This window comes from Lissotriton vulgaris, chromosome 10 (assembly GCF_964263255.1).
Source record: "Lissotriton vulgaris chromosome 10, aLisVul1.2, whole genome shotgun sequence".
Classification (NCBI taxonomy): Eukaryota; Metazoa; Chordata; class Amphibia; order Caudata; family Salamandridae; genus Lissotriton; species Lissotriton vulgaris.
The window spans coordinates 330,944,079-331,016,167 of record NC_141698.1 but is presented as its reverse complement, the minus strand read 5'-3'; positions in this window follow the sequence as shown (position 1 = coordinate 331,016,167).

The window sequence follows — 72,089 nt, the reverse complement described above, 5'->3', positions numbered from 1 at the left end:
CGCATGCGCAAGGGCGCACAAGCCCACTGTTGAAGGAACACTGTATTTCCGCGCATGCGCACAATTGTGCAGAAACGCCGAGAGGTTTTTTTACTGACAAATATAAAAATACCCATGTCCGTAATTAGCGCTACACCATTCATTGTGCCCTATTACTATACTGCTGCTTAGATAAACTCAGGGCAGGAGAAAGTTGGAAGAGAAACTTATTTTCTCTCCTGTACTACAAACGTGATGTGGTCAAACTCTAATGGAACGTCACTGCCTGCAGAGGAAATGAGACCTGGCAGTGTCCAGTTTGCATATTAAACAGAGGGACAGTGCAATGAGCGAGGGTTTACAAGTAAAATGAGTGAAAATTAGAATGTTTATGAAAGTTGGTATAATATAAACAATTGGTTGTACAAGATGTATATAAAGGGTCCGTCTGAGAGGTACTTTGATAAGTGCAATTTGTTGGTAATTTAGATGGTTACAGTACTGGACTTGCTCAGACCCAGCTGTACAAAAAAGGGGCACGAGGGCAGAGAAAGAAGGGAATCACACACAATAGAATTGGGTGAGCTTATTAATGTAAACAAACAGTGAGTTTACATTTGGAAAAACGACCCGCAACAAAAAGTTGCTCTGAATACGAAAAAACAAATGTGCAGAGGGTCAAAGGGGAAATAATTTAACGACCTGTCAACTCATGCCCCTAGGAACAAGGTAAAAAACACAAGAAGAGAAGACCAGGTCTATGGTGGTGTGGTGTCTAGAGTGGTGTACGGGGGTCATACGGGAGAGTGTGTGAAGAAGGATTGAGTGTTGACTTGGCCAGAAGAACCATCAGACCACCCATGTGGCGGTATATCATCATATGGAATTTGTTAGTGGTCGCTCCATACACCGCCTATATCGTCAATAGACGGTACAGGAAAAATGTAGCGCCACAATCCAGCCCAGTCGTACTCAAAATAGTCTGGACCAAGTGCAGTGCTCTAAAGGAAGTGCTCGCTAAAATTGACTACCTAAACTGAGGAAAATGTGTAGGTGTCAAGATTAAAAATTGCGCCTAGTAGTAAGTGAGTGAAACTACATAATTGCGCTGTGTGAAGTGGTCGACTAGTTTCAGCTAAAAAGAGTGTTTGCTCTAGCTTTCATCAGGACCTAAGAGAAAATATGCTACTGCACATCAAAGAAGGGGGTGACCCCTTCTTTGATGTGCAGTAGCATATTTTCTCTTAGGTCCTGATGAAAGCTAGAGCAAACACTCTTTTTAGCTGAAAGTAGTCGACCACTTCACACAGCGCAATTATGTAGTTTCACTCACTTACTACTAGGCGCAATTTTTAATCTTGACACCTACACATTTTCCTCAGTTTAGGTAGTCAATTTTAGCGAGCACTTCCTTTAGAGCACTGCACTTGGTCCAGACTATTTGGAGTACGACTGGGCTGGATTGTGGCGCTACATTTTTCCTGTACCGTCTATTGACGATATAGGCGGTGTATGGAGCGACCACTAACAAATTCCATATGATGATATACCGCCACATGGGTGGTCTGATGGTTCTTCTGGCCAAGTCAACACTCAATCCTTCTTCACACACTCTCCCGTATGACCCCCGTACACCACTCTAGACACCACACCACCATAGACCTGGTCTTCTCTTCTTGTGTTTTTTACCTTGTATCTTAGAAACACCAGTTGAGTACATTTAGTCATTATTTTATCATTGTATGTATTTTATCCATTTTAAGTATCACATGGCTTAGAAAGCATATAAATGCTTTTACAGTATTATTTCATAATACTCCTTTTACTGTACGCACTTTACTTTATGACAAGTATTGCAATTGTGGCAATTTCATTTCTCTTGCATGAGAAAGAAGACTGCTCACTAAATAACCCTTTTAATGAAAACGCCCTTCTCTCTATTTCTCTGCATTTCTAGTGAAATGAATCATGCACGATTGACTGAGTAAAATAGCTATATTTTGTTTCCGAGACTCTAGAGATATATTCCTTATTGCAGGGGGAACAAAGTTGTCATGTGATATGGTTGTCAGAAGCTAATCCCTTCTTGTCTATTCAGGAAAGCTAAACGCCTTCTTGTTTACTCGAGAAAGTTTCTAGTGACCTCTGAGCTTGCTGGCACACACAATTAAGTCTAACATATTCAATAGAGACCTAGTCGACCTCAGTCCTACGTCTAAGCTATCGTTTATGTTATTCCAATGCGCAGAGCCTATTGGGAATATAGGAACTACACTACATGGCGCCCAACGTTTGGTAAGGCGATAATTTAACGCTAGATACTAGAGTAACTCAGTCGTGCTTTTCACACAGACCCCTTTTCCCGTAAAAACTCCAATAGACGTCTGGAGTGGGTAAAAGGTTAATTACCGCCAAAACTCAGTAGGAAGAGATTACTATGTATTAGTTTTTGGTTTAGTCAACGTTGAAGGATGCAGTGTTCCAAAATATTGTGCACCTAATCTTTGTTTCCTTGAAACTTGCTCTGCAAACTTTCTGTCAGCAAAATGACAGAGAGTGACGACGAAAGGGAGAGAGCTAGACTAGCAGCTCAACTTTTGATGGAAGACACAAGTCTCCAACAAGATCAACCGGATGCAATACTCATCCCGGTAAATGTAAGGAAAACCTTAACAATAAAACTTATAGAAAACAGAGTATCATCAAGAGGTGGTACAGTAATATTTGTAGTCGAGGCACATGAGTATCGGCAGACAGAGGTATTCTATTCATGGATAAATTTTCCAGCAGCAAATGCTGTAACACATGAGTTCCACTACTACAAAGTAGAGGAACCTCCAGCGGAATACACTTCTTTCGAGGAAATTGAAATTCCAATAACTTACCAGGAGCATGAGCTCTGGTTTAATGGCTCCCTAAAACATCAAAATCACATTACCAGGCTCGGTCCACTAGGTAGACCAGGAGCCACATGGCCGGATCTAGCCAGCTATACACCACATCCTGACATTGAAAAAATGTAAAGCGGAGAACTTTTAGTTCGAATAAAAGAATTAACAAATGCATATAGGCAATTAGTTCAATTGACGGTACAACCTACCGCCAAAAACTAAAAGAAACAGATATAGCAGACCAACCTTTTGAACTTGCCAGAATAATTGAAAAATCCTATGAAAAATTAGGTGGAGACAGTTCAGGTGGTAAACCACTAAAACCACAACTAACTGAAAATCCTGAATAAACTTTCATTAAAAATAATCTCAATTCTCAAAAAAAGAAGTGGGAGGGTAATAAGCAAACCTCTCCCAGAGAAAAACATTTCCAGTCCAGAGGAAAGTCGCCCCAACGAAGAGATAGATCTCCAGAACGGGGGGGGGCAAGTCTCCACAACGGGAGCCCTCTGAAAAAAAAAATAACCTTAGAAATAGGGAAAATTTGAGAAAACCTGACAGATATCCAGATATTGATACACGTCCCTCTCGATCTTTTCAGACTTCCTCACAGAAATCGGAAAGAAGAGGACGGTCAGAACATAAAGAAGAGCGCGTCAAGTCCAAAGACAAAGAAGCTGGTCATCAAAGTAAAAAATTACAATTTCCCAAAAAGAAGGTAGCCAGTATTAAAATAAAACATGCCGAGGATCCTGAGGACACAACTCAAGAATGGAGAGTGGGCCCAAACAATGCTAGACAGCGCAGCAGAAGTGACAATAGCTCGCAAGATCCTGATGAATCTTCTGGAGACAGTAGACACGAATGAATACATCTAAGTGGAAACTGCAGACACCCGAGTTAGCGTGACCTATAAACTATATGAAATAACATTACGTATAGAGGGAGATAAAACTAGGAAAATAAAAGGTCTCTTCTGGGAAAACCTATCTAAAGGCTATGATATCCTTCTAGCAGAGAAAGACTGGCCACCAGAGTTTGTCAGGGAGTGGCCACATGGCGATGAAATGATTATGCCTGCCTTCTCAAATCACATTTCAATTCATAAAAAATACACATATGCAAGAAAATTGGCAGTGGCCCAAGCTCCTGTATTATATAAAAATCATGTAGGATGGGATGAGGACTCTCCTCACCATAAAATCCAGTTAAAAAATCAACCAACTGCACAAAGGCAGTATCCTGTTAAGCAAGAAGCTAAAAAACAAGTAAGAGAAATTTTAGATCAACTTGAATATCAGGGGGTGATTGAAACATGCACCTCACAAATGAACAATCCTTTGTTTCCTGTCTCCAAGCCAGACGATTCAACTGCGGTACAAACTCCTGTAGCAAAAGAAAGAGCCCTCGCACAAGGTAAACGTATAATATTCGTTACACCAGTAGCTGCTTTAGAAGCAGTAACAAGAGCAAGCCTTCCAAATGCTAAAGCATTACATCCGAGATGGATACAATGGGTTAATTCTCTTGCTGCACCAGACGTAGTATTCGAATTTGATCCTAACATGAAAAAGCTAGAACATCTAGAATACGAAAAAGAATGTCCTCTGTCGATCGAAATTCTTCCTCTGGAACAGTACACCTGTGTAATGTACGCAGATAGATTTGCACAACACTACGTTATGGATAAAAAGGTTTACGATTCAGCGTGTGCGATTGTTGAAGGTCGCTGGCGCTTAGGTAAATTCGAACCAATGGTCACTAAAACTGAATCAATTGGAAACTGTACAGCTCAGCGAGCTGAACTACGAACTTTGAAGATGGCGCTTGAAAATGCAGATCGTTAATTCCCCACACTAATAGTGTGCGACTCGCATTACTGCGTCGAATCTTATAATAATTTCATGCAGACCTGGATTAAAAATGGTTACAAAGATGAAAGAGGTGGCACAATAAAACATACAAAACTTTGGGAACAAGTAGTTCTTTTGCAGAAAGAACTACAAAAGACTCACATGATACATACGCAGAGTCTTCAACGTGATGGCGTTCACGTTGCAGGGAATTCATTGGCTAAAAAAGCCACAGCGGCAGCTGGTCACTCGGCTTCCGTAGCTACAAAAAAGCGTTCTAAAAAACAAATAGATGGTGAAACTCTGCTTGCAGTAAAAGCCTCCATGGAAGGCAATTATGCGGCCTTACCTCTGAATTATCCACTCGGAAATACATACATAATTGATGCGAACTCCGTTCCGTTTGCTCGAATCCCTGGAGTGGGGTATAGAGTAATTCCAAACACGAACCGGAGAGTCTTCTTGATTCAAGAAGCACACATGGGATTGGGTCTAAGGCACCAAGAGATCCTGAAATCTCTAATAGAATTGCAATCACGATACTGGTGACTGGGAATGAGCATGCAAGTTTATAACTTTGCAATGGAGTGTCAAGACTGCAATGGAGATCGCAGTTATGAACCGGACCAGATATCTGACTCTAGCACAGTAATACCAGCCCAGACACCTCTGTTAGACAGCATTAGACTATCTATACGCAGGCGACCGACCGGACAAATGCGATCCCATAAATATTAAGACGAGATTCATCTGGATGTGGCCCCAGCGCTCGGCTGACGCCAGAACTGTTATAAAAGATTTGCGAGTCTTTATCTTTATCGGCACATACGCAATTGGCATGCTACATTCTGATCAGGGTCATGCGTTTAGCTCTCGAGCTTACAAGGAGGCCATATCCAGCATGGGCATTGCATTGTGGTACTCTAGTCCATTCCATCCTGAGGGAAATGCGGTAGTGGAGAGAAAAAAACGTGACATAAATCAATCTATAACAGCGAGGGTATTAGGTTCGGGTGATGGGTGGTTCAAACATCTAATAAGTGTCCAACATAGTCTTAACAATCTGCCAAGAAATTCACTTGGTGGAATCACTCCGTATGAACTTTTGTTTGGTACAAGAATGATAATCGAATATCTCGATTGTCAGACTTCAGTGGTGGAACAAAAAGCTTTTGATATCAAAGATCGTTTGGCTGTTTTACAGGACTTGAATGAAACAAGAAGAAGTCTAAGTAACACAAAGCTAAAGCCAACGGCCACTGAAGATAAACCACCTGTCCCAGCAAGACCTGTCTGGATTCCAAAGATTGGGGATCTGGTCAGAGAAAAGATCGCTGTGAAGAAGGAATTTGGGCCTTCTTACAGAAAAGCAGTACCTGTCTTAGCTATCAGCGGAACAAGATCAGTAGTACTACCGCCCCTTGCTGGTAAAAAGGAGAACCGAGTTGTATCAATCGACCTGGTAAAACCACAACCATGTGGCCAATAATAAGTAGTAGGCCCAGTGGACTCCCAAGAAGTAGCAGAAGACCAAACCTTGCTACAATCCAAGAGGTTCAAACTGAGAGACTAATCACATTTGATAAACCTGCAGTGAATAAAAAAGGACTATGCAACAAAGCCATGGAACTTGTGCCTCTTGAAACCCAAATTGCAACAGTTCGTCAAGAAACACCTGTCTACAATGATGTAGCCTTGGACTATTCTAATATGAAAAGGAAGAAGCAACTACAAAGATTAATAACAATCCTGATGCCATCCAAACAATTGACAGAACTGCATCTGGCTACTTTATCAATTTTAATGACTTTTCTGATGATCCAAGGAAACATGGAGACAAGCCAGAAAACAAAACTTTCAAAGACAAAATTACAGAACTCTTTCATCAACTTGGAGAAACATATCTGATTTCACCCTGGATTGAACTGTGGATTGTGTTAGGTGTACTTTTCCTCCTGCTCTGGCTCATCTTAGTTTTAAGCTTGGGAAGAATGATTGATGGAAAATACAGTACAATGGACACAGCAAGTCAGAACATCAACTTGGTTCTAAAACCTCACAGATCCTCTCACATTGAAAAAAGAGAACTATCATCAGTGAACATCACAGCCATTCCTACACCTGGTGGTGTAGCATGGGACAATACTGATTAGGAAATCTATAGCCCGGTTGAACTCTTGAAATATCCACATCAGTTCAAGATTTCTTTAAGTGACTTTGTATCACCTAGTACTTTCTCTGATGATTGGGACTTTGAAAATATTAATAATATGATGTCAGATTTAGAAATGTCAGCAAAATTTACAGCACATGATTATTTACAGGGTTCATCGAATTATGAAGAAATGTATTGCTTCAATCATTTTGGGCATCATTATTTGCATAAAGCTGCTAATCCTAGAAATGTGTTCAGTTATAATCAATGGGAACATTGTCCAACTCCGCCAACATGAGGTTCAAAAACATTTTATGAGAAATTCCCATACTTCTCAGGGTTTAATGTCACTGATCCAGAAACGTTTTTTTTTTTTTAATTATGAATAAGACAGGAATGAAAAACATGTTGACAAATACTAAACTGATTTATTCTGAAAAATGTTATGAAAAAATGTCTACATTTGGTTTTGAATTTTGGAAAAAACAACATTGAGACAAGAACTGTCTGGTGTACAAAAGAATGGCAGGTACAAGGTTTAGAATCATTATTCAGAGCCTGCATGATCCCAGAACAAATAATGTTCCTGAATGACACCATTCAACAAACAACCTGTCTTGGCCTAGCCAAGATAAAAGATTTAAACAACCCGGCTATACCAAAGCCTATGCCTGATAGAAACAACACAACAGATGAGGGGTTAGACGTGTTCCATATTTTAAAACAAAACAGAACAAATCCTAATTGGAACAAATGGTTGATCTGGCCCACTGACACTAATAACTGTCAAGATAGATTCCTGAACAAAATACAGGGGTTCAAACAGAATAGGCCAGACCCAAGATATTCCCAGAGACAACATCCAGGGATAGTTACAACATACAGTGTAGGAAAACTATGCCTCGAATGGCTACAGAGATCCACACTACCTGAAATTAAGCAACACTTGACTTTACTTAAAGAAGGTGCTGACTTGCGAGATTTCTTACAGGGACCTCGCAAACAGTGTCAAAAACGTTTCATATGCCGTATATACGCAGCATACAATGAAGCTTGGAAAATAACACAAATTGAAACTGCAGAAAAAATATGAGAAATTGATCGTATTAATTTGGAAAAACCACTTTCTTAGTGGACAATGGGTTAACAACTCTGTCCTCGAGAATTTATTCACTGGACAGCATTGTATCTTCTGCTATTGATATAATAGAACAGGACATGCTAATGTTACAACATGGCCAGTCCCAATTACGTTCTATTGTACAGTTAGGCTGGACGTTACAAAATTTGCGTTCAGGCAACGTGCCATGGCGTCTAATCAACACAACGTCATTATTTTCTATCTATAACCTTACTGATAGACAAATCTCTTTGGCAAAGAGAGGGGCAGACAATACGGTGCTGAGCATTGACAAACTAGAAAAATTGCCATTGACAATGTCAGAACGACCGGTGATTGAATGGATAATACATGGCACCAATCCCGATAACAACTTTTCAGTTTCAATACTGCCAAAAGTATATACCAGCAGGCCTGTATGAAAGGTTGGGTAAAGGATACATCAAGTCACCCTGGACTTTACCTTATACACATAGATGTTGGAGGGGGGGCAAGAAAAAAGTATTTCTTAGTGGTAACAACTGTAAAAAGTCACTAAGCGGTACACTTCTGTGTCAAGGAATTAACTTGCATGGAGCCTGCGAAGGTTCTTCAAATAACCTTTCATGTCACCAGCAAGGCACCCCTGCTACACGGATAGAGCCTTTTTTCAGACAGCTTTCCAACGGCAGCTACGTTATAATAAGTGACAACAGCTGTTGTGACATGGTGCCAGGAAAAGCCTATCTCGTGAGCGTTACTTCCATGGTCACATGTTGTATGCAAGTATTGTATCCAAACAGCAAACCAGACATGGGGGCAGCAATATGGCCTTCTTTGAATATCTATTCTATTCGAATTGATACTTTAAGCGGAAGGAAGTCTATTCTTTTACAAACATCTGTGCCTTTAACCTCGTCTAGAGAAACGTATGATCTTCAAGTTGCAAGGACAGCAGCAGAGATACATACATTATTATCAACAAATTGCCCCATACATTTCGTAGAAATGTTAAGTCAAATCTTAAACATGTCTGATACCAGCAGCATCGCACATGTATTTAAGACAATTTTTACGGGACTGCGAGCACCTTTCGAAGCAGTTCTTGGCATCTTCCTGAATTTTGTGCACTCTGTGTTCAACGGCCTGCCTCTCATCTTGGGACTCGTAGCAGGAATCTTATTTTTTTTCCTTCTGCTCCGATATGGCAAGTCAAGTCACAGACAAAACTCAGGCTGCAATGGAAGACACGATCCTAGCAGTACCATACCGAGAGCAGATCACTAAAGTCATCGGCTTGGCTCGGCTAAGAGATCCTTTCATTCAGACCAATCTGGCAAGATTGCATCCTACCTGTTCTAAGATGCTTGCTTTGCGGAGAAGAATGCGTGTTAGACGTCTGTCTCACACTCCCATCAGCAGTACCTATGGATGTCGATACTTTGCTTGGTTAGGTAACGGCTCATGCAACGTGTTGTCCCCAGCGGCTACCCATTCTGATGACGGCATTCGTTGAGACCTCACCATTACGATTAGGTGGTGGTGGGGTATGAGATGAAAGCGGCACACAGGTACAACCTTCCGTGACCATTGCTGATCTAAACACCAATGATGGCAATGCATCGCACATATGCACTATTTCCACTTTTTCGGAGTTGGCCCAACTTTCACCTACTGTTGTAGACAAATTTTTTGCCGGCCTATCTGAGGTAATGTTCTCTCCTAACAACGGGAATAATATTTGAAATAGCGAACATACAGCGTTCCCTGAACTTTGAATTCGGCCTTCAGTTTTGATAAACAGAACTTCTGAAAAACATTGGCACTTTTTTTCTTCCCGAAAGCGAAATTATTTTTCCCCATTTCTTAAAATATTTACCTTTTTTTTGGCACATGATACTCTGCTTAAAGTAGAACTATTCTTAGAGAACAAGATTTCTATTTTTAAAATACCTAGAGACAATATTTTGACTTAGCCTCTAGCACATGTACAGTCTTGTATGAATATGTGATTAAATGGTCTCGACCTTCTCTTCTGTATTAAGAGCCATTTCATAAATGTAATTTTCGGGATTCATTCAGTCAAACATTCTAAATGAACAAAATATGCATTATCTGAAGGATACCACTGCTTGAAAATGTACAGTATTATACTAATTTTTCGTGTATACATCATTTCAAATGCAAACTATGTATTTTGGGGTGGGCTGAAAAACACATGCATCATTATATGTTTAGTATTGCTTAGTATTTAGTAATGATGGACATTATACATGGAGTGGGTGTTGTGAATGTATCTAGGACCCTAATTAGATATTCCCAATTTATGCCCTTGTGTGGTTATAATAAATCATATCCTTGTAAAGGCATAAGAATCATATCCATATTAAGTCATAGCCAATGCAGTCCAAATACGGCAAGGCTACTCCCATAGACTCCTAGAAAGTACAACGCGTTCTTAAACAAACCAAGCCTCCAGCAGCCCAGGAATTTCCCCTGCTTCTGTTTTGATTTGTCCTAGAACTCCTGAGAGTCCTGAAAGAACTGCCAGTTCTTAGTGACGTCTTATGTCAACCTTACGTCAAACTCGGCACCTTCCAGGTATAATTATACCAGCATCAGCCTTAAGCAAGACACAGTGGTTTGGAGCAGAATCGGCTATCTAGTTGCCCGACGCCCTGCTGATGCGAGTGCCGAAGGAAGCCGACCCTCCCTGCTGACGCACTAAGAGAGACGCTGTCTTTTCTCCTGCCGAGAAATCCAGCTCCAGTGTTTTCCAGTCACCCTCGCGGGCTTCTGGGAGATCGAGTCCTGAGAGCGAGATACAAGACCTCCTTCATTCTATACCTAAGGTACGGAGCTGATTAGACCCATGGAGAATTCTTGATTCAGATTCTTGGCAAAAACTGTAACTCATCTACTCCTTCCCTCTACTAGGCTTAGGTTAGATACACTGGGGTAGGCGTATCTTAGAAACACCAGTTGAGTACGTTTAGTCATTATTTTATCATTGTATGTATTTTATCTATTTTAAGTATCATATGGCTTAGAAACCATATAAATGCTTTTACAGTATTACTAGCAGCCCGCCCCAGCGTTGCCTGGGGCAGAAGGGGGCTGGGGGCAGCATTTCAGGCTTGCGTGCACTCCCGCCCCGGCTCCCGCCCGCCACGACATTGTCTGTGTTCCGGACAATGTCGTGGCGGGTGGGGTCCGGAGCGGGAGTGCACGCAAGCCTGAAATGCTGCCCCCAGACCCTGAGCCTTACCGCAGTTGTTCCGGGCCAACCTCCCGCACCGGCTCCCTCCCGTCCCGTGTCCCTGAAATGCTGCCCCCAGACCCTGAGCCTTACCGCAGTTGTTCCGGGCCAACCTCCCGCACCGGCTCCCTCCTGTCCTGTGTCCCAGAGCCTTACCTGAGCCGCCGCTCCTCCCCGAGCTCCTCACTTCACCGCCGCTCCTCCTCGTCATCACATACGTTGCGGCCAGCGCTACTGCGTGGCCGTCAGCGTCGCGGCCGGCGCTACTTTCAGGGCACTACTTTTTTTTTAAGTTATATTTTTTAATTTACGTATTTTTTTTATTTTCTATAGCCTATGTCCATCTGCACACCCTGAGGATTACAACAATGTATTGGGTGTGTGGATTGGCGCTGTGGTTCCCGAGTTTATCTTGCCAAAAGGTTTGTGTTCTCTCTTTATAATAGTAGTATAGATTTCATAATACTCCTTTTACTGTACGCACTTTACTTTATGACACGTTTTGCAATTGTGGCAATTCATATCTCTTGCATGAGAAAGAAGACTGCTCAATAAATAACCCTTTTATTGAAAACGCCTGTCTCTCTATTTCTCTGCATTTCTAGTGAAACGAAGCATGCACGATTGACTGAGTAAAATAGCTATCTATTGTTTCCGCGACTCTAGAGATATATTCCTTATTGCAGGGGGAACAAAGTTGTCATGTGATATGGTTGTCAGAAGCTAATCCCTTCTTGTCTTTTCAGGAAAGCTAAACGCCTTCTTGTTTACTCGAGAAAGTTTCTAGTGACCTCTGAGCTAGCTGGAACACACAATTAAGTCTAACATATTCAATAGAGACCTAGTCGACCTCAGTCCTACGTCTAAGCTATCGTTTATGTTATTCCAATGCGCAGAGCCTATTGGGAATATAGGAACTACACTACAAGCCCACATTCACACCTGAAGACAAACAGATGCCATGGAGCAACTGAACATGCAACATGGACACCCATGAGGGCTGCAACATCAACTATCACCACACCCAGGACCACCACTCCCAGGACCACCACTCCCTGGCACCCTCCGACCAAAGACATGCCACATCAGCTACACCTAAACATGTACGAAATAATCCACCTGATGTTGCACAATCACAACTGGTGACATGCATGTGTTGTCACAGAAATGAGCATCACACATTCACTTTCCAAGCAACCAATGAAGCTTTATTGAAACAAACACTGAAATTAAAATCAAGACACATGGTGGCTCCCCTCGACACAATCCGTAGGTTACAGCCTGCAAGACAAAAAACATGATGATGAGGTGTGTCCTGCGCACATCAAAGGACAGAGAGAGAGAGTGAAGGAGAGAGGGAGAAGAAGAGAGGAGGAGAGAGAGAAGAAGAGAGGGGAGAACGAGAGAGAAGAAAGGGAGAGAGAGATGAAGAGAGGGGGAGAGAGAGAGTGCTGCCCCTGCGCACCCAGGCCACACTGCTCACCTGCTGCCACCGGTGTATCTCCAACCACTTGCCGGTATGTATATCCGTACACCAAGTCACACATCAGAGTCAGAGCCGTCATCTGAAACAGAGTCCAGATACATGACTGGCACAGTACACACACTTGCACAAGACAATGTCGCCCGCCCGCCCATGCACACCCAGGCAGAGGCATCCCAGCCCCTCTAGCTGCCCATTGGAGCATGCCCGCCCATGCACACCAGGGCCTCACTGCTAACCTTCCGCCACCGGCATGTAGACAGCATGTCCCACGATGTGCCAATGCAAGCCACAAGCCCGGCGCCCACGGACATGGCATCCTCCACATCATGCAGCCATGCTGCGCAGGCCACCAGGTCTCATGTCTGGTGCTGGGTCTTGATTACACCATGGTATAGGACATACCAGAGCACCCAGCAACATCGTAGCCTGCACAGCCGCTCAGCCCAATGGGTGCCACTAACTCTGTGATCCCAGAAGCGAGGCCACGTGGCAGTAGGCCCGTGCAGCCCGCTGGCTCAGCCTACACTGAGGTCCAGCAAGGCACACAAATCCTGAGCAGTCCGGACCACCGGGATGGGGCATCATCGCAGGCTGCACACCCGCTCAGCAGCTTAAGTGCCAATGACTCAGTGCACCCAAAGTCACCATCCCGTGGAGGGGTGCCTGTGCCGTCCGCAATGCAGTGTGTGCCACAAACCCTGTTCAACCCTAGTCACCGTCCCTTGGTGGGGTGCCTGTGCTGTCTGCAATGCAGCATGTGCCACAAACCCTATTCAACCCCAGTTACCGTCCTGTGTTGGGGTGCCTGTGCCAGCTGCAATCCAGTGTGTGCCACAAACCCTGTTCAACCCAAATCAGCGCCACGTGTGGTAGGCCCGTGCTGACCTCAAGGCTTCGGGTCCGCAATACAGTCACCACCAGCAGAGGGGTATGTGACGTCGTAGTCCCCTTATATTTGCGGGGTCACATGGCCTGTGACGCCTGTGCCAGATGGGTGTGGTGTGTGTGAAAACGTGCCCTCAGGGGGTGGCTGTGACATGCTGACAACTAGACCAGTGACCTGCGCACCACCAGCGAGTACGCCTGCGACAGGTAGCAATGAGGCCCCCCTCGGAGCGTAAGTGGAGTTGTCTGGCCTGGCATACGCCGTCCCAGCGCAGGGCATGCAACAATGACTCTGGGGCTCTGGGCGTGGTTCAGTCCATGTCCGGACAAGTAAGTGGCTGATGTATGTGTTCCTGTTGTGGTGTGCACAGGACCCGTAACACAAATTGCTATGTAGCACCCTCTGACTGCCATCCCAAAGGATAAGCATCATTGATGCAAGGGAAATCACGGACCCTACATTCATCCACACTTGCATACATGAATGATGAAAGACATGACACAGCAGTGAGTCACTGGATGTTTATTGCACATCCAGTGTAGTTCTGCAGCTGGAGCTGTATAGGGCAATGCCGAACACACTACACAAAATGGGCCCATGTCCATGTCGTAGTCCAAGGTGAGTGCATCTGTGTGAATCTGGGGTTAGTGGAAGGTCATGAGGCCATGTACGAGACCAAGCAGAAACAGGCCAGGTGGCGGAGAATAATGCTACTGAGTCCTTCTGATCACAGGCACATCCACGTCCTCATCCCCGGATGTGTGCTCTGCCCCACCTGGGGGTGTTGCATAACCGCCTGCGGCACTGTGTGCCACTGACACATCAGGGGCCGGAGGTGGATTGTCGGCCGCACTGTGTGCCACTGACACATCAGGTGCCGGAGTAGATAGGCATGCCACACTTGGAGGCAGAGACACACCAGGGGGGGATATGTGGATGGTGGGGGGCAGCAGCATTCATCATTGGCAAGCCTTGTGGCAGCAATGCCATGATGAGGATCTGCAGGGCATGGCAGATCCCAGCTACATTCCGCTGATGTGCAGCAGTGGCTGCCATCCTTTCCACCTCCATCCACACCATGTCCTCAATGAGTCTCCGCATGTGTGCCAGCTCACTGCTGGTTTGGCTGGAGCCACTCTGAGCGGACATGTGTTCTTCTCTCCGCGTCATGACTTCAGCGATGTCAGACAGGGCTTGTTGGAGACCATGGAGCGGGCCTACACACTCAAGGATGGCGTTAAGTTTGGTTGCCATGATGCTGAAGCCTAACCGCACTTGCTCTGTGGTCTCCCTCTGGCACTCCAGCACACAGCGTTGGAAGGCCATGTGTTGTTCCTTGGGGGGTACTAATAGTGGGAGAGGAGGGGTGCACAACGAAGAGGTGAGTTGGTTGGTCGGTAGAAGCTTCTGAATTCTGGGTGCACTCGTAGGGCAGTGTTATCCGTCTGAAACACTTTAAACTATCATTGTGGTTGTGTATGCGGAGCCCCGCAGATACATCCCCTGGTGAGGCACACCAATTTGGATCACACAAAAGTGCTTCGCTTTCGGTTGTATGTATCTTCGTTTATTTCATTTCAGTTGTTAATACACATTTAAGGATAGTTGACTCGAATATTGAACAGCATATCCGACTGTCGTTATCCGTAACATTTAAACATTGACCTCCAATGCATTTCGGGCATAGGTGCCCTTGGTCACGGAGAGCTGAGGAGGAAGCAGAAACGGGCGGTGGTGAGAGACTGTGTCGCAGTGGATAAAGTCGGGGAGTCTAATGGAGTGATATGGTGTGTGGGCTGATGCGATATTGCTAGTGCGCGAGGCTACAGTGAAGGGTGGGGGATGTGAAGGGAAAGTTACCGCTGGTGAAAAGAACAAGATATGGATATTACAAACATAGTATCTCATCGTCTTACTTCAAAGTTACGCGTAGCGTCCTTAGACGTATTCAGTCAGTCATCCGTTCGCTGTCCCGGACGCGTGTGAGACAGCCTGCTTAAAGATTACACGAACAGTGATGACGGACTAGCGCCCGAGGGTTACGGGGGCCATCTTGGAGTGGTGAATGCTAAGGGGAAATGCTAAAGGGAAAACGGGTGGTGCAGAGTGAATGCTGTGTGTAAAAAAGGATGGAACAAATGAACAAAGGTGAACATGTGTGATTAAAACAGAAATAGAGAGGAAGGTAAAGCAGCAACATAGTATAATACAGATGATATTACAAATAGCAACTGAATTCTGTACGATCATTGAGCCCGTGGGGCTTGAGAGTTTGCAAAAGGTAAATCCATTCAAGTTCTCTCTTGAGTAACAGTTTGGTGTTGTCTGTGCCTTCTTTCTTAGATACGATCTCTAGGACCAAGAATTTTAATTGAGCGATGGTGTGGCGTGCTTCCATGAAGTGGCAGGCAATGTTAGATTTCTCAGTTTTAAGTCTGATATTAGACTTGTGTTCGTTTAGTCTGGTTTTGATCTTTCGTTCGGTCTTCCCTATGTATAGTTTGCCACATGGGCATTTGATGGCGTAGATCAGATTGGTGGAATCGCAGGTGGCGTCTACATGGAGTTTAATATTGTGTCCTTTCATGGGGTGTTGTATTTCATTGCCCCTGATTACACTGTTGCAGTGGCCACAATTCAGGCAAGGTTGGGTGCCACGGTGACGTTTGGTTGACTCGCTAGGTTTAGCCAATATTTCTTTAATGTTTCGGCTCCTGGTATGGGCGAAAATTGGCGGCTCATTGAAGATGCCTTGGAAGTCGGGTTCATTTTGTCCGATGAGACAATGGTTGACAAACGAATGATGGAAATGTCAAACAGATTTCGAGCACGTGGCTACCCAGAGACTGTTCTACAAGACGCACAATCCCGCGTCGCCAACATATCCAGACAGGACTGCCTGATAAAGACTCACAAGAACACAGAACAACGCATGGTCCTTGTGTCCAAATTTTCCACTGCAAGTGCAGCGTACAAAAAGATCATCTGGAAGCACTGGCCAATATTACAAAATGAACTCTCAAGCCCCACGGGCTCAATGATCGTACAGAATTCAGTTGCTATATGTAATATCATCTGTATTATACTATGTTGCTGCTTTACCTTCCTCTCTATTTCTGTTTTAATCACACATGTTCACCTTTGTTCATTTGTTCCATCCTTTTTTACACACAGCATTCACTCTGCACCACCCGTTTTCCCTTTAGCATTTCCCCTTAGCATTCACCACTCCAAGATGGCCCCCGTAACCCTCGGGCGCTAGTCCGTCATCACTGTTCGTGTAATCTTTAAGCAGGCTGTCTCACACGCGTCCGGGACAGCGAACGGATGACTGACTGAATACGTCTAAGGACGCTACGCGTAACTTTGAAGTAAGACGATGAGATACTATGTTTGTAATATCCATATCTTGTTCTTTTCACCAGCGGTAACTTTCCCTTCACATCCCCCACCCTTCACTGTAGCCTCGCGCACTAGCAATATCGCATCAGCCCACACACCATATCACTCCATTAGACTCCCCGACTTTATCCACTGCGACACAGTCTCTCACCACCGCCCGTTTCTGCTTCCTCCTCAGCTCTCCGTGACCAAGGGCACCTATGCCCGAAATGCATTGGAGGTCAATGTTTAAATGTTACGGATAACGACAGTCGGATATGCTGTTCAATATTCGAGTCAACTATCCTTAAATGTGTATTAACAACTGAAATGAAATAAACGAAGATACATACAACCGAAAGCGAAGCACTTTTGTGTGATCAAAATTGGTGTGCCTCACCAGGGGATGTATCTGCGGGGCTCCGCATACACAACCACAATGATAGTTCCTTGGGGGGTGCCAGGGCTGTGGGTGCCTCCTGCTAGGTGCTTCGGGTAGTGGGTGGGGTCTCCTCGATGTAGCTGGGCTGCCCTGATCCTGGAGGTGAGTGGTGGATGAGGCCAATGATGTCTTGGATGGTTTGGGTGTTGATGCTGGTGTTGTCCTCCTCATCATCAGTGAAGAGTGGCTGGGACTGCTCTGCAGGAGGTGTTGACATGCCCCTGCAATGTGAAGGGGAGATGGTGTATTACAATGTGTCCACATGTATGTAGCCGCATGGTATATGTTTGACATTCAGACAGCATGGCATTGTACATTGTGACAGTCTGTAGATCTGGGCGAGGACCCAGAGTCATTGTGGGTGTGCACTGTGCTCTGCTTGATTGTTCATGTGTGTCATTATGCCTATCTCCACCCGTCCCCCCAGTACCTGGTGGTCACTTGCCCTGTTGCGGTTGTGTTTGGTCCGTCGAGCAGTGTCTGATCCCCCGACTCCGGCCACAGTCTCCACACTGATGACTGTCGACACCAGCTCCTTCGTGTCATCCAGCTCGAGCTGTGGCACTGGGCCCCCACCTCCAGTCTACATTGCTGCCTTATGGTTGGCGGAGAGTTTCTCCTTGGTCCTCCACTTGATGTCATTCCATTGCCTCTTGACCTCATCCATTATCCTCTTGTGCTCACCGACGGCATTTATCTTATCCACGATGTTCCGTCATATTCCATTTTTGGTGCCCAATAACACGTTGGAGGGGATGAACAGTTGTTGATGGTGTTCCAGCGCCTCCGTGACTATGAACCTGTTCGCCTGTGGACTGAACTTCATCTTCCTCTTCTTCTTGTCCTTGCCCTTCCCCCGAGGTCTCGGGCTGGTCATCTGGGGTGCTTGTGGGGTTGTGCTTGTCGACTGCGAGTGCTCCTGCTGCCTCCATGGTGCTTGGGTGTTGGTTAGTTTGTGTTTGGGTGTTTTTTCTACTTTTATGGTGATTTTTCTCGCCTCCCAGGTGTGTGTTGAAGGCCTGGCACTGCTTATCACCGATTTCCTCATCGCGCTTTAGCCAATCGCAGGTTTTTTGGTGTTGTGGTTTGTGTTTTTGTCTCCATCAAGGTGGTTGCATTGCGGACATTGTCCGCAGTTTCGGCAGACTATCGCATGCTACCCCCTTGCTGTGAATTCCTCGTTGCCACAGGGTTATTTTCCCGCGATAGGCTGCGATGGTGAAAGTTGCATTACGCTTCTCTTGCGGTAGTTATCACACTTTCTTGTGAATATACCCCCTTCCTTTTAAATTCCTCCAAGATTATTACAGCTGTATGTGATTTCTCCACGGCAAACATGGCCACTGTTGCATGCAACCGAACGCCCTTAAAACTTTCTTCAGGTCCAAGACCAGAAGATCTCTTTTACTTTATACCTGCAAAAGAGATCAAATGTGCAGTGATGCACATGTAATCAGTCACCTGAAAACTAGTCCACAGCTCTGTAGTCAGGTGGATGGTGTGAACAACACTTTGCTGTTTGTCGAACCAACTGCAGCACATTGTGATGCACCACTGGAACAGGAACTCTGGCCAAATAGGTCCTACTTGGTATATTCAATTTTGGGCAGATGGCTGCCACAAATTCAAATAATCCTGCTCCTTCCACAAAATAAAAAAAGGAGGTTCAGCACTAACATTTTTGCCAGCTTTCCATTGTACAAACGTGTGGTTGGGTGTTTCTGCTCGTAGGGCCCCTACTGCACTGCCTAAACATACCCATAATAGTAGCCTGGAGTTTCTTCTTTTTTTGGAGCACTGACACAGGCTTCTTTCAAGAAGTAGATGGTAATTGTAGACTCAATGTGCATTTTGGTGGGGCAGTCACAGTATGCTGTGTTGTCTCCATCTCACTCCGAATCTTGTGCCATTGTGAAGTCGCAGACGTGGGTGAATCTACTGGCGCGCTTTTGGGGAAAGGGCTACTTTGCATGAAGATGTCATCCACTTCTTCGTCATCATCACCTTCCACCATGATTAGATTTGTAGCTGATGTTCCCCGGCTCTCCTCACCACCATGACTACGTTCAGCAAATTTTTTAAGGTACTCCTCCCACTGGGTTGTGTGATGTTTTTTCATAAGGGTCATTTGGCCTCTAGTACCATAATGTGTACCAGACTTACCTCAACGAGCACTTGTGCTGCAAATTCTACATACTGCAAAGTGCTCCCCACTTTGCTAACCGAAAAAAAGTCCCAAACTAGGGAAGGAGTACTTTTTTACTGTGCCACTGCCAATGCCTGAAAAAGAACTGGAGGTAGATGGGTGTGCCATCTGTTGCCTTTCTGCCTCTTGTGAGGTAGTGGTGGGTTCAGGACGTCTTAGCTGGGGCTTTGCAAATATGAGAGATAGGGAGGTGCTGCCAGTGCCACATCCATTGGAACAGATTGAATAGCAATGTCAGACTCCTCTGTGTCACCTTTCACCACGACTACCTTATCGTTGTCATCCTCCTCATCATTCTCTTCCATAGGTCTAAGTCTTTCAGGAAATGTTCTTTTCCCTTGCCTCTCCTGTTGTCTCCTGGACTCTGCTGGGGTCCACTTCATGTCTCTATCATCATCATCAGAAGTGTTGCTTGCAGTAGATGGTGCAGTAGTACCCTTCCTTTTGCTTGCTGTAAATCTGGGAGCCAATGATTCTAAAAGAGGAGGTTCAACTACTTACTTGGAAGGAAGCTCAACCACCTGTTCTGCTCCAACATCAGGCAAATGTACTATTGTTGGCTGCTCCCCGCTGGCCACTTTCTTGGCAGCACCTGTCTTTGAGGCCGTCTTGAAGCTGTCAGTTGGCGTGACACTTAGCTTCACAAGTGGAAGAGATGGCCATGTTGCGTAGTCAGTCACAGGTCATGTCGTGCACAGGCCTTCTGTTTGGTAGTACTGATGGTGATGTCTCTTCTCTTGTGTACCTAAAAGCAAACAAGCAAGAAGAACATCAGTGAAATGTGGCATTGTTGCAGTTCAATTAGTAGTGCAAACAAACAATATCATTTACTGTGGTTACCTAAGTTATTTTAAATAATTAACACAACAGTCTAACTATCCATTCATAAAACCACACAAACATAAACTTTCATGGTGTACAGTACACTCAAGCAGGATCAGAAAGAGCAACAACATACAGATGTAACCAATTGCTTATGTGCATCACGTTGGGATGTGGCATCCACGGAGGTGCAGGTGACAATGTAATAATTCTTAGACAATGAATGCTGTTGTGCAGTGCACCTATAGCAGACATGGAGTTGATGTCAGATGTTAGGAAAAAGTACCTAAAAATTTAAAACAATTTAAAATAAAAAATTAAGTACAAAAAGTTCAATAAAAATAATAACAAAAATAATGAATAAAAAAACATTTAAAACCTAAAATTCACAAACTCCAAATACAAAAATTATAAATAAGTGAAATCATCCTCCAGCATATTAATGTATTAAGCTGCTATCATTCTCAACCATCCATGCAAGACTATGGCAAAGCGCCACACTGGCTGGACATACAAAATGGCTGCCAGTCGGGCCACATGGTCATCAACAACAACAACACTGAGTAAGAAGGCAAGATCACAATAAAGAAGACATGCAGGCCTATGGCAAAAGCACACTGGCTGCCTACGCAACATGGCCGCCAGCCACATGGACACAACAACAAGCAGGAGGCCTGAAAAACAACAAACACATTCAGGCCTTTAGCAAAAGCACACAGGCACATTGTGTTTTTCGGGTTGCTACCATCAAGGGGTTTCTTTATCAGGCAGTGAATGTGGTGAGTGAGTGAGCTGAGAGAAGGCAATCCCTCACTAGGCAGGACTCTACCTCGGACGTGCTTTGTGCTGATGAGATTTCCACCACATCTATTGATCGTTGTGTCCTGCCAGTAGTACGCCCAAGGGGGAAATCAGGATTTTCCCAGCAGATCTTTTCTCCAACACCAGGGAGTGCCATTAGGGAGTGTGGTGCCCAGGAGATGAACAATAATTCAAGTCCCTCCACGAGTCCAAGGATTAAGCAAAGAAGGTTCATGGTTGCTCTAAAACAGAAAGATACCATAGTCAATGTGGCGACACAGACAGAGTTATACCCCACTGCCTTCAATCTGGCAGTCAGCCGCAGAATGTTTATCCTTGCGACCTTAATAGCACTGGGATCACCAAGCTAGATTAAATCACCTCAAAGTTAGAATCAATTGAAGCTAATGTTCTGCAGCTAGAATACAAGTTCAAAGCTTTAGTTGCTCTATAAAGGGATTTAAGGCCTCCAAATTGAATGGGGCCACTTACTATTGGCTCAGCATGGTCTCAGCGTGCTGTAGTGAACCCTCAGGAGTCAGTTCACCTAGCCCTACAGCCTCCTAGGCTTCCCTCTATCTTACCACATGTAAACTCAAGTTTCACTACCTCCCCCATCCGGTAGTACCTCACTCATTATCCTCCCAGCTGGGGGTGGTCATTAATTTACTCCAGAAGCAACCCAATATGGGGAGACAGTATGCAAACCATGCAGACCCCACGCCGTGGGGCACCAAATGTTTTTAAAGGCACTCATTGCAATGAGGCAGTCAATGCAGGGTGCTTCCCAACCCTGAGGATTCCTGGGACCGGTAGTCCCACCAGGAGACAGTATGCAAATCAAGCAGAGTGGAGTCATCAAAGGCTCTGTTGATGTAAATCTGGTTCTTTCCACATTTCTAAAATGAGTTGGGGGTCCCCAAGTTTGGTAGTGCAGGAGCCCCACCAGTTTACAGAGGGTCTTCCACACAACAAACACTAAATCATGTTCTTCATCTACATATTGAAGAAAACCGGTTGATCTATGTCACCAAAAATGAACTTCATCAGCTTGTCTACGTTGCTCAGGTTGGACTGCATCAGTTAATCTCCATCACTTTGCTCAGTTTGGGTTGGACTTCTATATTTTGCAACAGTGAGCATGTCCTGCTTTGATCATGTGAATTCAATGTTGCTTTAAGATGTCTTTAACACCTTGGCTGCTAGGCGTTTTCCCCCCCTGTGCTGGAAATTGCTCTTACTATGTATTCATGACGAGCTCAGCTCGTCATCAGCACAGCTCAACTGTGCATCATGACGAGCTGAGCTCGTCATCAGCATCGAAAGGGTTAAGAAGGGTAAATTAAGGAGCATTTGTAAATAGTTCCTGCCTCTTTTCTCAACAATAAAATGTTGATTTTATCTGTGCAGCCCAGGAAAATATCCAGTTTAACTGTATTTGGGTCAAAGAAAAGCCAGCAAAGGACATCCCGTAATGCTTGTTGAAAAAACAATACAGCTCTAGGTTCGTAGGACTTACGAATGATTCCTAGGCCAAACTGTTAGTCTCTTTCAAAACATTTTCATTCGCTATTTTTTCAATGTCAAAACATTGATTTATTTTGTATCAGTGTTTTTATATTCATCCTTTTAAACAGATGTTTTTAGGGTTAGCAGTTCAGTGTTTCCATTTCTGATCCGCTCCGCCCCATTTTTTAAATCATTTTTAATGCATCCGTAGCAACTTTTGAATCAAATCTGTTTACATTTGAAACAGTCAACAGGTTTTGTCAGGGTTTTCAGTGTATTTTTCCTGGCAATATATTCATATGGTACGATATACACTAAGGGCTTCATTTATGAGGCCTTGCATCAGTTTTGTGCTTCTGATGCGTCACTTTTTGTGACGCATCGGCTGCGTAAAACATGCCTCCTGTTGTGCATTGTTGACAAGAAAAAACATTTACTCCCAAAGTGTTAGTTTTAGTTTACGATGATCTGTCCTTAATCCTCCTTTTTCTTTTCATATTTCTTTTTCTACCATTTTCTTTCTTTTCTTCACATTTTTTATTTTGAGATTTAAAATGCAAATTAAATAAACAAAAGCAAAATATTCTGTTAGGCATGTTGAAATTCCTACAAAAAACTGGGTAGTGGTAGAGATCTCAAATGAAACTTGACAACAACCAACCTTTTGCTGTACTAGAGAGGAATGTTATGAATCCAATTCACAAAGGTAAATTTAGATCAAAAGTCTAACTTAGACCAAAAGTCTAAGGGCCTTATTTTGAGTACGGCGGTCCGGTGGTGGCCTGATCACTGCCACACTGCGGGCCTATCCACAGTATTACAAGTGTGGTGGTCAGACTGCCATAGGACTGCTGCATCTGCCGGCGATACAGTATACTGTGCCAGTCATGCCTTGGTCAAGGAGCTTCCAAGTTGGCTTAACACCGCCCGTTCAAAGCGGTGACCCCACCTTGACAAAAGTGGTAGAGAGGTAACAAAGGGGGCCCAATAGGACCTCCTGCCACTCCTGGGCCTGGGGTGCATACGGGGCGGGGGTGCACATGTAGTGGCTCCTGGATTTGCACCCCCAGTTCACGCAAGGTGTGGTAAGTATGCCTCACCATGCAGGAAGGTGTAGTCAGTCGGCAATCTGATGGCAGCAGTCTGCATGTTAGGCTCTTCTATGAGCCTAACAGACTGCTGCAGTCAGACCATTGCAGCAACACCAGCTAGACCAGGATTGAACTTCTAATCTGATGGGGGGGGGGGGGCACCACCACTTTGGCAGTCCTACAGCGGATGGCAAACCGGAGGTGCTGCTTTGGGACCGCCAAAATCTTAATAAGGCCCTCACTTTACTACTTTTTGGTATTCACAAAGGTAAGTTACAAGTAACTTTGCTACTAGTAAACTTACTAATAGTAAAGTGACTACTAGTACAATTACTAGTAGGAAAGTTTCTAGTAGAAACTTACCTTTGTGAGTACCGAAAAGTAGCAAAGTTAGACCTTTTGGTCTAAGTTAGACTTTTGGTCTCACTTTACCTTTTGTTATTCGGGCGCTAAGTGCTGTTCCACAGATGCTGTAGAATCTCTATCAAATGTTTCTCACTACGCGTTTCAGAATGAATGCGATTTAGACTGCAAGGTTCAACATTTCAACTTAGCTTCAAGATTTAAAGCAAGATTTATTTGGCGTTGGGCTTAGTTTGAGGTGTTGAGCAAAAAAAATTGCAGTTGTTCATGTAGACCTTTACCAGTGCTGGGAAAAAAAAATCTTATGAGGGAGGGTCAAAAGACAAAGGACAATGACAGAAGTTAAAGGTGATAGATGGTTCTTTTGGTTATAGTGCATCATTGCTGAAGTGAAGAACAATAAGCCTCAAATAATTGAACAGGGCTGCCCAACTTCTTGATCAATTTCCATAGCGCACCCTTCAAGAATGGATAGTAGAAAAGGGAAGTCTATTATGCCTAGGATTCGAAATGATATTTTGCTTTAATTTCTTTCTTTTGCTCTAAGTAAATCATATATGTGCTGGGCTGCTGTGGACCCTGTGGTTATCAGGGCAAGGATCGTTCAGCCTATATTGTGTTGCTCCATACTGTCTGCTGCCATCAAAGTCACCGGCACGCACAGGGGAGAGCCACCATGGTTAATACCACTGTCATTGGGGATTGCCAGTCCCAGAAACTCCCTTTGCCATTACACCTGCACCTAATCTCAGCCCCCACCCAGCCCCCTTCAGTCTCTGACTCGGGTGCAAGTGAAGTGTTCTGATTCCTGTAGCCCTATCAGACCTTTCTTTATTCTTCAAAGTTCTGGTGAGTTGGCTTCATCATCTCTTGGGGGTTCTGTGGGCCTTGTGGCATGTTAGACTCGGCGGTCTCTAGTTGGCAGAGGTATACACTTCTGATGAATAGTGACTCACCTCCTCTAGTTAGGGCAAGGGGATCACACACTTAGATAACCCCTGCTCACCCCCTCGGTAGCTTGGCAAAGCAGATAGGCTTATCTCAGAGGCAGTGCGTTAAGCATTTACGACCACATACAGTAATAAAGTGAAGACACTACAAATGAACACGACACAGTAGTATTATAAAAATACGAATGTTTATATAAGGCTTAGCACAAGACCGGATAACGACAAAAATATACCACAATCTTAATAAATACTCTTGGAAGGAAAAATAATAGTTCAAGCGTAGTTTCTTCTTAGCACAAAAAGTCTTTAGCAACAAAAGCAACTCTTCTTCTTTAGATCACAGTTCTTGCCAACAATGTAACCCACACGGAAGTCACACGACGTCGAGGCAAAGTTAATCCAAAGGTTCGGCGTCGACCGCGAGGAGCGCTACGTCGAGCCCGTAGTCACACGGACCCCCAACAACACAGTACCTTGGGAAAATGAAGTACACGATGATCAGCGGCGTCGAGCAATCCGGCGTCGCGTCTTCGGTGTCGATCAGGCCTCAGTAGTCGTCGATGTCGATGATGATGTTGCTAGAGTGAGCAGCGCTCACGCCGTCGAGAGAGCTCGAAGTCAATGCGATCAGCGGTGGTGCAGACACGAGGTCACTTGGAGCTGGAGCCGAACTCACTACTCACTGGCATCGCTCAGGCCCGGCGGCCGGCGGCAAGGAAGCAGGACACTGGAGCCGTTACTCCCGATGTCAAGCTGGATTCGGCGTTGTCCGTCGGCGTCGAGATTGCTGGATTCTTTCAGAGGTGCTGGACTCTCAGGATCCGGCACAAGCACTTTAGCAAATGGTGAAGTCCTTTGGCCCTGTGACTTCAACAGGAGGCTGGCACTCTTCCAGCCCTTGGAGATTTTCTTTAGCAAAGTTTGAGAGTACACACTCAGTTCCTCTCTCCTGGTTCCTTGGCAAAAATAAAGAAGCAACTGCAGGATTCCCCCCAGCAAACAGCACACTGGCAGAAGGGGTAGGCAAGTCCTTGGATCAGCAGGCTTCTTGTCCTTGGTTCAGGGTTCCTTGTCAGAATTGATCTAAAGTCTTGGTTCAGGGGTACTTCTCTTATACCCCTTTTCGGCTTTGATCCCTTTGTCCATGCCGGGGAACTCCCCCTCATTCCGGGTCTGTGGTGGGCGTAGCCAGGTGGTGACACCTGGCCGATTCACGGTGTAGGGCTGGGTCCTCAGACGCCCAGCAGGAGGTGGAGCCAGTATTGTCACGGGCAGGAGCAGGGCTATCCGTCGCTCGGCAGGAGGTGGAGCCAGCATTGTATAGGGCAGGGCCGGCTATCAAGAACTACTCTCCCCCTACTCTCAATGCAAATGCACCACTCACCCCACACTGACTCATTCAGAACTTTGGGGCCACCCAGCTCCTGTCATAGACACACCAAACCAGCAGAAACCAGAAATAGTTAGACAAGAAAATAGTCACTGTCTCAGGACACCCCAGCGCCGCACGGCCACCAGCTGCTGCATGTGCTTCTCACCCCCCTGCTGCCCGCAGCCTCGCTGAGCCTGCCTTCGTATTGCGTGTTCTGCCGAATATTTTGTCTCCTTTTTGTCTCCCTGCATCTTGGTATTCCACATTTTGTTTTGTTTCCCATTTGCTGTCTTGATTTTGTCAATGCCTGTGTTGTGCTGTTTCACCGTATCTCCGCCCCAGTGCCTGCCCACCCCGCTCCCCGCTTCCCGCCGCCGTGCTAGCGGCACGCCCCCTTTTCCTTCTGTGCCCTCCCCGCTCCCTCCTCCCAGCTGCTCGTCCCTCCCTCCCACTTCGCCATATATGGCGACCGTGCGGACGCACAGCGGTCACGCGCAGCGGGCGCGCCGATTGTGCGCCGAAGGTGCGCCAAAGGTAAGCCCGTCTGCGCCCGTCCGCGCCTGGACCGCGCCCAGCGCCAGGACCCCTGGCCCCCACCGACGCAAGACGACCCGACAGACCTACGACGCCGCCGCCCTCAACGCACTCAATGCCGGCCGAAACCCCGCCTGCTGCCAGGCCGCCCCGAAACGCTTCCACGGACCCTTTACCTGCACCACCTGCAAGTTCACCTGCCTCCGTACATGCACTGCACCCGCCAAGCCAAACCCCAGCCGCGACCTCAAGTGCATCCTGCTCAACACCCGCTCTGTCCACAGACACGCCGTCTGTTGGAAATGGGATCCCTGGCTGGCCAGGGCTTTCGCCAAAGTCAGTCAGAGACCACCACTCCCAAGTCAGGGCAAGGGAGTTACACGCCAAGATAACCCCTCACTCGCCCTCTAGGTAACGTGGCGCGAGCAGTCAAGGCTAAACTTGGAGGCGATGTAAGTTAAGTATTTGCGCATGCACCCCAGCAACAACACCCAAGGCCCACCACAAAGAAACACTCCACACAAGGTTATGTAAAAATAGCCTTTGTATTATAAAAATATACATCAGATAAAACACACATCATATTACACGGTGCCAATCAGGCACGGGCGGAATTTACAAGGGATATTTGTACAGGACAGGGCCACTTGGACCACTGTCAAGGGTATCAGCACTTTTATAGATAATTACTGTAGCACAAAAATATAAAAGTAGAGCATACAACCAGTAATCACTGGTAACAGGACCTCTCTAGCACCACCTGTACTAGGGAGAAAACAACCACCTACATGTCACAATACCTATAGGGGTGCAAGGATAAAACACATGATGTAACAACATTCAGAGGTGTAAAGGCACATGACGCATAAGCAACACATTCAGAGGTGCAGAATCAATAACCATTACCCCATACTCACAAGTCACCACCTGTGACTGTCCCGGTGTCCCAATGTCAGGGCCTAAACGTGGCAGTTGTCCACTAAGTGCTGGACAACTGGAGCAGGTAAAGGTAACACGAAGTGGGAGCCTCTCTGGGCTCAAGGAACCACCACTGTGGCACTGGGGAGCCTCTCTCAGGCTCTTAAACAAGAAAGGGTGCTGCTGAGCCTCTCAGGGCTCCAGCAACTGGGCAGGTGCAGCCTCGCTGGGCTGGGGGGTCCCTCGCTCTGGGGACCCAAAGCAATAATGCTGGCTAAGAGCCTCGCTGGGCTCTAAATCAACTGGTGCCCCCGGGGCACCTCGGGGCTTCAAAACGTGGAGCTGCTCCCTGAGCCCTCAGGCTCGAAACACACGGGCGCTTCTCCTTGGGAGTCCCCCCTCTGGGGACTCGAAGTGAGCGTGGGGCACTCAGAGCCTCTCAGGGCTCGTGAAGTAAAGAAATGCCCCCGGAGCCCTCAGGCTCCAACAACACATAGGCGCGAGGTCGCGCTACAGAGAGGGGGCGGGGCGGACACCGGCAATGTGTCCCGACGCTCCCCCCCTCCTCTGCAGGCACCTACCGGTCTGGCGCTGGGCTTTCCAGCGGCGGCGGGTCTCTCCCGCTGGTCCCGGGGCTCTCCTCTCCTCTCGGGGAGCCTCGGCAGGCTCTCTCGCGGCTCGGCGGGGGAGGCGGGACTTCCGGTCGGCCTTTCCGGGGCCGCACTCTGATTGGCCAGCCGGCCCAGTACTTCCGGGTCGTCGCGGGCAGCGCGGCGGCCCGTTTTAGGCAGGCAGGCGGCTTCCCAGGATCCGAGGAGTGGGCTCCCTCGTGAATCCAACAATTCGGCACTTGGGCAAAATAATACGGCAATGAGCGGGGTGGCACCCGCGCCGTCCAACCACCACACGGGGCGATCGGAGGCCGGGTGGGCACCGGCCTCTGCAGACCACAGCGCTCCCAAGCGCTGCAGGCAAAAATAAGCGCTCGTAAGCGCTAAACAGCAGCAAAAAGCGCTCCCAGGCGCTGGGGGTAAAATCCAGCGTTTCCAAGCGCTAGGCAGGCGATCTCAGCGCTCCTAGCGCTGAAGGGCAGAGAGCAGCGCTCTCAGGCTGCAGGCAGGAGTCCTCAGTGCTCCCCAGCACTGGAGGACAGGACAGGGCTCCAGCAGGGCTGGAGGCAGGCAGGGGGGCAAGGCTGGGCCAGAGCCAGCACACTGGGTCTCCAGGCAGGGAGACTCCCCAAGTGGCGGTCCTTCTGGCCCCAGCAGCGGCACAAGCCCCCTCTGGCAGGATTCCAAAAGAAGAACATTTTCAGTGGGGACACAGCCCCTTCTTATACCAACAAATCCTTTGTTACAATGTGCAGGGTGGGGGGAAAACCAGTCGCAGCTGGTTCTGGAGCACTCTTGATGGCCCAACCACCCATTCCTTTCACTGGGGAGGCTAGGGTCATTAGACACACCACAGGGGGGCGGAGCCAGCATTGTGTGGGGAAAACCCAGCCCATCCAGGACACAGGTACACTCCTTCCACACATCACTCATGCTAATCTCCCACTCACCACCGGGCAGACCCATCCAGACTTCCTGGAGCCTGGCATGCCAGCCAGCTCCAGCCAATCACGCTCCAGCACCCTCACTGCACACATATCTCAATGTCCAGAAGTAGCACTTCCCAACTAGACACATACATGCCGCAGACACCATCTTGCAGCATTCACCCTCACGAGTTTAGGCATACCAAACTCGAGCCTGCACTCCCCACGCATCAGGAACTACTAGGGACACACACATTCCCCATGCATTCCTATGGGAGGGCAGGCCAGCCATACTACACGCACGCACTTTCACTCTGGGACTCAGGGAAAAGTGCGCAGAGACCCACAAATCACTAGCACAGGGTCACAAATAAGGCAAAAAGTCTAGGGGTGAACCTGCCCTGCGGGCCAAGTCCAACACAACCCCCTTCCAGCCAAAACGCAGGGGAGAACAATCACCACCGTGATGGACTTCCCTGCTTGGGGCGATAGAACACGGACGCAGGCCCGCCACGGCCGGGACACTCTCCTGTTCTATGCCACGGTGAACCCCTAGGGTTCCTTCTAAAGCTACTGTAAGGACCAACTGGGCTACCCCACTGGTACTCCTCAGCTGTCCGCGGCCAGGACCAGGCCCTGGGCCACCCAGGTGCCACCGGTCCTTGCCAATTCGCAGAGCGGGGGGTAGTAACCCCTGGCACATAGTGTCCATTCTCCACTCTCCCTGTCTGCAAGACAGGACTAGACTGCCACTGGTTCACCAACCTTTGGCCTACAACCTCAGGCGGACCAGGAGTCTCAGAGAAGGCTTTCCTCCCCCTACCTCTTCTTCCAGGGTTCCTCCTCCTCCTGCGAGGGGTACACCTAGCACGCCATTCCAACCCAGGGTTTAACCCCTCAGGTTGCACCGGGGTCAGAGGTGGGCTTCCCCACCCTCTGCACCCCCTTCCAGCGGTCTGCCCTCTCCCAACTGGAGAAATTCCTCTGGAAGAAGAACCGGTCAGGACACTAGTTACAGTTGTCCTACCCTTCAGGTCAGGCTGAACCTGAACCTGGCCTCCCAACCTCCGGTCTAAAACCTTTGGTGGAACAATTGCCTGGCACTCCAGGACTTCTGGGGACTCACACGCAATCCCCCTGAGGCTGACACATGCCCCATGTGTCGTGTGACTGTCTGTCTGGCGCAGATCTCCCGCCTCCTGTCCACCTGACAGTGCGCAAAGATCCCCCAGACCAGAAGTGGCGCCACCCGGGTCCCCCCAAGAAGATCTAGCCCAACTGGCTAGTCTCTGGTCCACTGGTGCATCCACTGGGAGACTCATCCCCCAATCACTCCTCACTTCGGACTTCTGTGCACTCCCTCCTGGAGTAGCACTGCCGGACACTGGAACCCCTGGAGCTCTAGTTACAGACACTCCAGGTTCCCTAGACACTAGGAGATCCTTTTCACGTGTACTAACAGGACAGCCTAGGTCCCTAACCTGGTGTTCCCTCAAGAAACCACCCAAGTTCTGAGACAGGGCTTCGGGCCTCTGGGGGCTCTCAGCCACCCACTGACTCCTGCTCCACTGAGCCAGGTAGTCAGCCCCTCCACCCTTCTCACTATACTGGGACCTAGCTGGGCTACACTGAGCCTCTTCCACCACGCTGGGCTGGAAGCTCCCTGTACCACTACTGTTGGACTCACTCTCTAATGACTCTACAGAACCTCTGGCACTCTCCCAGCGGTCTGCTTCTTCTGTAAATAGTCTTAGATCAGAAAATTCACCTGCCAACAGGTGTTGGCGCAACTCAGGACAACAACTACTGAGCATCTGCTCTCTGACAATCAGCCTGAATAGTTCATCATAGTCCTCTTCCTTGATACTCATCAGCCACTCAGCCAGTGCCTCATCACATACATCTGAAAAATCTGCCCAAGACTGGTGAGGCAGTCTCCCACTGCCCCTGAATTTCAACCTATACTCCTCCTCTTGGGAACAAGGTATCTTATGTGGGGGACGTGGACTGGGACTTCCTACACTGAAATTTAAATAGCTGCCACCACTGGACCCAACCCTCCCTGGGGGATCCAGAACATTATGACTGCGGTCAGGGGACAATCTACCCTCTAGGGCTATCTTCTCCCTGGCCAAGGCCCTCTCAGCCTCTGCAGTCCGCTCATTCACACCCAGCTGCGCCATCTCTCTGGCATGCTCTAACCTGAGCTTCTCCATGGCCAGCTGGTGCTCCCTCTCTTCCCTCCTATCTACCCACTCCTCTGGGGACAGGGGAAGGGGTAGGGTGCTACATCTGACACTGGACCCAGCAAGGGACTCCCTATCTAGGGGGTACTCGCTCTCTGCTGGCGTCCCTGTGCTATCATTTTCTTCCTCCTCCTCTGAATCTTCAGGGCTCCCCACAGACCCACCACCCTCCTGGTGTGAATCCCGGGCCCTTTCCTCGCTGCGCGCAAGATCCCACTGACCCTTTTGCCATAGGATCAGGCTGCTCCTAAGTTCAGACTGAGTATCTGACTCATCCACTCCTATGCCTCTCTCTCCACAGAACCTTACCAGATCACACATACTGTACCCAAACAGATCACAGAAATCAAAAACTGGTTCCATTCTGGCGGACGTTCTAGAGAAGAGATTACACAGGGAACCTAGGGGTCTGAGCTTACACAGGAGTACACAATTCACAAAGGTTCAGCAAGTTCCCTCTCCCAGAGAACTCACACTCACTTGCCTAGTGCCACACACCATTCATTCACACACAACCCCCCCCTCGGACTGGTAAGGCAGTTTCTACCACCCCTGATTCCTCAACCTGACCACATGTGACACAGGTACCAAACTCTGGGCGCGGGGCAGGGGAACAAATGTACTGGACACAATTGCACAATGATACCTTTAGGACAAGAAAATAATGGAACTTCAAAAACAATAATCCCCTAAAATGTGGTCATCTAAAATGCAGAGCTTTGTAGTGGCCTGTCGCCACTGTGGTACAACGCAAACACAAATTCTCATCCTCACCGCTTGCCGCCAATGTTGGAAATGGGATCCCTGGCTGGCCAGGGCTTTCGCCAAAGTCAGTCAGAGACCACCACTCCCAAGTCAGGGCAAGGGAGTTACACGCCAAGATAACCCCTCACTCGCCCTCTAGGTAACGTGGCGCGAGCAGTCAAGGCTAAACTTGGAGGCGATGTAAGTTAAGTATTTGCGCATGCACCCCAGCAACAACACCCAAGGCCCACCACAAAGAAACACTCCACACAAGGTTATGTAAAAATAGCCTTTGTATTATAAAAATATACATCAGATAAAACACACATCATATTACACGGTGCCAATCAGGCACGGGCGGAATTTACAAGGGATATTTGTACAGGACAGGGCCACTTGGACCACTGTCAAGGGTATCAGCACTTTTATAGATAATTACTGTAGCACAAAAATATAAAAGTAGAGCATACAACCAGTAATCACTGGTAACAGGACCTCTCTAGCACCACCTGTACTAGGGAGAAAACAACCACCTACATGTCACAATACCTATAGGGGTGCAAGGATAAAACACATGATGTAACAACATTCAGAGGTGTAAAGGCACATGACGCATAAGCAACACATTCAGAGGTGCAGAATCAATAACCATTACCCCATACTCACAAGTCACCACCTGTGACTGTCCCGGTGTCCCAATGTCAGGGCCTAAACGTGGCAGTTGTCCACTAAGTGCTGGACAACTGGAGCAGGTAAAGGTAACACGAAGTGGGAGCCTCTCTGGGCTCAAGGAACCACCACTGTGGCACTGGGGAGCCTCTCTCAGGCTCTTAAACAAGAAAGGGTGCTGCTGAGCCTCTCAGGGCTCCAGCAACTGGGCAGGTGCAGCCTCGCTGGGCTGGGGGGTCCCTCGCTCTGGGGACCCAAAGCAATAATGCTGGCTAAGAGCCTCGCTGGGCTCTAAATCAACTGGTGCCCCCGGGGCACCTCGGGGCTTCAAAACGTGGAGCTGCTCCCTGAGCCCTCAGGCTCGAAACACACGGGCGCTTCTCCTTGGGAGTCCCCCCTCTGGGGACTCGAAGTGAGCGTGGGGCACTCAGAGCCTCTCAGGGCTCGTGAAGTAAAGAAATGCCCCCGGAGCCCTCAGGCTCCAACAACACATAGGCGCGAGGTCGCGCTACAGAGAGGGGGCGGGGCGGACACCGGCAATGTGTCCCGACGCTCCCCCCCTCCTCTGCAGGCACCTACCGGTCTGGCGCTGGGCTTTCCAGCGGCGGCGGGTCTCTCCCGCTGGTCCCGGGGCTCTCCTCTCCTCTCGGGGAGCCTCGGCAGGCTCTCTCGCGGCTCGGCGGGGGAGGCGGGACTTCCGGTCGGCCTTTCCGGGGCCGCACTCTGATTGGCCAGCCGGCCCAGTACTTCCGGGTCGTCGCGGGCAGCGCGGCGGCCCGTTTTAGGCAGGCAGGCGGCTTCCCAGGATCCGAGGAGTGGGCTCCCTCGTGAATCCAACAATTCGGCACTTGGGCAAAATAATACGGCAATGAGCGGGGTGGCACCCGCGCCGTCCAACCACCACACGGGGCGATCGGAGGCCGGGTGGGCACCGGCCTCTGCAGACCACAGCGCTCCCAAGCGCTGCAGGCAAAAATAAGCGCTCGTAAGCGCTAAACAGCAGCAAAAAGCGCTCCCAGGCGCTGGGGGTAAAATCCAGCGTTTCCAAGCGCTAGGCAGGCGATCTCAGCGCTCCTAGCGCTGAAGGGCAGAGAGCAGCGCTCTCAGGCTGCAGGCAGGAGTCCTCAGTGCTCCCCAGCACTGGAGGACAGGACAGGGCTCCAGCAGGGCTGGAGGCAGGCAGGGGGGCAAGGCTGGGCCAGAGCCAGCACACTGGGTCTCCAGGCAGGGAGACTCCCCAAGTGGCGGTCCTTCTGGCCCCAGCAGCGGCACAAGCCCCCTCTGGCAGGATTCCAAAAGAAGAACATTTTCAGTGGGGACACAGCCCCTTCTTATACCAACAAATCCTTTGTTACAATGTGCAGGGTGGGGGGAAAACCAGTCGCAGCTGGTTCTGGAGCACTCTTGATGGCCCAACCACCCATTCCTTTCACTGGGGAGGCTAGGGTCATTAGACACACCACAGGGGGGCGGAGCCAGCATTGTGTGGGGAAAACCCAGCCCATCCAGGACACAGGTACACTCCTTCCACACATCACTCATGCTAATCTCCCACTCACCACCGGGCAGACCCATCCAGACTTCCTGGAGCCTGGCATGCCAGCCAGCTCCAGCCAATCACGCTCCAGCACCCTCACTGCACACATATCTCAATGTCCAGAAGTAGCACTTCCCAACTAGACACATACATGCCGCAGACACCATCTTGCAGCATTCACCCTCACGAGTTTAGGCATACCAAACTCGAGCCTGCACTCCCCACGCATCAGGAACTACTAGGGACACACACATTCCCCATGCATTCCTATGGGAGGGCAGGCCAGCCATACTACACGCACGCACTTTCACTCTGGGACTCAGGGAAAAGTGCGCAGAGACCCACAAATCACTAGCACAGGGTCACAAATAAGGCAAAAAGTCTAGGGGTGAACCTGCCCTGCGGGCCAAGTCCAACACCGTCGAACTCTGGAACCTGCTCGACACAACATCTCCAGACGTCGCTTTCCTCACTGAAACGTGGATGAACGCCTCCTCAGCCCCCGACATCGCAATCGCCATCCCGGATGGATACAAGATCATCAGGAGGGACCGCATCAACCAGACCGGAGGAGGCATTGCCATCGTCCACAAGAACACCGTCCGCATCACGACCGACGCCGACGACACCTACACCGCCGCCGAACACCTCCACTTCCAGATTCACACCGACCCAAAGACGACCCTCAGAGGCACCCTCATCTACAGGCCCCCGGGACCACGCACACAATTCAGCGAAGACATCACGGACTTCATCAGCCCACGCGCCCTCCCCTCTGCCGACTACATCCTCATAGGGGACCTCAACTTCCACCTGGAGAACAACAAGGACCGCAACACCGTCACCCTGCTGGACAACCTCGGACTCAAGCAACTGGTCAGCACCCCCACCCACTGCTCCGGCCACATGCTTGACCCAGTCTTCTCATCCAGCAAGCACATCGCCTTCAGCCATGCCACCCGACTACACTGGACCGACCACAGCCGCGTCCACTTCAGCTTCAGGAAAACCACCACCACCCGCAACAGGTTCCTCACAGAAGCTGGAGCAAGATCACCGCCGACCAGCTCACCGCCTCCCTCAGCCAGAACCCACCTGCCAGCACACCGGACCCCAACGAAGCAGCCCGCAACTTCACACAGTGGCTGACCGCCTGCGCCGACGACCTCGCACCCCTGAAGAACCCTCCCAGCAAACCCAGAAGCAAGAAGGCCCCCTGGTTCACCGACGAACTCAAGGACTCCAAGAAGACCTGCCGCACCATCGAGAAAGCCTGGCTCCTCGACCGGACCACTGACAACATGACCGCCCTCAAACACGCAACCTGCAAGCACCACCAGATCATCCGCACCACCAAGAAGAAATCTCTGAAGGATCGACTGGACAACAACGCCCACGACAGCAAGGAAATCTTCACCATCGTCAAGGAGTTCTCCAACCCCAGCACCGGCAACAACTACATTACCCCCTCACAAGACCTCTGCGACTCCCTCGCTTGGTTCTTCCACCGCAAGATTGCCCACAACCACAACAGCTTCGGCACACCATCCTCGCACCCAACCGTCGAACCAACGCACCCCACTGCCACCCTCCGCACCTGGACCACAGTGACCACCGAAGACACAGCCCGCACGATGAACACCATCCATTACGGATCTCCGACTGCCCCCTGCCCCCACCACGTCTTCAACAAGGCCGACTCCACCATCGCACCCCAACTCCGAGACGTCATCAACACCTCCTTCGACACCGCAACCTTCCCGGAGAGCTGGAAGCATGCTGAGCTCAGCGCCCTACTGAAGAAACCAACAGCGTACCCACCGACCTCAAGAACTTCCGCCCTATCTCGCTCCTCCCTTTTCCTGCCAAAGTCATTGAGAAGATCGTCAACAGACAGCTTGCCGCCTTCCTCGAGACAAACGGATCCCTCGACCCCTCGCAGTCCGGTTTCAGAGCCAACCACAGCACCGAGACCGCCCTCATTGCAGCCACCGATGACATCCGAGCCCTTCTCGACAACGGGGAAACAGCGGCACTCTTCCTCCTGGACCTCTCCGCCGCGTTCGACACTGTCTGCCACTGCACCCTAGTCCAACGCCTCAGCAACACCGGCATCCAAGAGAAGGCATTGAAGTGGATCATCTTGTTCCTCGCTGGAAGAACACAGAGGGTCCGCCTCCCCCGTTTCATTCCAAGGCCACCGAAGTCATCTGCAGCGTCCCGCAAGGATCATCACTCAGCCCCACCCTCTTCAACGTCTACATGAGACCTCTTGCAGCCATCGCACGCCAACACAACCTCAACATCATCTCCTATGCCGACGACACCCAGCTGATCCTCTCCCTCACCAGAGACCCCGACACTGCCAGAACCAGCCTCCACGAAGGAATGAAAGACGTCGCCGAGTGGATGAAGGACAGCCGCCTGAAACTGAACTCAGACAAGACGGAAGTCCTCATCCTTGGGCCATCACCCACCACCTGGGATGACTCCTGGTGGCCCCCAGGCCTGGGCACCGCCCCCAAGCCGACAGACCACGCACCTCTACGCCGGAACCACAGCCAAGCTGCAGAAAAGACTACAACGCATCCAGAACGCCTCCGCCCGTCTCATCCTAGACATCCCTTGACGCAGCCACATCTCCGGCCACCTGAGGAACCTGCACTGGCTCCCCGTCAACAAGAGGATCACGTTCAGGCTCCTCACCGACGCACACAAGTCCCTCCACAACCTGGGCCCCAAGTACCTCAACGACCGCCTGACCTTCCACACGCCTACCCGCCAGCTACGTTCCGCTAGCCTCGCCCTCGCCACCATACCACGAATCCAAAGAGCCACCGCCGGAGGCAGATCCTTCTCCTACCTGGCGGCCAAGACATGGAACTCCCTCCCCATCCACCTTCGGCAGACCCAGGACCACCTTGCCTTCAGGAGACAACTCAAGACCTGGCTGTTCGAGCAGTAGCGGCCCCCCTCCCCCAAGCGCCTTGAGACCCTTCCGGGTGAGTAGCGCGCTATACAAGTGCTATGATTGATTGATTGATTGGTCACTTTCTAAAAGTGCTGTTTTCAAACCCAGAGTCCAAAAACCACCCACCCAAACGGATGCGTTATCAAACCCCGAGTTCAGGGATACCAAACTCGACATTTCACCATGCTCCCTGAGCCAGCTAGGATCATACCATTAATAATCCCGGCAGCCCATTCTAACTAATGGAGAGCAGGCGACCTTACGATAGTGAAGTATGAATATGGCGGTAGTTCACTATTAGGACATGACAGCTTCGTCAGGCTTGTCCTACCTTATACTTACAATGCACCCTGCCCTCGGGCCTACCATAGGGGTGACTAATATGAAGTTAAGGGAAGGTTTGGGGGACTAGCAAGTAGACGTACTTGCGCAGTCCGCGTGACAGTACAAGACTGCACGTAGGTCTAGCAATGACAGACCTGTAGACATACTTTTACTAGGCCGCTCGTGTGGGTGGCACAACACTTGCTGCAAGCCCGCTAGCGGCATTTGTATTTACAAGCCCCGGCACTCCACGTGCACTAGACTAGGGACTGACAGTAAACCAAATAAGCCAAACATGGAATTCAATCAATATAGTAATTTAACATAGGGAGCACTTGCACCGCGGCACTGATCAGCAGTGGCACAGTGCCCAGAGCGATATACCAGCAAAACATCGTAACCAGAGGAGGCAGACAGAAAAAATGGAGCAGAGACTCAAGCCACTGATGTCAGGTCTAACACGTGTCCCCTCCAGCTGAAATGTGGGGAAAACTACCCTTAACCTAGGGAGTCCTCATCACTAAGGCGGAAAAATCTGTACAGACCAGCAGCATTGGCGTGATCTGTACCAGGGCGGTGTTCCACCGTAAAGTCCATCCCCTGGGGGGAAATGGACCACCTCAACAGTTTCGGATTCTCACCCCTTATCTGCATCAACCATATGAGGGGCCTGTGGTCTGTCTGAACCCGGAAGTGAGTCCCAAACAGGTAGGGTCTTAGCTTCTTCAGCGCCCAGACCACAGCAAATGCTTCTCACTCTATCGCACTCCACCTCTTTTTCCTGGGAAGTAACCTCCTACTGATGAAGGCTACGGGTAAGTCTCGGCCCTCTTCATTTACCTGAGCTAGAACAGCTCCCAGGCCATGCTCTGAAGCGTCCGTCTGGACAACAAATTCTTTAGAAAAGTCAGGTGCCTGGAGTATGGGTGCCGTACACATTGCAGTTTTCAGGGTGTCAAAGGCCGTTTGACAGGCGTTAGTCCAAATCGCATTTTGCGGCTGCTTCCTGGAAGTCAGCAACGTCAAGGGGTGCACAATGTTACCATAATCCTTGACAAACCTCCTGTAGTAACCCGTGAGTCCTAAGAAGGCTCTCACCTGCGTTTGGGTTTTGGGCGGCGCCCAAGCCAGGATGGTGTCGATCTTGGGTTGCAGGGGGGCCACCTTGCCGCTCCCTACTTGGTGCCCCAAGTACACCACTGAACCCTGCCCAATCTGGCACTTACTGGCTTTGATTGTGAGGCCTGCTCTACGCAGGGCCAATAACACTTCCTGGAGGTGGCGCAAGTGTACCTCCCAACTGGCGCTGAACACTGCGATGTCGTCCAGGTAGGCGGCACTGAAATCCTCCAGTCCAGCCAAGAACTGGTTGACCAACCTCTGGAAGGTGGCAGGGGCTTTCTTCATCCCAAAGGGCATAACCCGGAACTGGTAAAGCCCATCTGGTGTGGAGAATGCGGACCTCTCCTTTGCCCCATCAGTTAAGGTGATCTGCCAGTGCCCAGACGTCAGATCAAATGTACTAAGGTACCGGGCAGCCCCCAACCGATCTACGAGCTCATCAGCTCTGGGGATGGGGTGCACGTCAGTCTTCGTGACTGAATTGAGTCCTCGGTAATCCACGCAGAACCGGAGTTCGGGTGAAGCACCAGGCGCTGCAGCCTTCGGGACCAAGACCACTGGGCAGGCCCAAGGACTACTAGAGGACTCAACCACCCCTAAGGCAAACATTTTGGAGACCTCCTCCTTAATGTACCCTCTGACCTTGTCAGTCACCCTGTAAGCCTTGTGCTTCACAGGAGGGCTGTCCCCGGTGTCGACGTCATGGACACACCAGTGAGTGACACCAGGAATCAAGGAGAACAGATCAGGGAATTGTCCCAACAATTGGCGACAATCTTGCTGCTGTTCAAGGGTCAGTGTGTCAGAGAGGACAACACCATCCACTGACCCGTCTTGCTCTTCTGCGTACAGGAGGTCAGGAAGAGGCTTTTTCTCCTCCTCCATTCCAGCATCTGTAGCAAGGAGTATGCCCACTTCGGACCTTTCTAAGTGGGGCTTTAACCGGTTGACATGCAGGACCCTCAAGGGGTTCCTGGGAGATTTCAAGTCCACCAAGTAGGTGACATTGCTCTTCTTCACCACAACCTTAAACGGTCCAGTCCACCTGTCCTTGAGCGCACAAGGTTCCACAGGGGACATGACCCAAACTTCTTGACCAGGCTGAAGTTCGACCGGAGTGGCATTCCGGTCATACCACCGCTTCATCTCTTCCTGGCTGGCCTCCAGATTTGCCTGAGCAAGATCTCTGAAGCGCCGAGTCTGGTTCCTAAAGGCCAGCATGTAACTGTATACATCCTGGGGAGGTTTCCTGGGAGATTGCTCCCAGCCTTCTTTGACCAGACTCAAAGGTCCTCTTACCGGGTGCCCGTACAAAAGCTCAAAGGGGCTGAACCCTAGAGACTTCTGCAGCACCTCTCGGTAAGCAAACAGCAGGCATGGCAAGAGGACGTCCCATTTACGCCTCATTGGTTCTTCAAGACCCATGATCATGCCTTTAAGGGTCCGGTTGAATCTCTAAACCAGCCAATTACCTTGAGGGTGGTAAGGAGTGGTGAACTTGTAGGTTACCCCACACTCCTTCCACAGAGACTTCATATAATTGGAAATGAAGTTGGTGCCCCGGTCTGATACCACCTCTCTGGGGAACCCCATGCAGGAGAAAACACCCATCAGCGCTCGTCCCACCACGGGGGCCGTCACTGTTCGGAGAGGGATGGCTTCCGGGTACCGTGTGGCATGGTCCACCAAGACCAGGATTAACCTGTTGCCCAGGGCTGTCTTGGGGTCCAGGGGCTCAACAATGTCAATCCCCACCCGGTCAAAGGGGTGTACTGACAACTGGAAAAGGTTGGAGGGGAGCCTTCTGCTTCCTTCCGCTTTTCCCACTTGCATGGCAAGTGTGACAGATTTTACAATGGATGTCTACATCCCTTCTCATCTGAGGCCAATAAAAATGGGTGACAAGCCTGTCATAGGTCTTGTCCTGCCCCAGATGTCCAGCTAACGGAACGTCATGAGCCAACCCCAGTAGGAAGGCTCTGAAGCGCTGGGGTACCACCAGCACACGGGCTGACCCAGTCTAAGCAGCCTTAGGCTCGCTATACAGGAGGTTGTTCTCCCAGTAGACAAAATGCGATCCTGACTGATCACCTGTGGTCTGGGCTGAGGCCTGCTGCCTCATACCTACAAGAGAAGGGCACACTTTCTGTTCTGCACAAAGTTCTTCCCTGGAGGGACCACCATCCTGCTGCCAATGGGTCAGCTCGGGCAGGTCTCCCAGTTCAGCAACTTGTTCCCCTGTGGGCTCCAGGGCATCCCCCTCGGGGTCTACCTCCTCCTGGACCACGGTAACGGTGGGGGCCGGTTTCCCATGCCTCCTGCCTCTTCTCTTCACAGCTGGGTCCTGGGCCGTAGTTTCAGGCTCCGGGACCCCATCAACACCCTTACTCGCTGTCATCGATCGAGTGGTCGCACACACCCACTCTGGCACACCCAACATTTTCAAATGCGATGCTCCCTCCACCTTAGCCCAAGGGGAGGCTTCCAAATCATTGCCCAGGAGACAATCAACAGGCATGGCGGGCCTCACAGCAACCTGAAGAGTACCTGAAACTCCCCCCCATTCAAAGGAAACTTGAGCTACCTCACACTCTTTCTGGGAGTTGTCAGCAGCTATCAAGGGGTAGAATGCGTGGGGAACCACCTGCTCTCTGGACACCAAGTGACACTTGACAGCTGTCACACTCGCTCCGGTGTCTCGGAGAGCCTCCACTCTATGGCCATTAATGGTCACCCACTGCCTATATTTATTAGTGTTACTAGGCAGCGGGGGTGGTGGGACCATTTCCATATCTCCTTGCGAGACCAGGGACATCTCTGCGGGACCCCTCCCACCATGGGCAACCATCTCCTCCCCTCCCAGGGCTACACTCGCCAACTGACGGGGGTGCACGTGGTGGTGCATTCGAGTCCCTCATGGGACACTGGGGATCGTAAAAACAATGTCCCACCTGCTTACAGACATAGCAGGTCATGGGGCCCCTATGAACAGGTTTACCTGTCGGGGCTCCGGGTTTCTTCACCGGGGGAGGCTGGGAACCTTTCCCTTGGTTCCCTTGGGGATTACTTTGGGGCCCTTTCTGGGACTCCTTCTCTTTGCCCTTGTCCCCCCCACTCTTCTGCTGGGGACCCTGCCCACCTTTGGCTGAGTCTCCCACTGGACCCTTGTGGACCCTGGTACTGACCCAGCGGTCCGCCTCCTCAGCAAGTTTTCAAGGGTTAGATATCTTGCTATCAATAAGGTGCTGGCGCAGCTCTGGAAAACAGTTATTCGACATGTGCTCCCAAGCAAACAAATCATAAAGAGCTTCGTAACTTTCCACTTTGCTGCCCTTTAACCAACCATCCATGGCTCTGCAAAAATATGACACATACTCAACCCACGTTGTACCAGGCAATTTCTTACATTCTCTAAAAGCTTGTCTGTACTTCTCTGGGGTTAGGCCATACCTCAACATTAAAGCATCCTTCATATGAGTATACAACATCCTATCCTCCATAGGAATATCTAACAGGGTATCTCTCCCCTCATTCATAAAGCGACCCCAGAACCCGGCTCCCCAATCCTTCTCTGGGACACGGTGGGCCAACAATGCTAACTCATACGCTTTAAACCATTGGCCAATATCTTCATTCTTATGATAATCTTTGATCACATCTTTGGGAAAATAAAACCTACTTTCTGCAGGCACAGATGGGACGCTGCCACCAGAGGGATTCAACTCTAAACTCTTCGCTTGGAGCTCCATCTCCCTTACCATTTTCCCACGTTCAAAAGCTAACTTTTCTCTTTCGAACTCCAATCTTTTGATCTCCATATCAGCTTCTCTCCTTCCTCTTGAATTCTCTATCTCCAACTGCCCATCTATCTTAAGTTTTGCCATTTCCATGTTGTAGGCGCGTTCCTTTGCCCTTTCTTCTCTTTCTTCAGGGGAAAGACCTTTGGAGGAAACACTGCTACCGGGAGAGGACACGGGCCCATTCACTGGCACCTCCTCATCCCCTTCCACTGGCGGTACCACCACCGGATCAGTGGGATTTCTGGCCTCTAACCAGGCTTCCAAGGCTTTCAGATATTCCCCTTTCTTGGAGATGCCTGGGGTAGGGACTTTAAACTGCTTGCAAAAGGATTTCAGCTCATGTAACTTGTAGTCATTTATCTTTGCTTTATCGAATTTCATTACAAGACCGGAGGCTACATTATGCAATAACTTTTATTGCTGCCCAAGATATGCAGCCCTTCAAAGTGTAACAATTACATCATAAATAAAACATTCCACAGAACATAGGCAACTGTCTTAGCAACCAAATAACTTCCTCTTTTATTCGCTGCTCATGGAGAGTTAAGTATTGTTTCTTCCTTTCTCCCCTTTTATGAGTATATTTGTATGTTAATGTTTGATCTAGCAATTTATTTTCAGGTTTACCTTATTTAGGTAAGTAACCTATTCATTACTATTGTTACAAACTGTTTTTTAATGGTTTCGTATTTTGCCCTTTCGGGTAAATTTCTCAGTCCTTCCAATTTATGGTTGGTTCTCTTCTTTTTATTTTTCTTTGTTTATTTCTTGGCAGTCAGCCGCATTTAATTTTGCGGAGGCTGCTCTTATTTTGATGACATCTGTGTCTCTCTCATGAGGTAGAACGAATCCTGTCTCTCTGTTTATTTATAACGATCACAATTATCGGCATCTCTGTATTTTTTCCTATCATGTTTGTGCCTCTTGTGCCATCCTTCGGAGACTTTGTTATTAGAGCATTTATTGAAATGTGAAGCGCTTGCCTGACAATCCCGATGATTTTGGGGTGGGGGATCCCTTTCTGATATCCTGAAAGCAGCAGATTGATCTAATGCCTCAACCTTTGTTAAATTTGACCTTAAACCTGTTGAACATGTTAGCAATGTTGCATTGAGAGGCTTTGAACTTGCATAATGTAGCCTCCAGTCTTGTAATGAAATGTCGATTCTCCAATTAGCATGCAGAGAGAATCTTGATTTCATTAAAGACAACGGAGGCTGACATTATCCCTCCCACCACTCCCTGGTGGATTTTTTATTGACTATATCCTTGAATGTTGATTAATATGTCTTTGCATTTAATCTTTTCTACCTTCCAAGACAAGTATTACTACTTTTGTTTTTTTCCTTTTTCAGATTCGGCTTCTTTGTAATCCTTTTAATTTGATGATGGAAGATTTTGAAACTACAGTTCTTTCCTTCGCAGCTCTAAGAGGAAGTTATTTGGTTGCTATGACACTTGCCTATGTTCTGTGGAATGTTTTATTTATGATGTAATTGTTACACTTTAAAGGGCTGCATATCTTGGGCAGCAATAAAAGTTATTGCATAATGTCAGCCTCCGTTGTCTTTAATGAAATCAAGATTCTCTCTGCATGCTAATTGGAGAATCGACATTCCTCCACAACAACAGGGGTAGTGACTCCGGCGTCACTCATGGTCAAAACTGGCAGTGTTCAAACAAGCTTCAGAAAAGCAGAGAACAAAAATAGAATATCCTACCAAAAAATAGATTGTGGCTGCGCTATGGTCTGCTTTCACTATGTAGCGTACACTAATCACTGCACATGGGTCGTAAACGCAAAGTTAAAATCCTCACCGCTGACCCACCAATGTTAGACTCAGCGGTCTCTAGTTGGCAGAGGTATACACTGCTGACAAATAGGGACTCACCTCCTCTAGTCAGGGCAAGGGGATCACACACTTAGATAACCCCTGCTCACCCCCTCGGTAGCTTGGCAAAGCAGATAGGCTTATCTCAGAGGCAGTGCGTTAAGCATTTACGACCACATACAGTAATAAAGTGAAGACACTACAAATGGACACGACCCAGTAGTATTATAAAAATACGAATGTTTATATAAGGCTTAGCACAAGACCAGATAATGACAAAAATATACCACAATCTTAATAAATACTCTTGGAAGGAAAAATAATAGTTCAAGCGTAGTTTCTTCTTAGCACAAAAAGTCTTTAGCAACAAAAGCAACTCTTCTTCTTTAGATCACAGTTCTTGGCAACAATGTACCCACACGGGAGTCACACGACGTCGAGGCAAAGTTAATCCAAAGGTTCGGCGTCGACCGCGAGGAGCGCTACGTCGAGCCCGGAGTCACACGGACCCCCAACAACACAGTACCTTGGGAAAATGAAGCACACGATGATCAGCGGCGTCGAGCAATCCGGCGTCGCGTCTTCGGTGTCGATCAGGCCTCAGTAGTCGTCGATGTCGATGATGATGTTGCAAGAGTGAGCAGCGCTCACGGCGACCATAGAGCTCGAAGTCGATGCGATCAGCGGCGGTGCAGACACGAGGTCACTTAGAGCTGGAGCCGATCTCACTACTCACTGGCGTCGCTACTGGCGTCGATCGGGCCCAGCGGCCAGCGTCGAGGAAGCGGGACACTGGAGCCGTTACTCCCGATGTCGAGCTGGATTCGGAGTCGTCCGTCGGCGTCGAGATTGCTGGATTCTTTCAGAGGTGCTGGACTCTCAGGATCCGGCACAAGCACTTTAGCAAATGGTGAAGTCCTTTGGCCCTGTGACTTCAACAGGAGGCTGGCACTCTTCCAGCCCTTGGAGATTTTCTTTAGCAAAGTTTGAGAGTACACACTCAGTTCCTCTCTCCTGGTTCCTTGGCAAAAATAAAGAAGCAACTGCAGGATTCCCCCCAGCAAACAGCATACTGGCATAAGGGGTAGGCAAGTCCTTGGATCAGCAGGCTTCTTGTCCTTGGTTCAGGGTTCCTTGTCAGAATTGATCTAAAGTCTTGGTTCAGGGGTCCTTCTCTTATACCCCTTTTCGGCTTTGATCCCTTTGTCCATGCAGGGGAACTCCCCCTCATTCCGGTTCTGTGGTGGGCGTAGCCAGGTGGTGACACCTGGCCGATTTACGGTGTAGGGCTGGGTCCTCAGACGCCCAGCAGGAGGTGGAGCCAGTATTGTTACAGGCAGGAGCAGGGCTATCCGTCGCTCGGCAGGAGGTGGAGCCAGCATTGTATCGGGCAGGGCCGGCTATCAAGAACTACTCTCCCCCTACTCTCAATGCAAATGCACCACTCACCCCACACTGACTGATTCAGAACTCTGGAGCCACCCAGCTCCTGTCATACACACACCAAACCTGCAGAAACCAGAAATAGTTAGACAAGAAAATAGTCACTTTCTAAAAGTGCTATTTTCAAACCCAGAGTCCAAAAACCATCCACCCAAACGGATGGGTTATCAAACCCCGAGTTCAGGGATACCAAACTCGACATTACACCATGCTCCCCGAGCCAGCTAGGATCATACCATTAATAATCCCGGCAGCCCATTCTAACTAATGGAGAGCAGGCGACCTTACGATAGTGAAGTACGAATATGGCGGTAGTTCACTATTAGGACATGCCAGCTTCGTCAGGCTTGTCCTACCTTATACTTACAATGCACCCTGTCCTCGGGCCTACCATAGGGGTGACTAATATGAAGTTAAGGGAAGGTTTGGGGGACTAGCAAGTAGACGTACTCGCGCAGTCCGCGTGACAGTACAAGACTGCACGTAGGTCTAGCAATGACAGACCTGTAGACATACTTTTACTAGGCCGGTCGTGTGGGTGGCACAACACGTGCTGCAAGCCCACTAGTGGAATTTGTATTTACAAGCCCCGGCACTCCGCGTGCACTAGACTAGGGACTGACAGTAAACCAAATTAGCCAAACATGGAATTCAATCAATATAGTAATTTAACATAGGGAGCACTTGCACTGCGGCACTGATCAGCAGTGGCACAGTGCCTAGAGCGATATACCAGCAAAACATCGTAACAAGAGGAGGCAGACAGAAAAAATGGAGCAGAGACTCAAGCCAATGATGTCAGGTCTAACATGGCAGTATTCAAGTCTGTTTATTAACAAGCAAGCAAGTTTCTGTTTACTTGTAATTGTCACTGCCTTTTTAACTTGTTCTCTCTTACTGGATATGCATGCCATTCGCTCTGTACTCGGATATATTGTTTCAGGCCTCAGGGAGTATATCAAATTCAGACCCTGTCTTTTCTGTTAACATGCTGGTTATTACCTGGGAAAACCTTCATCATCTGCATACAGAGTGGCAATCTTCCCCCTGGTGGAGGCTACCGACAGAGGCCTGGCTAAAAGCCATCCCCTGGGTCTCGTACTTTGATTATATTACTCCCCATGTACTGTATTTTGATGGCACAATTGCATTGAGTGATAAGATTATATGCCCAAATTGGATATCCATTGTACTTTAGAGTTTATTGCACATAACCATGACAGGTGCTGCACCTTCAGTAGAATTCTCTAGGTGTTCAGTTTCCCTTAACTACTGTGGTAAAATGGGCAAACAGAAAATAATCTCTTCAGATGATGGTAGCAGGCTACAAGGGGATTATACAAAGGATACAGTTGGTAATGATTTCTCTAGATCATCTATTTTTTACTAGTTAACTTCAGTGCTGGGGTGATTTAATACCTGTGAGGAGAAACTCAGTATCTGACATGTGTCTACCTCCCCCACCAATCCTCTGGTAACCCCTGCAGATGCACCTTGTTGACACTCTCTTGGTGGGCCCTTATATGCAGAAAGAGGTCATAGTGCAATGGACTCAACCGCCGTAGTTACTGCAGACATTCACCAACCGTCCGCAATTGAAGAGGCTAGGAATTCGCCCACGGCTTGTCGCCCTCCAGTATTCAAATGTTAGAAAATAAAGAAGGCAGACAGGGAGTCCTGTTGTTCAGGGGCCATATTATAGCTCAAATCAGTAATGCAGGCTTCCATGAAGGGTTGTAATCAGAAGCCATCTAATGATAGTATTTCTAGCATTAACATTAACAAGCTTCCTCCTATGTTACAGACCCTGATTGAGGTAGCAGTCGATAAATGTACACAAAAATGCATGATCAAACATTTATCAATTGAGACTATCTTAAAAAATCTACAGCACTGAAAGTTGTGTCAGGGAAGATTGCTACACTATAAAGAACAGAGTCACCCACTGGCTGCCCCTCCTGGTCACAGAAGGTCACTCTTTGGCTAATAGAGTTAAAATAGTCAGGAGGGTCCACTGGGTGGGACCTTCCCCTGAAATATTGTGCTTGGGATTGCGTTGTGAATAATTTTGACAGTTGGGGTGCTGTCCCGGCAGTTTTCAATTTTGCCAATTTGATGGCTAGAGTTTCTCCTATGCAGGCCCTACCCCTGGGCTATATTTACCAGCCTGTCATTGCCCCATTCCTGTTTCGGGCAAGTCTGAGTTCTAAATTTCATCAGAATATAAATATTAGACAATCTGAGGCCAATGGGTTTGCTTTAGCAGCGTCAAACAGGTTTGAGGTTTTTGGCGCGAATGCACTAGACTGACGCTCTCGCCCCTGAATGTAACTACCTTGAGTGGGGCACAGCCAGTATCAGGGTTCAACAGATTATCACCTGAGTTTTTATTCTCTGGGGTTTTGTTGTCCTAGGTCCATGCTATGCCGGAATTGGGGTCCTAAATCTTGAAGGTCTTTCTCCATTAATTTGACAGATGAGAATTGCCACTGCTGGTTGCTACACCACGCTGCGATGAACCTGGATATCGTGCCATCTGTCAGATTTCTCCAGGCATCCCAGGACAGGCAGCTATCACCTTCTATTATGTCCCCCAAAGTGAGACACCACTGGTTTTCAGAGGTTTGGCGAGGGCATCTAAGGGGCACTCTGGAGTTTCCAGAGAGTCCCACACTGGAGCCCATTCACTGTGGTAAAGGATACCCATGCATAAGTGACATTCAAACCATACTTTATCTGGAGCATACAGAACCTTCAGGTGGACTTTTTAAAAGAATTTGGGAGCTCCAAATTTATACATGAAACCCTCTTCAACACTCCCCGCCAGCATATCTTTAGACATACGGCCCACTGAAGTATCATCAGGCCTACATAAAGCATCCTACAGTTGTTTTAGCTGGCGAAGAACCAAGGAAGCTGTAGGAGTTGTACTGCCCCCCTGCTAGTGTGCTGTGTTGCTGGGTTGGCCTACAGAGGTGTCTTCAGTGCCAAGGAGAGGAGAAGGAACTTCTAAAAGATTTTCATCACCTTTCAGAATATTACTCCAAGGGCTTGATTTGAGCTTGCCTCCTGACCGAAGTCTCAGGGATACCAGACTTCACCCCTTCTGTTTGCCTGCATCTGGAACTTGCTGTTCTAGCTGCTGCTACATAAGGAATTCTTCAACATCAACGTCGGCGAACGACGCCATCATCTGCATCGAAGCCGTGAGCGCTGCTCCGACTTACACCAGGGCATGTCCTACCTTATTCTTACAATGCACCCTGCCCTTGGGCCTACCTTAGGGGTGTCTGATATGAAGAAAGGGAAGTTTTAGGGACTGGCAAGTGGGTGCACTTACCAAGTCGACATATCAGTACTAGATTGCACACATGCTCTGCAGTGGCAGGCCTGAGACACACTTTACTGCTTCTGTCGGTGGCATAACCAGTGCTGCAAGCTCACCAGCAGCATTTAATTGTGACCACACATGGTACACTGTACTAGGGTCTGACAAGTAAATCAAATAACCCAATCATGGAGACACTAATCAATACAACAATTTAACATGGGGAGCACTTGTACTGTGGCACTGAATAGAGGTGGCACAGTGTCCAAACCATCTAACCAGCAAAAACAAATCAAAAACAGAGGAGGCAATAAGTAAAAAATGGAAGGGAGACTCACGCCAATGGTGCCAGGACTAAGAGGGCTGTTAATATCTCTGTGAAGATTTTATAATCACATTTCAGTAGAGATTATGGGCAGTAAGACTGTCATTGTGTGGGGGCTTTCCCTCATTCCAAGAGTCCGGAAGTGGTGAGGTAGCACTCAACACTTCATTAAATAACTCTAGCCCTCTCGGAATAATTTCTTCAGCCATTATTACATGAATTTTATTTGGGATGGAATCTGGCCCTGCTGCTTTCCCTTTCTTAATGTTTTTAATAGTAGTCAGGATTTCATCCCCTGATATATCATGGTTTAGATATGGTTGACTTTCAACGCTCAGTTTTGAAAGTTGTTTTGTAGAAAGCCAATGATCTAGCACAACCTCATCTAACAACAGATCTTTAAGATATAAATCCTGAAAGAATTTAGTAAAAGCCAACTCAATACCTACCCTATTTTCCACAACCTGATCTCCACCATCCAGTTTGATCTTCCTGATATATTTACATGACCTATCAATTCTACTCATCATTGCTAACAATTTTCCACAGTTCTCCCCTTGATCAAATTCACACAGCTTACTAACTGCCCATTTCTTCAAAAGATTAACCTCCATCATAAGTCTGAATTTAAGTTGCATGTCCTCAACTTTATGAACTAAACTCGCCTTTTACGCCCCCTGGAAATGCCCTAACTTCAGATTGGTTTTTGTGCTCTAACCCAATCAGCCGAGGCACCCTTCAAGGACCCCCTTGGCCAGGCCTTGAAAGCATCCCATACCACATGTGCGGGGCTGAAGCAGAGTTCCATTAAAAAATATCTGCTGTGTCCCTTTATATCTTGCTCATAATATCTGATTGCAAGAGTAACCTTCTATTCAGGTTCCACCTTCTGGAAATCAGATTCAAGGGGAGCTCAATTTTTAACCATATTGCAGGGTGATCGGAAAAAATGGATAGGCAGAGAATCAATTTTTTAAACTTTTACGATTTTTGACACTTCTATAAAAAAAGTAATCAATTCTAGAATAGTGACCATTCTTTTGGCTGTATAAGGAATAGTTTCTAGATCCGCCACTAACCCTATGCCACACATCGCATAGATTTAGTTGATCTAGCATGGAAAGGAGGTAGGCTTTAATTTGTGGAGAAGTGATTTGAGTGCTGAAAGAAGATCAATCAAAATTATTTTTTAAAGTGACATTGAAGTCTCCACCAATTATGAGTGGGGCATCAAAGTCTAGCAAACTAGAGCAGAGATTATGCAGGGGTAACACATCATCTTCATTCAGACCGTAGCAGCTAGCCAAGGTATATAAAGATCGACCAGTTTTAACTTCTGCTGCTACCCAACCCCTGCCTTCATCAGCCTGGAATCTTCGTAGCTCTATCCCTGAATTTGCTTTAATTATTAGAGCTATGCCCTTAGAGCAGTATTGCTGGTCTGTAGCTATAACCTTGTTAACCCATCTTTGCATAGTAAATAGTGCTAAACATTCAGGCCGTAAAAGGTGAGTTTCTTGAAACAAAAGGACCATAGCTGGGCTTTCTTTTAAGTTTTAAAGTACCACACGCTGCCTCTTTTAAACTCTTAAGCCAATCACATTCTAACTCATAACCTCCAAGAACTCACCCCCTGAAGTCTCCCCTTATCCCCCATCATCTTCTGTCATGGCCGCACAACATCTCTTAACCCCCATCATCAGTGAGGACAATTATTTAAATATCTTTTCACCTATAATCCTCCCCACGTGTTCTTCCTCCCCCATAACTCCTCCCTCCCCAGGGAATCCTCCCTTGCTACCTATTGACAAATAGCCAATTTGAACTATTATCCACAAAATCAGGTATTTACAAATAAACTTAACTGTCACCACCAACCGCCTTTTACTGTGAGTGCCTTATCTATTAACCAGCCTTACTGAGGGCCATAAAACTATCCACTTCTTCGGAAATTGAAAATATGCATTTTGTTGGGCCACATCACTTTCAGAATTGCTGGGAACCTTAGCTGCACTTGGGCACCAATTTCTCTTGGAGGCTCTATTTGCTTGCCCAGCTACCACCATCTATCTTCTGTCACACAAGAGACATCAGACCTCATTTAAAGGGTTAGATCCTAGACCTGCTTGGTTTTTTGCTTGAGGGCGGCCCCCAATATTTTTTCCTTAAGACTGTATGTTCACTAGGATTTGCCTGGGTTTCTTCCGCTCTGGGTTTAATTTGAATGGGTCACGATGTACCTGCTGAATTTCAGAATCCATAGTTGTAGCAGGTACGATGTGCGGGAAGGCTTTGGTCAAAAGATCTATTACAAATAAATTAACGTCATCTCCTTCCATTCCTTCCTTGACATCCAGGATTCTGATGTTATTCCTTCTAGATTATTTTCTAGTCTTTCTAACCTTTCTGACAGGTCTTTCTCTCTTTGTTTTAGCCTAACCACTTTCCCGGTGTTATTATTCATGTCCTGAACTTTGCTTTCCAGTACCTCTGCACAATGAGTTACCGCAAATAGATTTTCTACAAGGCTGCTACATGTATATTGAATCCTCCTCTGGTTAGTCTATGAAGTTGAAAATTGTTCTTTAATTGCAGGAGAGAGTTGACTCAGCATCCCTTGAACCATGGCCAAACCTGCTGCATCATGGCTAACCTTACTGACCTCATCATCCTCTTGGCTTTATGTTAGATTTTTCACCCAGGCTTTATGTATATTGGTTGGGGTTTCTTTCTCTCCTCTACCTTCATTGCTACCTGGTGGTGGGACAGAGTCATCCAGTAGTGAGAATCTATTTGCCACTGGAATCTCGGGGTGGGAGAGAGAACCTCTCCCTACTCTGAGCATGTTCTCTAATGAGGCAAATCTCCCTTGTGAAGCCTCGATGGTAAGCTGAGAATTCAGTTTGAAGTACGACCAAAGAGAGGGTGTCACTTTACGGCCCCTTAGGGCTAGTCTCTTCTTTCACTCTTTTAGGGAGGTGTCCTTTGTTTGCAAAAGTTTTGTAGGAAGGCCTTTAGCTGTGCCAGGAGGGGGTTCTGGAGGCAGTGTGCGCTGCTTAATTGCTTATTTAGCCTGTGGTTTTAACTCCCTGAAACGAAAGATGTTAGACCTGAGCTTGTATCTTTATCTATGGGTTAAGTTATTAGCTGGCAGCACTAACGGGCCCGCAAGCTTGCGATCTGCTACTAACCCCTCCCTGGTCTGCACACGCCTTACCCTCAAATATCAGTGGGTCATGGGTTCCATATGTGAAGGGCCCGTACCATACTTCTGCCTCTCATCCCTTACTTACTTCCAGTACATGGATTGTAGCAAGGGTTCTGCTGCAGGTTCTTCTCCACTATGGGCAGCCTCCTCAAACCCTCTAGACGGCGTGACTAGGCTTCCACAATCCCTGGAGCCATAGCCTTTGCTGCCTCTGCTTGCCTTTACCTCAAGTCTGCAACCAGTGCCGTTTCTGCCAGGCTTCTTCCTGAGGCTACCTCCGGGGCAGAGGAGGGTGCGTTGCGCTGCTGGAAGATCAGAGAGCGCAAATGCAGCCCTAAGCCAGCTGAGCCTCCACACTTCGACCAGAGAGACAGAAAGCGAACAAAATAAAAAATGAGTCAAGAAGCGACCTGCATGTCTTGTGGCACATGGAGCGTCACAATAAGCGGTGGTGGAATGCAGGTGTTGCCGGTCTTGCTCCGTAGTGTGGAGAGCAGCTCCCAGCCAGCTACTTAGCAAGCCACCATGTTCCCCAGTCTGAGCGCAATGAGGTAATTTCTCCTATTGTCATGACCGAGAGCCACACATTATTGTATAATAGGACTGTTACCGGAGTTCCCATTTTGGCCTCCTGGAATGTAGCTGGGATGACAAGCAAAATCTTCCACCCAAACTTGTCAGGATCTGAAACCGTAGCTAACCGCACCTGCCTGGTAATAGAGAACTACATGTCCCAGAAGTCTCGGCGGCAAGGAGGCGGAAACTATTTAAACATTCTGAACCCGGAAGTCGGGTTGTATTGGATTTTGTGTGTTCCTGATTCGGTAACGGTGCGGCTGCCCGTTACCTTCTTGGGTGCTGTGGTGCTTCGCAGTGTTGGTTCGCAAGACACGGACACCCCTTGCTTTGCCATGCGGAACAGGGACCTCGTACTGGCTGGGGCTCAGCCGGAGCAGTTGTGTGAGTCGGCGGACTCAGTGCAAGTGTGCTGTGGTGCTTCGCCGCGGATTCCTTCGAAGACACCGCTAGAGCTAGTGCGCTTGATCATAGAGGGGCGTGTCGGCTGATACACTTCTTGGGTGCTGTGGTGCTTCGCTGTTTCGGATCACGAAGACACGGACGCCAGATTGCTGAAATTCATGACTCAAGGAGGTGCAGTTCCAAACTCTTGCCTGAAAACCAGCACACCAGCGGAGCCCAGTAGCCCTGTAGACTCCATAGGTGGTTGGCGGTGAGGTGAAAAGGCATTTTCCCTCGGGGAACCCTCCTTGTTTTCTTTCTTTTTTGTTCCTTATCTTGTTTTGGGCTTTGGTGTAGATAACATTGGATACTATCCTTGCTTCTGTGACGGAACAGAAGGGGATTGATTGTGGAACTACTTTTGTTCTTGCGGTGAGAATCTCTAGTACGGGGAAGACTGGCTTTAATCTTTAGGACTCCGTGGTGTGTACCCCGGGTATGTACAAAGAAGGGAACTAGGGAATGAGAGATGTATGGCATGAGAGAATAGGGAATAATCTGTGTTTGTGTTTCGTAGGTAGTTCCCAGGTGTTCCCCGCTAGAAGAGAGCGTCAGGTGACAGCGCCGTTCTCTCCCACACCGTATTCTCAGCAAGGTACAGGGAATAAGAAACGGAAAATAAGGAGGATAGAGTGGTGACCTAGATCTTTAGTAACAGGTTATTCCTTTGTCTTTCAGATTGCTTCAACCCATGCAGCACCATCCCGCCCCTCCTTTTTTCCCTCACCAGATCGCCTCTAAGCTCTGGGTAACATTTTTGAACCGAGCTTGGGGAGGTCTGGAGGTGGACCCCATGAGCATCGCCCGGATCCCGAAGAGCACCGAGAACCGTGACAAAACTGGGTTGCATATCTCAAAACATTTGCTATAATCTGTTTTCAGGAGACATGGGAGACAGAGGGTTTCTTCTTTTTGGATGGTTACCAGTTCTTTTTCAACCTTGATATGCCCTCTTCAAGGGGGTGGCCTAAAGTTGCCCTGTTAACCCTGGTCTCTCTGTATTTAGACTGTAAGGTCAAACAACTGGTTATATCTTCTCCTAATGTGCAAGCTATTTCATTTTTTCAACAGTGATTGGTGTCTTTATACTGCTAAATTTGTGTGAGTAACCAGTGTCCCTACATTTTGTAATACATTTTTGGCACTCAGGGCCCAATTATTGGATATTGAACATTAGGAGAATGCTGGAGCTGGTTTTATTTTAGTGGGAGATTTTAACATACATCCTTTCACAAGTTCTTTTACATCATAAGACCACAGGTTTAGTGAAGACATTTATACACCAGGAGCACAGCCAGGCAGGTGACTGCCTGAATAGCATCTTGGTAAAGTTTAATCTGGAGTGTGTTATGACCAAGTCATCCCAAAATTTAGATGGTCATTTATTTTCCCTCAACTTGTGTTGGACAGGGAGCAAACTCTACACTTGAGTAGATCTTTTGTACCGCTTAGGCTCTTTGGATGTTAGCAAAACTGGTTTTAGTGACCACTATTGTGTTTTTGTTGATATTAGTAGCCTTTCTTTTTTCTGTGCCCCTGCCCAAAGTATCACATTCAACGGATGGTCAAGTTATAGACCAGGGAAGAAGACTAAAGTGGGCAAACATTGTTCCTGAAGAATTGTTGAAGAGGACAGACGCTGCCAAGGTAGAGAATTTGAAATATGTTTGGGGGATCTTCCCAATGGTGCAGCCTTTTGGAGTGTATTTCTGGAAATTCAAGTGGATGTAAGATCCCGATTGTCCCTTACCCCCCAAAAGGTTTATCAACAAAAACCATAGATAGATTAATAAAGATTGTTCTCTTAGTCATGTTATTACTGTCTGCACTTAAAGCCAAGCCTAACAATTGTTGCCTCTTTTATAATAGACGTAGAGCTTATGAGCAGGCATTTGAGGAGGTAAAAAGGGAACTCAGGGAGGATGCCTGGGCTGACCTATTAGAGGCATCCAATAAGGCAGAGAGCAGCCAATGCTGGGAGATAGTTAATAGCCCTCTTTTTAACAATAATATAGCTCATGTCGCTTTCTCTCACATTACACCGGAGAAATGGGTTGAGCATTTTGAGAGCATTTATTGCACCAAGTATGATGCTGGTATGAGGATCCCCTATCACAGTTGTGCACTTGAACAGAGTAGTTTAATTTTCAAAGTAAAAGAGGTTGAGATAGCTATTGAATGTATACCAATCCACAAAGCCCCTGGTGAGATTCCTGCCAATTTGTTTAAGATGTTATCTAGTCTATGGTCCCAATTTGAACCTGTTTATTTAATCTAGTTATTCAGACGGGATTACCGCACTCAGCCTGAAGCCATCATTTTTCCTCTTTACAAGAAAGGATCTAGGAATCTCCAAAGATGTTGCAGGCCTATTTCATAGATAGACTTGGTTGTGTAGGTAATGAGCAGTGTGATCCTATAGAGGGCTATGACCCTGGGCTGAGGATCGGTCTATTTTATTGGACCTCCAGTATGGTTTCCGACCAGGTTTAGGCACTTGTGATCAGTGTCTTATTTTCTACATGCTGATCAATAAATATACTGTTGCCAAACCCGGGTCACTATTTATTGCATATATGTACCTATCCTAAGATCTGACAGCTGAGTTTCTGGACCCAGTGCTGCTGGCCGGTCAACCTGCACTTTCTAGAGATCCCAGCGCAGACTCCGTAACCCTTCACAAGTGCATCGCGAAGGCAGTGGAGGCCACTGCCCCAGCTAAAATCATGAAATCTTTTAGGAAATCGGCTTCAGCCCCATGGTTCTCGGAGAAGCTGAGAAACATGAAAAGTAGGTGCAAGCAGCTGGAGAGACACTGGAAAGTGAATTATGATAGCACAGCTAAAGATGCATACAAAAAATAATTAAAAGAAATGCACAAATCAATGAAGAAAGCCAGGTGAGATCATATAGCTAATTGCATTGAGGAGGCCGAAAACCCTGATAAAGCCATCTTTAAGGTTGTTAATTCCTTTCTTAAACCTCGCGAGCTGCTGATTGATGTTAAACCCTCAACTGCGCTATGCGAGAAATTATCAGATTTCTTCAATAATAAAATTCAGAAGATTTACATTTCACTGATATCGCAGACGGAGGCTCTGGCGGCCATTCAGGGCTGCAAGTCAGGATCACCGGAGGACCCAGGCCCTCCAAAACTGTGGAAGGAGCTGTCTAACTCTTCCTTTCAGGCGCTGTCTGAAATTTGGAACACCTCCCTTACTACAGGCACTTTCCCGGACTTATGGAAGCATGCAACACTCCTCCCTATTAAGAAGAAATCTAATGTTGATTCAGGTGATCTTAATAACTATAGATCAATTTCTCTATTGCCTGCACCAGCGAAGATGCTTGAAAAAATAGTGCAGAAACAGCTGGCCAACTTTATCGAGAACCACAGCATCTTGCATGACACGCATTCTGGATTCTGCGCGGGATTCAGTACGGAAACCGCGTTAATAGATGTTGAGGACTCAGTCAGGTTGGAGTTGGATTGAGGGGCATCAGCTATGCTGGTGCTCCTTGATCTCTCTGCTGCATTTGATACAGTGGACCACTCCATCCTGGTCCAGCACCTCCAGAACTTGGGGATTGAGGACACAACCCTGTGGTGGCTTAAATCTTTCCTTTTTGAGCTCAAGCAGATGGTGGCGCTTCAACACAATCAGTCCAAACGCAAGCCCCTATGGTGTGGGGTCCCACAAGGGTCTGCCTTGAGTCCACTGCTTTTTAACATCTATTTGGTGCCTTTATTTGCAATGATTGCCAACTGGGGGGTGAAGGCGATCTCCTACGCCGACGATACTCAGTTGATATTTCCTTTCAGAGATTTGTCAAGTGCGTCTTTCTTGAATTTTAAGAGTTGCTTAAAAGACATAGCGCAATGGATGAATAACAACAAACTCAAGCTGAATGCCGACAAGATGGAGGTGCTATTCTTCGGTAATAGCCAACTCCCCGCCACAGACCTTTGGTGGCAGAAGGAAATGGGCTGCCCCCCTTCTCCCGCAGGTTGCACAAAAAACCAGGGTGTAAAATGGCAGGTGGACCTATCATTCTCGGCCCAAATACAGCAGGTGACAGGCGCTTGCTTTGGCAGTTTGAAAAACCTGCGTAAATTTTTACACCTTTTTCCTGAAAACTGCTGTTGCTCGGTGGTTCATGCCACAGTAACCTCTCGCCTGGTCTACACAAATGGCCTGTATCTAGGCCTTCCAGCGTACCAGAAAAAATTGCAGATGGTCCAGAATGCGGCTTCGAGATTGCTCAAACATGTCCGATTCAAGCAATATATCTCTCCGCATCTCAAAGAATTGCACTGACTGCCGGTCCCCAACAGAATGAAGTTTAAGCCCCTAACCCTAGCCTTTCGGGCACTCCACGGATCCTGCCCCAACTATCTGAAGCAGAGGCTTGGTGCGTACAAACAGCCTCGCTTACTCAGATCTAGCTCCCAGAACATGCAATGCACCCCCTGAGTTAGGAAAGGTCGACTGGGGGGCAGATCCTTTACGGTTAGGCCTGTCATGCTTTGGAACACTCTGCCCAACGCCATGCGACAAATTACCTCTGAAACCATTTTTAGGAAATCAATTAAAACTTGGCTTTTCAATCTGGACTAATCTGCAGGACTCTCTGTTGTACGCAGGATACCCTGCAGCCACCTGTTGCTACAGCACCGGGACACCTCTTAGGAGGTAACTGTTCGCGCTCTATAAATGACAGTATTATTATTATTATTATTGTATGGAAGCACCTATTGTTGGCTTTCTCTGTGACCTGCTTAGAGATATGAGGGCAGTAGTGCGTTATAACACAGCTGAGGATGAAATGTGGAATAAGGCTAGGTTGCATATTGGCCCCTTTCTTGTTCATGTTGTATGTGAATGACCTTCAGGCCAGGCTGCTTGACAATATAGTGGTTTGCCCGCGAATAGGTTCTAGCCATATCCCTGCACTACTATATGTGGACGACACTGTCTTGTTGGTAAGAACAACCTTGGGGCTCCAGACATTTCTTGATGAGTTTTTACAATTTGTGAATAACCTAGATCTTTCTACTAATTACAGTAAATCACAGGTGATGGTGCTGGGTCCCGAAAAGACGAGGTGAAGATGATTCCATGTTCATGGGAATAAGCTGTTTAAGGTCCAGTCTTACACTTATTTGGGTGTTGTTTTCAATGATTGAATCACATGGGGTCCTGTGGTTAAAGCGAAGAAGTTAGCTTTGTTAAAAACTAATGGGTGCCCTGTTTTCTTTTTCTGCAAGAATAAGCAGCCAACTGTGTCTCAGTGGCTACCTATGGCAGTTATATAGGGAGCTACACTAATGTTAAGGAACTCCAAGTGGTTGAAAATGGTTTCTGCAGGTGTCTATTAGTGGTTCCTCCCTCAACATAAGCCCACATGGTTGAAGAGGAGTTAAGGTTATCATTCCTGTCAGACCTTAATGTCCTTCACTCTCTGATTAGATGTTTGACTACCTGGCTGCGTACTAAGAATCATTTTGGCAAAGAGAAAATTAAGGACTGTTTGAGAAATAATTAATTTACAAGGTGTTGCTAGCATCGTCGATCATGTAATATCCAAGTTTGAAAGGACTGCCAAATTATAACACTAAAATGGAAGACAAAGCAAGGCTTCCCAGTTAAATAACCCTGAACTGGGAACACTTTAAGTTTGTATCATTATCACTTGTTGATTACTGTACTGTTATTAGTGATTGTGATCAGCAAGAGATTATGAACAGATTATTAGAAAGCAATAAGACAATCACAATCAGTGTTCTGAAAAACAATTACATACAGCACAGCAACTGAAAATTGATTAATCATTGTAAGAAGTCTTCATTGGGTGGAAAGTGAACAACTGGAATAATATGTTAAGTTATTAGTATTTGTAAAGCACACTATAACCCACAAGGGTATCCTGGCACTGAGCAGGTGGGTGTGTCCAGCCCTGCCTATGGCAGGTTGGTTAATTGAAAATCTAAGTCTTAAGCCTCTTGCAGAATTCAAGAAGTGAGGAGGAGGCACAGATGTGGAGTTGGATGCCGTTCCTTGCTTTATGTGCACTATAAGAGAATGCTTTCTCCTGATCTGGAGCTGCATATGTGTGGTATTTGCGCATGTAGGAGGTGTCTGGGTAGTTGCTGGACGGAGATGCGAATGTTCAGGTCGGTGTGGCCTACGTTATGTAGATCCTTGAATATATGAGTCAGGACTATGAAATTAGTGCGTTTGTGTATCAGCAGCCGGCGGAGCTCCCTGAGGTGTGGTTTTATGTGAGATATGCATGGGAGGTTGAGGATGAGTCTGTATACTGAGTTCTGGATGGTTTGTAGTCTTCAACTGAGTTGCCTCAGGATCCCAGCATAATGGGTCTTTTTGTACTCCAACTTGCTGGTGACTACGGCGTGAGTGACAGTTTTTCTAGTGTTACCTGCAAGCCATTTGAAGATCTTCCTCAGCATCTTCTGGGTGTGGAAGCAGGATGCAGTGATGGCATCGATTTGGTGGTGATGTCCAGCTTACTGTCGATGATTATCCTGAGCTTCCTGGCATGGTTGCAGGGTGTGTTTGTGAGTTTGGCTGGCCACCAGTTGGAGTCTCATGACGAGGTGTTTTTTCTGAAGATCACTACTTCCATCTTGTCAGTGTTTTGCTTTAGACAGTTAACTTTCATCCAATTAGCTACTTCAATTATTCAGGCAGTGAACTTGTATCTTGTGTTGAGTGTCTTGTTGGAGAGGAAGAGTATGAGTGCTGTGTTATTTGGGTAAATCGTGTGTAAAATTGCTTTGCTTTATTTGAGTTTGCAATTACACTGTATTTTATTTTCCCTATACATATATTTAGATGTTTCTAATGAGTGTTGCACTGTATACCCAAACTGGCAACCCAATCTGGACATTCTGGACATGATTCAGAGAGAGACTTATACATCTGATGTCCACTTAGATTTACTATCTCTCATTGGAGTAGATTTAATGACTTCGGGAATTCAAGTGCAGAAGGTGTTGTACGCTCCGCAACTGTGCGACTAATTTGCACCTGGGAGGCGTTCCTGCAACAGCTGAGATCCCGTGGCTCTGCTCCTCGGACGCGAAGTGGAGGCGCTGTAGCCGGAGCTCGCCGCGAAGTTGGGGAGTTTGTTTCCCAGCTAAAAGCACTGTCTGGGGATCAGCCGTAAGAGTTGGGGGCCAGGTGCCGGAGGTGGAAGCGGCTTGCCGTCGGAGAGGGGGGTCGGAGCTGAGGGGAGGAGAGTCGAGCTGGGCCTAGCTGCGTTGGAATAGCGGCTCCGGTGACCTGCTCGTGGCTCTCTTCGTTGCTCCCCGCTCCTTGCCCTCCCTCCCCCCTGCGATGGTACCTCGATCCATTTCCCTCCGAGTGAACGGTGCTGCCGGAGGAGGAGCGTTCGCTCAGCCTGGAGCCGCGAAGGAACAGCCAGTACAGCAGCCTCTACAGGGAATCACCATTGGTGCGTGAATCCTAGCGGGAAGCCTCCCACCCACAGAGAAGATTGTAGGCGAACCGAGAGCGGGTAGGCTCCTTAGCCTATGCAGGGCTCGGCATCGATACTGGCAAGCGCCTGCTCTTTCAGCAACAAACATCCCCGCCAGCCAGACCCTAGCCCTTTGCCAGCATAAGCCGCCTTAGCAGAAGGTGGCAATCATGGTGAGACGTGCAAAGGGTGTAAAGTGATCTACTATTGGAGCAGCAGAGAGCCACGGTGAGCGCAGTGGTCAGAGGAGTTGGCAGCAGAGGAGCACGGCAGCCGGTAGCAGAGAAGCCACAAGAGAAGGGGGGACAAAAGTCGGCGTTCATAGGGTTTCTGCCGTTTCCCGCTGCACCCTGCCGATCCCTTCCTTTCTTCAGCAGCACCGGAACCAAAGCCGAGCCGCAGAGCCGTGAAGCGTGAAGCGGCCCAGCTCCCTCGCTCCGAGGTCTCAGCACTCCAGACTGAAGGATTGAGCACAGGCGCATAGGAGCTTCACCTCGCGGTGTTTCGGCGGCTCGGCCTTGAGGTAAGAGGCCGGGGGAGGAGGGGATGACACAAGCGCAGCTGCCGTTAGAGGCGGTAGCTAAGTAAGAGCCCGGGGAGCAGATCGAGGGAGGCTGTCTTACTCGGTCTTTCAGCCTGCGGTCCCCCTTTGTGCTCCGCTTGCCGCCCCTCACCCCGCACGGACTAAAACGGATTAAGCCTGCACCTCACTTCATAATCAAAACTGCCCAGCTAACAAACTAACAATACAAACGCCAAGGGCAAGGGGGGGTGCAAATTGAATCTCGTGGGGGACAGCAGGCGCTTATCAACCGATTGGTTTTGTCATCCGCCCGCCCTCACCACCACCTACCACCACAGCCACAGTCACAAAACCCCAATCAGCAATCCAGCAATACAGCTTGTAAACCAACTTGCAAAACCAATCATCAAAAAAGATAAGAGATAAAAGAAGGATAGTTCCGACCCATCGACAGCACACCGACGGAACCCTCAGCCCAGGTTCCCCCCAAACGAAAGGAACAATCACACCGCTCACACTTGAAGTATCTTGATCATGAGATCCGGGAAGATACGAGGCGAGGAAAACCCAGCTGAAAAACCACAGGCAAAGACAAAAAAGGCCAAGGGGGACCCTCCGGGCACAATCAACGAGGCATAGGACGGGTCCACCACAGGTGGGGGCAAGAGCCCCAAGAAGCAGGTCCCGCTGGGACAAGGCATCAGTTCAGTAAACCTTGCAAAATCCCCTCCCGGCTCGATACTCCAACGTGAGAAATCCGGATTGCAGAGCCCCGATGCGGGAGCCAAGGGGCTCCAAAAGGTCAGCACAGCCTCTAGTCCCCTAGCCAAGAATAATGAATTATCGGAACACGATGCTACGCCATCACTGAACCATAAAGTTCAAGCTCAAGCCGCGCAAACGGGCATTGATTACAGACTTTCTTAAAGTCTGTCAAAGACTCTCTACTGGGAATGGATCAGAACTTCGCCCATTTGATGCTAGCTCCAATTTCAACAGTACTCAGCGCAAAGCACTCAAGGAGGGCACAAACAAAGGCGTCATATTGCCAGCACCACCATCACTTCACATAAGGTGTTATAGCGAACCTTACAATGCCTCTAATACCAAAACAAGAAGGATCTCTGGGAGTGGGGGATCTGGCCCTCCAGGGGCGTATGACCAAATTACCCGACAACTAGCCAATGGCTCAGACCAAACCAGGGGGTACCCAATTCCCAACTCCCAACAAATAGCTCACATATCACCGGCTCATGCCTTAGTCCATGGGACCCCGGACGCAAGCTATGACTCTGTCTTTTTAGAGCAAAGCCCACAATCCATCCAGAAAACGACCCCGACAATAACCGAGGAATGCCCCTCACAAACACAAACAGTAAACTGAATTCAAAACCCGCTGTCACCAGTAAATTCTCCCAGTAAATCGAGTTGCCAGCCCATATCGGCACTTGATAAAAAGCATCACCCCCCATCTGTCGGACTAGTAACGGAAGAAACCGATGCCATCAAACACAGTGAGTCATCGAACCCACAGGAAGAAAACGTAACCGCAAGTGAGAGCATAGAAATGGAACGGAGTATGCGCCAGTTCGCAGCTCAATATGACCAAACGCCTGGTAAGGAGGAAGGCAATGTCAAAAGGTCATCGCTAAGGAGTGCGCAACCGTGCGAGCCTCGCAATCAACTAAATCCTCCTGAGCATCCTTTCACCTCACCCAAGCTCACCCATACACATGGGGAAACACTTGTGAGCATCCAAACGGCCTCCATCTGGCCGCAACTATTAAAGACCATGGAAACCATAGGCGTCGCAATGTCCTACCATGCGGACAAATTGGACACGCAAGTCGACCTGCTTAACCTTCTGGCTCTTCACGTTCAGGGCATTGAATCAAACTTAAAAGATTTAAACAATATGATCACGAAGGTGCAACTCAACAAGGACTCCACCTTCTATACTTGCCACTGTTCTGATATAATAGACAAACTGGCCACAGTACTAAGCCTGATGACGCAGATATTGGGGGCTGTCACGGAACCCACAATGGACTCACCTAAGGCAACAACTACAATTATAAGACACTCAACAAGTCAACAGCACACTAAAGAGGGTCCAGGTAGGCCGCTTGAGGTTTGCAGCAGCGAAGCAAGCTTGGAAACCCAAGACAAATCAGATTCCTCCACCTCTAATGATATCACAACGCCTGCAAGAGCACACGAACATACTCTAGCTGACCACAGAGAGGAAGCAGATTCAACTCAGGCGTCCCTACAAATTGCGGAACACAGTCCCAATCTTACTGTTCAGGTACATGCGCTTACTAAAAGGGAAAGGAAGCGCCAATGGAAAGCTAAAAAAGCAGAAGCACACAGGCGAGGCGCATCATCAAAGCCCCCCAAAAAAACCAACAACGACCTCAGCAACTGCGAAGATAAAGAACAGTCAGAGGGTGTCCCACCTCAAATTAGAACAACTTCAGAGCAAGGGTCAACCTTAAAAGGCTTACCCCTTGACAAGGAAATAACCACCCCAAAAAGAGCCACAAATGGCACAAATTCAATCCAGAACGCAATAAAGGCATTTAGCATCTTCAACCCACCCAGAGAAAAGCCAAACCGCAAGTCACCAATTGACAAGCAAGTCATACCCACAAACATCAAGCGAAGAAAAAGTTCAAAGGATACCATCTTATCCATTCAAGCATCAGAAAACAAAAGACAAGTTGGCACAGATCAACCCGCAAAGATCAAGGAACCACATTCACGAGACCTGCTGGAGGGAGAAACACAAGTTCCACCAGCCCTAGACCTCAACGAACAAGCAACCACAAGCAGTGCACAGCCAGCTAACCAGTACACCTCAGAGCCAAAAATGGACCTGGAAGGAAAGTCTACCCCAATCATCAAAGAAATCAGACGACCAATAATTCAAAAGCGGCAAATTTTAAGCAATAAAATTGAGCTAATTCCGAAATACTGCTCAAGAGGGACCCATGATATCTTGAGGGCAATCCTAAGACTCCTAGAGGAATTACCAGGCCTGAGTCATTTAAAATCATGCGACTTGGAATCAGTAGAGTTTAAACCAAACCCTTTCCAACCAGGCTCCGATTCCACGATAACAACCTGGACTGATCACACCGTCACAGAACAAATCCTGGCCCACTGGGAGGATTTTGCCTCATGGGGTATTGATCTAAAAAAAAGTGGAGCCAGCTCGATATCCCAGTCCGTTGCGGAAACAAAATCCAAAACGAGGCCTCTTAAAAAACGCTAAAGGACCAGAGTTAAGAGGCAGCATAGAAGAAGAAGGCCACCAACTCAGGCAAATCACAATCACGATTGCCCGTCAGGTGAATGACCTGCCCGAAAGTCACCAACATGCCCCTCTGGCATCAATCCATAGGAACACAGACTAAACCAACAGTAGAGCAATGGTTGGGAAAGAGCAGGGCTGCACGTTCTGTTCATGGAACGTCTATGGTCTAAAAGCAAAGCTGGAGGAAGAAGACTTTATAGAGTTTATCACGCAATTTAAAATAGTAATGCTCCAGGAAACTTGGCAGACAACAAACACGCCTCTTGTGGGATACAAAGAATTCTTTACACCAGCACAAAAGGAGGCCCACTCCAGCAGGGCAAAAGGAGGCCTATCCATTTTCATATCGGCGGACCTTCTATGGCAACTTAGTCACATCGACCTAGAGTCTACATGGATGCAATGCGTTAAAATTGAAATTTCCCCAAATATGGGCCTCTTGATCGTGAACCTCTATATGCACCCGGGCGGAAAACATAAGGGGAAGAGGATAAAACAACTAGTTACTGCAATCAAGGCGTTAAAGTCTACCTATCCAAGCGAAAACATGCTTATAACAGGAGATTTTAATATGAATCTAATTCATCGTCAGGAGGGAAGCCTCCCCACCCACATTGTCCCCCGGCAGGGCAACTTTTGCAGACAAAGTGCAATAGGAAGGAAATGTGCCATGGAGTTGGAAGCCCTCCAATTGTACACCTTAAACGGAAGGGGTAATCTGGACACACCAGCTGCCCTAACGAGGGTTTCCAAAAATTCAGGATCAACCATAGACTATACTCTGGCGGACCCCGACCTATTCCTTTACATCAGAGACTTTCACATCCAGGAACCTGGGGAAAGTGATCATTTCCCACAGACCTTCACTTGACAATTGAAGTAAAAAAGTCTGAGCAAGCGCTGCCTCTATCCTTGAACACCCAAATCTTTAATTTACAACGGCTAAACTGGAATGAAGAAAACCTCGACAATCTAATGGCGTCATGCCATGCATTGCTTTCATCATCTGACATATCAAAGGACATAATAAAGACCTGGGAGTCCTTTGTAGCAGACTTAAACAAGAATTTCCAATCCAACCACAGAGGACAAAAAGCCATAAGAAACAGAGGAGGGAAATGGTACACCCCAAAGCTGCGACAACTAAAAAGGCAAATGAATGCATTTCTCAGGGCTGAACGAAAAAAGGATCCTCACTTTTCACAACAAACTCTGAAAACAATTGCAGCCTTAAAAAAAGAGCTAAAAAGAGAGACCAATCTGGCCAAGAGAATGCATAGGGAAAAACTAGCGTGTACTATACTCCATGCCAGTAAGATGCCGAACTCAAAAGAATTTTGGGCAAAAATAAACTTCATGCTCAACGGTAAACATCGGCAGTTCGACTCCGACATGACTGACCAGCTTTGGTGTAGCCACATCGATTTATTATACAATTTCACACTTGATACCCCACTTGACAATAAAGTTGTGCCTCTCCCGGAGTGTGCCCTGTCAAACCTGAGAACAACGACAGACCCAAAGCCCGCTGACCCCAAAGCTACTTGCGAACTGCCAATAACAAAGAACATAGGTCACACTGACCTGATGACACTAACGCAGGTCTTTAACACCATAAAATCATTGAGAGCAGATGGAGCTCCTGGCCCAAATGGTCTCCCCAATGCCCTATTCAGGAAAGACCCCATGTTCTGGGCCAGTCAATTACTCCCTTTATTTTGTCACAGTGTAAAGACCTGGAACATTCCCGAATCGTGGAGGGGCAGCATTTTACACCCAATATATAAATCTGGGTCTCGCTCTGACCCCAACAACTACAGGCTAATAGCCTTAATATATGTGGAGGCAAAGATCTATGCGTCAAACTTACTGGTAGAGCTGGAGGCTTGGGTAAGCAGCATAGGGCTAATCCCCCTGACTCAAACAAGCTTTCGCCCAGGAATGGGCACCCTCACCAACTTATCTGCAATAACCCTACTAGCAAAAAGGGCAATCGACAACTCTGACTCGCTGTATACTTGTTTTTTGGACTTAAAAGCGGCCTTTGATAAAGTGCCAGGATCCAAACTCTGGGCCAAAGTGAAAGCCTGGGGCGCGCCGCCAAAGCTAATGGGAGCAATCATAGAGCTGTATTCAAAGACCTGGGTCCAAGTAAAAAAAGGAGATGGCCGATCCTGACAAAGAAATTCCGCACACTCAACGGTTTAAAACAAGGCTGCGTATTGGCCCCCTGCCTTTTCAACATTTACACAGCGGACCTAGAAAGCGATCTACGCTCTATTCAGGGAGATCCACCAAAATTGGGTAACTTACCCATAATGAGTCTACAATACGCAGACGGCATTGTGCTTGTAGTCACAAACTCCTCTCGGCCTACAACGTATGACCTCTAAGCTTGCGTCATACCTCTCGAATGCACAACTGACAATAAACCTTAAAAAAACAAATGTTTTATGTTTCTCTGGCTCTCGCAAGAAAAGAAGAAAAAAAATCTGGAAGATAAACTCCAGCACACTAACTCAGGTATACCAATACAAATACCTGGGCATCCCACTGGATCATCAATTAAAATATAAACAGCACTTGGAGCAGGGGAAATCAAAAGTCAAACAGTTCCAATTCGCCTTTAAAACAGTCCAAAAACATCTATGTGGAAATTCCACTGCCCACATTTTAAAGATCGTAGCCGCCAAATTCTTGTCATCCCTCACATATGGTTCTGAGATGATGGCAACCCGGGACTCCACAGCGCTAAACCTCACCCAATCTCGCCTCTTTAAAAATCTTTTTTCAATCCTGCGCTATATTTCGCAATCTCAAATACGTTTGGAATACGGTCTCACAAATCAGCTCCCGGCAAGACAAGGAGCCCTCGTCAAATACTACTGGCGAATGAGGGATGCAGAAGATCACTCCCTGGCTCATCTGTGCTGGCTGGAAGTAGAAAAACAGGCAGGACTTCCCAAGTCTATATATAAGTCCCTCAGGCAAGGGCTTCAATCATTAGCACTGGAAGAATCCTGGCTTGCACCCATGACTTACACTGCTTTCAAATTGCGAACTAACAATGCAATCAAACAAGCGTCACTATTAATGGACAAAGCTTTAGTGGCAGGTAAAATCCACGCCTGGATTGTTCTGCCATCATACATCCACATGAAGCCCCATCCATATTTGCAAGACTGCTTCAGGGACCATTACAACAGGAAATTAAGCTTGTTAAGGTTGGGCTGCTTTGTGAGTAAAGATCTCACTCCCAAATGGCTACAGTCGTGGTCAACTTCCGACTGCCGCCTTTGTAACAACGATTCAGAAAAGCGTGGAAGGGTATACTCATATGTGAGTCCCTTGCTCATTGCACCATCAGGATTCAAGCAAGCCGGGCCGAAGACAGCTGAAATGCCAGAAACCAGTCCCCGGAAGCTTGTTTCCTTCCCAGTTTAAGAATTGGCTTGGTAGTCTGGTCTGCCCTGTTCCCATGATGCACTGGGCCAGGGACAGACTAATTTGCATGTAGCCAGGTTCTGAGCTGGGATGGTGCAGTGAGCTAAAAAACGGTGATGGATCAAGCCCTGATCTTTGGACTGGGTAAGAGTGGTCTGCTTAATTCAGACACTCTGTTCATCACCACCCCCTTTTCTGAATCATTTTGTCCACCATAAGCGTGGAAGGGTATACTCAGATGTGAGTCCCTTGCTCATTGCACCATCAGGATTCAAGCAAGCCGGGCCGAAGACGGCTGAAATGCCAGAAACCGGTTCCTGGAAGCTTGTTTCCTTCCCAGTTTAAGAATTGGCTTGGTAGTCTGGTCTGCCCTGTTCCCATGATGCACTGGGCCAGGGACAGACTAATTTGAATGTAGCCAGGTTCTGAGCTGGGATGGTGCAGTGAGCTAAAAAACGGTGATGGATCAAGCCCTGATCTTTGGACTGGGTAAGAGTGGTCTGCCTAATTCAGACACTCTGTTCATCACCACCCCCTTTTCTGAATCAGCCTTTGTAACAACGGCGCAGAGTCATTACTGCATCTAATATGTATATGCCCTGCACTTCAGAAACTAAGGAAAGTGCTTCTACTACCACTCTTAAGAGTCGCCCAGGTGAGAACCTGCAGGGCGGCTGTCATCATATGCCTCAGTGGGACTTGGATAAAACTATCTTGCAACACTATAAAATTTCTGGAGCATGCTGCTCAAGAACTGGGAAACAAGGCAGCAACCAAAGAGAACTCAGGATAACAGGCCTGGACACAGCCGGCCATAGACTCACTTTTATTTTCCCAACGGACTCTCTTGTTTCCATCCCATAGCACTTCATTTCATGTCATAAAAGTGTACCTTGATCCAACCCACTTTGCTTCCCCAAGTTTTACTTTCCCCCTTACACCACTTTTTGAAAATTCGGTGTAATTTCATGTCACAAAAGTGTCCCCTGATCCAACTCATAGCACCTTTCTAAGTTTTAATTTTCACCTTAGACCACCTTCCTGAAAAGCTTGTGTAATTTTATATTCTCTTTGCTTTTCCTATTCTTTTTGTTTTATCTTGACCTGAAGCTGATTTTGTGTTGTTTTAAAGATGTAAATATTGACCAAATGGTGGTAAGCTCCACCCTTTTATGATTTTATTATAAATCAAATAAAAGTATTACTCTCTGACTTCGGGAATTCATAGAGGTTTTTCAGAGAACTCCTATCACTCAAACTAAATATAATCTACAAGCAGTGTTATTCCCTTAGAAAACACAAATAAGACTTTACATATTAAGACAATATGTTAAGAAGTTAGGTTTAATTCTTCTTTACTCTGTATCAATTGCACTTGTCGATACAGTTATTAGGGCATACCTTTCGAGAATGATAATAAGTGCCTTCTCTTTGTCCGTTAGAGCCACCATAGTACAAGATATACAAGAGTTAAAATCAGCTCTGTCGGGCTATCCTCGGATGTATAAAAGAGCAAAAAAGAGGGCAACTTTCGTTATTAGATTGTACTGGTGTTAAGATATTACCTAAATGGTTAAGAGATATACCTGCTTACCCATTCTAGCCAGCAGATGTGCCACAAATTTCAATGGCAGACTTCAAAATAGTATCATCGTCGTTTTTGCCATTGAGACTAAAACAATTACTTGGCTTCATTAGTTCTATATTATTTGTATATAGAGCAAATGGTTAGTCGCAAAATGCACATTCTCGCTTCAAGAATATGATCCAATCAAATTATAAGTTACATTTTATACCAGAAAAACATACACAGTGTAACAGCTATGTGGGCAAGTTCAGCCATTGTCAAACCATAACTTCAACATCAACATGTTGCGTCTATGCAATTTTTTTAATTATGCAAGGTACGAACTGTGGAATGTTTTCATTGTACTCACTCCAATGGATCTGGTTAAGTTAAAAGGACTGATAAAAAACCCTGTCCGCAAAGAGCCTGTTTGCTGCTTAGACAGCTATATTTACACCAAATTATGTTAGAGACTCTAACAATCCTGCATTTACTGTGGTGCAAAATAACAATTAAATAAAATGTTGTGCTAGACTGGTTGTACATATACAGAGATACTTGATCCCAAGTGTGGCGGTTGCCCTTTCCATAATACATTGTAGGGACTTTTTTGTCTTTTTCTCTCTGTACTCACCCTGTCCCTCTGCTGAGCATTGGGGTAACTCCCTTTCTTGTTGGCTATCCAGCCACACATAAGAGGATCTCCTGTGTGCAGGCCAGTATCCTAAACTTGCGTTTGCTTTATTGAATTAATATGTGCCTACCAAAATTGAAAACTGTGCAAAATGTATGTATTTTCAGAACTCATGAGCTAATATTTGGAGAGGACGTATTACTAACATTGTTGTGGTGTCATGGGCATTGCATACTGGATGTTCTGCATTACCCATGCAGAGGAACTCTACATTGATAAATCATTTATTACATTACTGCTGGGAATAGTGTCTCTTCTACTGAGGTGATCACTGCTTGTAATCTTGCATATGGTGGACAATAATGTAATTGTTAGAACTGGGGGTCTCTAGTTGGCAGAGATATGCACCTTTGTCCAAGTAGGGACCCTTGCTTCTAGTCAGGGTAAGGGGGATACACACTTTAGATAACCCCTGCTCACCCCCTTGGGAGCTTGGCACAAGCATACAGGCTTTCCTGAGAAACGCAAGGTGGCGATCGTGTACGCGGTACCGAACTGCAGAAGCAGCAGAGCAGCACTGCAGAGCAGAGTGGAAGCAGCGCCGGAGCCAGAGCCGAAGTTGCACAGAGGTAGTGTGCAGTGCGTAGTGGGCGGGCCCCTAGGACCAGGACTAGGGGAGCCCTGACCACTTTGCCAACCAACCGACCACGGCCTCCCTTCCAACTCAAGGTCGAGGTGTTTAGCCGAGTGGCCACACGGCAGAGGTTGGCTCAAACTCCGGTCTGCATTTACGGACTCGCCCGCAGCCAGCCCGGAGCCACGTGGAGCTTGGAGCTGCAAAAAGAGTGGCGAGGTGCGGCGTGGAGGGCGCCTCGTTACTGGTGTCCGGCGTCCAGCTCCAGCTCTGGGGGATTGGCAAGTAACGAGAGACCGCGGTGCCTGCTGCCAGAGCCGCTGGTGGTGGAGACATCGGGCGATAGCTAATGTCAAGGTCAA